Genomic DNA, 65546 nt, shown 5'->3' on the forward strand with positions numbered 1-65546 from the left:
AAATGTCTGTGTAGCTAAATCAGAGACAGAGCCGTTCAGAGCGGTTGGGTATGAAATGCTCCGTTCACAGTGGTGGTGATGGGAACCAGACGTCCCTCTAAAAGCTCCTCACAGTGGTGGTGATGGGAACCAGACGTCCCTCTAAAAGCTCCTACAGAAAGTTCCTACATGAACTGGTTCTGAATTCACTGCCTGATGACTGAGACGCTGTTTTATGAGAGTTTAGAGAACTTCAACTCCATTCATGGTGGAGGGAGACATGCAGGGCGCTGTGTGGCAAAATAGTCCCCAAAGAAAACTCATTATTCCAGATTTTCCACTGTTTTCCATCATCGACATTCCATATAAGCTCAGAAGACTCGTGTAGGTTCTCTGGTGGTTCTGGATGGTAAATAAAGTGTCTATATCTGTGTTGTAGTCATGGCGACGCCTGGTTCCCATCACCACCACTGTACAGACGTCTGGACCATCTCACACCAAACCCTCTGGATCTCTCTAGTTGCTCTGATGTATTCAGAGTTCCTGTAGTTCCGCTTTAAATTGCTACTTTGCATTTTGTACGTTTGCTGCCGTTTTGCCTCCGATAGAAATAGATCAAACCCAAAGTTTGACATTACTAATAAGGATCGAAAGGAATTGGCCACCAGTCACCTTTTATGCTGACTGATGGCTACTGGCTTTCCTTCGTTCGTCGTAACGAGGTGGTGGTGGTTATGAAAGTAGGAAGACTTTCAAAAGGCTAACGGAACCGTAGAGGTGATAGCTGTGGGTGCTAACGTGTTCTAACACACCTGTAGAGACAGACTACCTGTTGGGTTTAAGAGATGGAATTGAATGTACTTTTGGTTGTATATTTGTAACATTAGAGACTTAAGACGTTCTGCTTTATACCTCCATAAACATTGGCGACGTGTCAAAGGTATGGTCGGGAACTGGCTCAAGCCACACTGCCACCGTCAATCTTCGTAGCTGGTATTGACAATGAAAACGAGAAAAGCTGTACTGTTTACCACTTATCTAATAAAAGTTAATTTTCTAAGTCTCATTAACATTTGTTGGACATCTTTGTCTTTGTCCCAAGGAGTGAGTCAGGAGGACGCAGGATTCCAGAAGATGCTTTTACTGTAGACGTCCCAGCCTAATCAGCAGAGCTGGTCAAAATACACAAATCATGTACCTGAGTTAAAGTCCAGACCCCCAGGGTAAAATATTCCTCCAGTAAAAGTAGAAGTTCCTCCCTTTAGACCTCCACTTGAGTAAAAGTACTAAAGTATTTCCCTTCAAATGTACTTAAGTATAAAGTAAAAGTACTAAAAGAGTAATTCTGGCTCTGATGTCCTGTTATCATTTTTATACCCAGACTGGCTTCATGAACTCATTTCAGGTGAAAGTCCTCCAGCGTCTCTCTTGGTAAACCAGTCTTTTAATAGAACGTCATTAATTAGTGACGCTGACGTCTATTAAAATGATCAGAAGCACAAAACACTGAAGGTAAACAGTTTCCATCAGGGAGAACCGAGTGGCTCTGAAATCACTTTTTACACACAAGCAAAGTTTCAGTTTCAGATTTATTTACAACTTAGTTCCAAGTTTAAGTTGAATAAAAACTGGCTTTAAACTCAGGATCACAGATGAGCTCCTTTACTATGTTGATCTGTAGGCGTCTGTTCATAAACATAAACCAGCCCAAACTCATTTACTATAAAATGAAATGGTGTTTGTAGAAATTCAGAAAAAAGCCGCGTCAGTCTCGACTGCATATGTGGACATATTTCTATATTGAGCTCTATTTACACAAAGTTAGGTTAGTTCATCATTTATGTTGAACAGACTCTCCCAAAGTTTTACGCTGCTGCGCTGACGTTGAACCGCGTGCTGCACTGGGTCGGTATGACCAACAGGTCAAAACCAGCTCTAAACAAAGTGACCGCTGGGCCCTGATTGGTGCTCTGGCTTTGCGCTTCTTTCGTTTTGACATGTTACGTTTTTATACACACAGAAACCAAAAGCAACGACAGATTTCTCAAAATGTAGGTGGAAAAAGTCGGATATTAGACTCTGAAATGTAGTGGAGTGAAAGGAGAAAGTCGCCCAGAACGGAGAAACTTCAGTACAGATACACCAAAAATACTAAAGTACAGAAACTAATTACATTTACTCAGATACTCAGTTACTGTCCAACACTACTAATCACACAGTTCTGACAGACAGGCTTGTATATGATGCATTCGTCATTGATTTCTCTGCCTTAGTGAGTCAGAAGACACAGAGGTACGTACCGTAATCAGCGGCTGAGTTGAATACAGAGCTGGACGAGATGATTGGTCATGTGGACCAAGGTTAAAGGTAACGGGCTCTGCAGTGGCACTCACACCGGTCATATGATCAGTCATGAGAGAGCTCTGCAACTTGAGAAGAAGAAGAAAATGACCCTTCGGTTATTTTGGGGGCAGGTTTGACCCCATTAAGTGTTAAACATCTCTAATTAAAGGACTGGCGTCATTTTTTGCCTTATTTAATGAATTTTCCTAATTTACTGAGATAACTGGGTGAACATAATTATCATATGTTCGGTGTTCTGTACACATTTTGTACATATCGTCTGTGTTCTTTGGGGTCAGTTTGACCTCAGGCTGTTTTAGATCTATAAAACAAAATATTAATATTTTACATGTTTGTTCTACTTGTTTTGGGTGATATTGAGGTCACTATAATAAGCTTTTTAACTGTCTCCAAAAAACTTAGGTTAGGGCCCTAAAGCAAAGCAAACAGAACCACACCTGTGGTAGGGTGAGAACCGCATGGGGGGAGAACATCGTTCCCCCCAGAATGTGGTAGTTGGTATTATTTCATGTGCTGATGTCAGAACGACCCCAAGGGTGTCAGTGAATTTGAGGATAACGGGAGGATTAAAAAGAAAGAGAAACTCACCTTTTGCCTAATAAAGTGACTAATTATGCATTTTTTCATATTCTGATGAGGAGTACGCTCTTCAAAAAGACGGTTCTTTGGTAAAGACAGTGGTTCTATATTGAACATGTACACTCAAAAAAAAAAACCATCTACACGGCTTCAAGTTGCAGCTTTATCACAGTATCTTCTGAACTCTCTTCAAAACATTTTCAAGCTATAAAGTGATGGTCAAGCTTCATTCCAGCTTCCTATCTTCTCAGGAGCCTCACTTTCAGTTCCTCAAAGAACCTGCAGACACGCCTCCAAAGCTCAGTCTGAGAAGCTGGTTGATGATCAAACCCATTCAGTGGTGCTGAGGTCTGGACTCTGGGGCGGTCAGTCCATTGTCCAGCTTCTTTGTTTGATGTGTCCGTCTCCTTTTCTCAGTGAGGTTCTTCTTGATCAGCTACACGTCCTTTCCGACCCACAGCGCTGAGTGGTCTTCTCACAGTGGAAGGATGGACAGAAATACCTGTGGATGTTTTCAGATCTGAAGCAGCTTGATCTTCTCCTCTCTCTCAGAGATCAAAGCTTTCAGTGCTGTTTATCTGATGGGGTCAGTTCTGGGGGTCGACCAGCTCTTCCAGGTGGTTGTTAGGAGCCACGTTTTCTCTGGAGCTTTTAATCAGTTTTTCAGCTCCAGTTTTGGAAACAGCTGTTTTTTTCACCCTGACTTTCTCCTTATTTATCTGCTCAAAAACATCTGAAACACTGCAAACTTGAGCTTAATGGTGAAACCGGTGACTGCAGGAGCAGGACAGGGAAACACTGGCTTAGCCCCCTTAACCTCTGGCCATGAAGTCACTCAGACAGGAGCTCATATTCTGCTCATTACGGTAATCAGAGCTGAAGAACACAGGACTTTCAGGAAGGGGAGGTTCCCTCAGGAATCTGCCATCAGCTGCACAACAGAAGTCAGACGGTGAGTTCAGACAGTTTACTGGAAACACTTTACAGCATTAATGCGGCTGATTTCTCTCATAGCTTCATATAAAAGCACGCAGCTCCTCTTCCGGCTCCTCTGTTGACTCATGTCTGCTGGTGTGTCGAGCTCCAGGCCCGTCAGGCTGCGGCTCAGTCTATTCGGCCTGCAAAATCATGGTAAAGTTCTGTCAATATCCCATTTCACCTTGAACTGGACTACAGTTCCCAGCATGCACTGCAGTGTAATATGAGCCACGCTGCTATCCAGGTACAAAGGTCTTTGCCATGCCTTCGCTGTTCCCTGCACATCAGAAGTTTGGGGACACGTTCTCTTCCTTTGAAATGAGAGCCTTTGTAGAGAGACTCTAGTACTACTTCTAATAAGAAACTATGATGAGACAAAATTAAAAAGACAATGAATCTCTAAAGGCTGATTTAGTTCAAAGTCTAAAACCCCTTTCATTCGCATAATATCACAGATTCTGAGATGCGGTTCACCTGCATACATGTTCACCTTAACCTCTGCAGTTACACGGGACTTGGTCAAGCAGGTTTCCGGTGTTCTCGAGTGCAAATAAAGGCAAGGCAAGCTTCCTTACAGAGCAGCTTCCACGCCCTGCTGTCATCCAGAGTGCTTTACAACGGGAGTGAAAGAGAATAGACACTGAAAACATCATTAAAACTACACCCTGGACAGGTCGCCAGTCCGTCGCAGGGCAGACAGACAGACAGACAGACACAATCACACCAAAGGGCAGTTTAGCACGTCCAGTCGGCCTGACTGCATGTCTTTGGACTGTGGGGGGAAACCAGAGAACCCGGAGGAAACCCACGCAGACACGAGGAGAACTCCACACAGAGAGGATCCCGGTCACCCGGCTGGGGAATCGAACCCAGGTCTGCCTTGCTGTGAGGCAACAGCGCCACCCACTGACCCGCCTGCCAAAAACACCGCTTTCATAATAAAGTGAGAATTTTCTACTGAAGTCAGAAGCGGCACGAGATCAAAGAAACACTGTTGCAACAAAGAGATCTGATGTTTTTGATGATTCAGTGAATGTGTTTCTTCTGCTTTATTTGTATGTAATGTTTGGGGTTTGAGTACGAAGCTGCTTCAGTTAATAAGGTGTATGCTGCCACCTGCTGTTTGTTTCGGGTGATGCCTGTTCATGCGTGTTTCAACAAGTGGTGTCAGTCAGTCAGTCAGTCAGTCAGTGACTCAGTAAGAGACGAGAACGAATCATAACAGCAAAGGTTTTGTAAACAAAACAAATATATATATATTGTTATTACGTGTTATTAGGAGCAGGTTTTGCATAAACAGAGAGTCTGAACTCCAGTCTTTTCCTTTCAGTTGCAGCCGTGGACAGTGAGGTTTCTGTGGTCAGAAACGTGAGAGAGAGTGACCTCTCCACTCGCTGACCGCAAGAATGAAGCCACTGGCTCTGCTTCCGACAGATCCCACACCCAGTGTGGAGTCCAGGGGTCACTCCAGCTGTACTATCCAGAGCTTGGAGAACCGTATCCTGGCCCAGGCCTCCTCCATTCTGTCCCAGCCTCCTTCCTCGGCTCCAGCATGGGCAGCTCCGACCTCGTCCATCTCCTCCTTATGTCCAGCTCTCCAGCCATCCTGGCTTTCCTCCACACAGCTGAAGCAGGATCTTTTCCTTCCTTCCTCTCTCCGCCCTCCTCACTCCCTCAGCACTGCACTGCAAAGCACAGCGCCCCCTGCTGGAGGGCTTTTTTCTGAAAGCTTTTCTACTGGTGGACCTTCTGCTGGCGAGGCTTCTGCTGGTCCTGGTGAAGAGCAGCCAAGTAGAGAACAGGTTTTAGAGCAGGTCAGCTTGTGCTCCACTGAAGATGTCCAGTCACGTGATGAGGAACTGGCCGAGGTATGTTCTTAAACGTTGTGTTGGTGTTCTGGTTTCAAAGCTTTATTGTGTTTTTTAGCCAGAGAATTTTCAAAATCTTTCCTGTCTGTTAATAAATCTTAAATTATTATTATTATTATTATTATTATTATTATTATTAATATAATCTTAAATTATAGAATTAATATATAAACTTTGTCCCTCTTTGAGTGCTTTTGTAATCATAGCTCTGGTATGTGGTTTGTGTAGGGAAGAAACCAATCAGTCAACAATACCAACGATTTTGACCATAAAAATTTGCGGTCAATATTTCTGCTGTCCAATGTAGAGATCCTGCTCATCCTTAAGAGGTCAGCAGTTCACCTGTAGGGTCGAACCTGTGAGCAGGTGTAGAAATAAAATAAACAACAATGACCTAAAAGCTCGGAAAGGAGTAAAGTCTGGCAGCATTTTCTAGTATAAAAATACAGAACATCATTTCAGTGGATTATGGTTCAGTTATGTTCCCTGACTGAAGGTACTGAGATGGAGCCTTGAGGGTTCCACCTTCATCATACAATAATTATAATATTAAAGTGACTGTGGCTCTGTCTAAAAGACAGGAGGCTGAGCTGGAGGTGGCGGAGATGAAGATGCTGAGATTTGCGTTGGGAGTGACCAGGCTGGACAAGATTAGAAATGAGCAGATCAGAGGGACGGTGAAGGTGGAGCAGTTTGGAGATAAAGCCAGAGAGGCCAGGTTGAGATGGTTTGGACATGTGTTGAGGAGGAATAGTGGATATATTGGGCAAAGAATGTTGGAGATGGAGCTGCCGGGCAGAAGGAGAAGAGGTAGACCTCAGAGAAGGTTTATGGATGTAGTGAAGGTGCACATGGAGATGGTTGGTGTGAAAGTAGAGGAGGCAGTGGATAGGGCAAGATGGAGGCAGATGATCCGCTGTGGCGACCCCTAAAGGAAGCAGCCGAAAGAAGAAGAAAGCTCATTCTGTAAACACAGTTTGAAAATGTTAACCTGTTCAAATGACGTGGAGCTGTAATGTTAATCTACACGTTTGCTGTTATCACTTATATTTAGCCTTTGCTCATCATTTGCAGTAGTTCAGCATTATGGCCCAGCTTAATTATATCTGGTGACCTTTTTTATCCACGTGGTTCTAGATGTGTTTTCATCATTTAACTAATTTAGATGAACTAAAACATTAAAAAAGCTGTTTAATTTTTACCATTAAATGCTATCAGCTGATTATCTTCATTTTTAGGCCCTTAAAATCACTTTTAGTGATTTTCTCAGTCGGGTCTTACCGTGAATATGTGCTGTAAAAGGATTTGGACACCCATGAAGGTCTGGTGGAGACGGACCAGGCGCCAGTCGTGAAGCTGAGAGTGGCTGAGGAAGAGGAGCAGAAGTGCACGGTGGAGCTCGGCGAAGAATTCAGGGTCCCTGAAACCGATTTCAGTGAAGAAGCAGAAGTACTGAAGGATACGAAGGTAAAGAGGAGGGATTTCGATTTGTTTTCAATGAACCGTCGTGAACAAAAGTTTGGGCACCCTGGCTAAATGACATATTCGAGGGTCCCATTTCGTAGGGAAGATTCTAGCCACTACCTCCTGTAGCTCAGTTCCAAGGGACAAAGTGAACCTCGAAAACAAGGGGTAGGGTAAAAATAAGAAATGGGACTGGGCCTTCAGGCGTCAGAGCTGCTGCACCATTTAAGGTGGAACGGGAAAATTCTCAAGAATCTGGAGAATCTCCGACTTCAGCTTCATATCACTGAAGAATTAGGGGGGGTGATAATAAATAACTGCCCCCCTCTTTGAAGGCGTCTGATCCCTAAATGTAACTAAAGCCCAGCAGTGAGGAGCTGAACTTTCCCCTCCTCTGCTGCCCCTGCAGACGGGCAGGGTCGCCTACAGAGCGGCGCTAGTAGCTGTTAATGAAGTGATGCTCTTTTATTAGAGGGTCTCATTTCAGAGGGAAGATCTCAACCACCTCTCTGTCTGACTCTCTCTGTCTAAACTTCTCTGTCTGACTCTCTCTGTCTGACTCTCTCTGTCTAAACTTCTCTGTCTAACTCTCTCTGTCTGACTCTCTCTGTCTAAACTTCTCTGTCTGACTCTCTCTGTCTAAACTTCTCTGTCTGACTCTCTCTGTCTGACTCTCTCTGTCTGACTCTCTCTGTCTAAACTTCTCTGTCTGACTCTCTCTGTCTAACCCTCTCTGTCTGACTCTCTCTGTCTAAACTTCTCTGTCTAACTCTCTCTGTCTGACTCTCTCTGTCTAAACTTCTCTGTCTGACTCTCTCTGTCTAACCCTCTCTGTCTGACTCTCTCTGTCTAAACTTCTCTGTCTAACTCTCTCTGTCTGACTCTCTCTGTCTAAACTTCTCTGTCTGACTCTCTCTGTCTAACTCTCTCTGTCTAACTCTCTCTGTCTGACTCTCTCTGTCTAAACTTCTCTGTCTGACTCTCTCTGTCTAACCCTCTCTGTCTAACCCTCTCTGTCTGACTCTCTCTGTCTAAACTTCTCTGTCTGACTCTCTCTGTCTAAACTTCTCTGTCTGACTCTCTCTGTCTGACTCTCTCTGTCTGACTCTCTCTGTCTAAGCTTCTCTGTCTGACTCTCTCTGTCTGACTCTCTCTGTCTAAACTTCTCTGTCTAAACTTCTCTGTCTGACTCTCTCTGTCTGACTCTCTCTGTCTGACTCTCTCTGTCTAAACTTCTCTGTCTAAACTTCTCTGTCGGACTCTCTCTGTCTGACTCTCTCTGTCTGACTCTCTCTGTCTAACCCTCTCTGTCTAACCCTCTCTGTCTGACTCTCTCTGTCTGACTCTCTCTGTCTGACTCTCTCTGTCTAACCCTCTCTGTCTGACTCTCTCTGTCTGACTCTCTCTGTCTAAACTTCTCTGTCGGACTCTCTCTGTCTGACTCTCTCTGTCTGACTCTCTCTGTCTGACTCTCTCTGTCTAACCCTCTCTGTCTGACTCTCTCTGTCTAAACTTCTCTGTCTGACTCTCTCTGTCTGACTCTCTCTGTCTGACTCTCTCTGTCTAAACTTCTCTGTCTGACTCTCTCTGTCTGACTCTCTCTGTCTAAACTTCTCTGTCTAAACTTCTCTGTCTGACTCTCTCTGTCTGACTCTCTCTGTCTGACTCTCTCTGTCTAAACTTCTCTGTCTAAACTTCTCTGTCTGACTCTCTCTGTCTGACTCTCTCTGTCTAAACTTCTCTGTCTGACTCTCTCTGTCTGACTCTCTCTGTCTGACTCTCTCTGTCTGAACCTCTCTGTCTAACTCTCTCTGTCTGACTCTCTCTGTCTAAACTTCTCTGTCTGACTCTCTCTGTCTGACCTCTCTCTGTCTGACTCTCTCTGTCTAACCTCTCTGTCTGACTCTCTCTGTTAACTCTGTCTACTCTCTCTGTCTGACTCTCTCTGTCTAACCTCTCTGTCTGACTCTCTCTGTCTAACTCTCTCTGTCTGAACTCTCTCTGTCTGAACTCTCTCTGTCTAACTCTCTCTGTCTGACTCTCTCTGTCTGACTCTCTCTGTCTAACTCTCTCTGTCTGACTCTCTCTGTCTGACTCTCTCTGTCTGACTCTCTCTGTCTGACCCTCTCTGTCTGACTCTCTCTGTCTAACCCTCTCTGTCTGACTCTCTCTGTCTAACTCTCTCTGTCTGACTCTCTCTGTCTGACTCTCTCTGTCTAACTCTCTCTGTCTGACTCTCTCTGTCTAACCCTCTCTGTCTGACTCTCTCTGTCTGACTCTCTCTGTCTAACCCTCTCTGTCTGACTCTCTCTGTCTGACTCTCTCTGTCTAACCCTCTCTGTCTGACTCTCTCTGTCTGACTCTCTCTGTCTAACCTCTCTGTCTGACTCTCTCTGTCTCTCTCTGTCGGACTCTCTCTGTCGGACTCTCTCTGTCTGTGTCTGACTCTCTCTGTCTGACTCTCTCTGTCTGTGTCTGACTCTCTCTGTCTGTGTCGGACTCTCTCTGTCTGTGTCGGACTCTCTCTGTCTGTGTCTGACTCTCTCTGTCTGACTCTCTCTGTCTGTGTCTGACTCTCTCTGTCTGACTCTCTCTGTCTGACCCTCTCTGTCTGACTCTCTCTGTCTAACCCTCTCTGTCTGACTCTCTCTGTCTAAACTTCTCTGTCGGACTCTCTCTGTCTGACTCTCTCTGTCTGACTCTCTCTGTCTGACTCTCTCTGTCTAACCCTCTCTGTCTAACCCTCTCTGTCTGACTCTCTCTGTCTGACTCTCTCTGTCTAACCCTCTCTGTCTGACTCTCTCTGTCTAAACTTCTCTGTCTGACTCTCTCTGTCTGACTCTCTCTGTCTGACTCTCTCTGTCTAAACTTCTCTGTCGGACTCTCTCTGTCTGACTCTCTCTGTCTGACTCTCTCTGTCTGACTCTCTCTGTCTAACCCTCTCTGTCTGACTCTCTCTGTCTAAACTTCTCTGTCTGACTCTCTCTGTCTGACTCTCTCTGTCTAACCCCCTCTGTCTGACTCTCTCTGTCTGACTCTCTCTGTCTGACCCTCTCTGTCTAACTCTCTCTGTCTGACTCTCTCTGTCTAACCCTCTCTGTCTAACCCTCTCTGTCTGACTCTCTCTGTCTGACTCTCTCTGTCTAACCCTCTCTGTCTGACTCTCTCTGTCTAAACTTCTCTGTCTGACTCTCTCTGTCTGACTCTCTCTGTCTAACCCTCTCTGTCTGACTCTCTCTGTCTAAACTTCTCTGTCTGACTCTCTCTGTCTGACTCTCTCTGTCTAACCCTCTCTGTCTGACTCTCTCTGTCTAAACTTCTCTGTCTAACTCTCTCTGTCTGACTCTCTCTGTCTAAACTTCTCTGTCTGACTCTCTCTGTCTAACCCTCTCTGTCTGACTCTCTCTGTCTAAACTTCTCTGTCTAACTCTCTCTGTCTGACTCTCTCTGTCTAAACTTCTCTGTCGGACTCTCTCTGTCTGACTCTCTCTGTCTGACTCTCTCTGTCTAAACTTCTCTGTCGGACTCTCTCTGTCTGACTCTCTCTGTCTGACTCTCTCTGTCTAACCCTCTCTGTCTGACTCTCTCTGTCTAAACTTCTCTGTCTGACTCTCTCTGTCTGACTCTCTCTGTCTAACCCTCTCTGTCTGACTCTCTCTGTCTGACTCTCTCTGTCTAACCCTCTCTGTCTGACTCTCTCTGTCTGACCCTCTCTGTCTGACTCTCTCTGTCTGACTCTCTCTGTCTAACTCTCTCTGTCTGACTCTCTCTGTCTGACTCTCTCTGTCTAACCCTCTCTGTCTGACTCTCTCTGTCTGACTCTCTCTGTCTGACTCTCTCTGTCTGACTCTCTCTGTCTGAATCTCTCTGTCTAACCCTCTCTGTCTGACTCTCTCTGTCTGACTCTCTCTGTCTAGCCCTCTCTGTCTGACTCTCTCTGTCTAACCCTCTCTGTCTGACTCTCTCTGTCTAACCCTCTCTGTCTGACTCTCTCTGTCTGACTCTCTCTGTCTAACCCTCTCTGTCTGACTCTCTCTGTCTCTCTCTGTCGGACTCTCTCTGTCGGACTCTCTCTGTCGGACTCTCTCTGTCTGTGTCTGACTCTCTCTGTCTGACTCTCTCTGTCTGACTCTCTCTGTCTAACCCTCTCTGTCTGACTCTCTCTGTCTGACTCTCTCTGTCTAACCCTCTCTGTCTGACTCTCTCTGTCTGACTCTCTCTGTCTGAATCTCTCTGTCTAACCCTCTCTGTCTGACTCTCTCTGTCTGACTCTCTCTGTCTGACTCTCTCTGTCTGACTCTCTCTGTCTAACCCTCTCTGTCTGACTCTCTCTGTCTGACTCTCTCTGTCTAACCCTCTCTGTCTGACTCTCTCTGTCTGACTCTCTCTGTCTAACCCTCTCTGTCTGACTCTCTCTGTCTGACTCTCTCTGTCTAACCCTCTCTGTCTGACTCTCTCTGTCTCTCTCTGTCGGACTCTCTCTGTCGGACTCTCTCTGTCTGTGTCTGACTCTCTCTGTCTGACTCTCTCTGTCTGTGTCTGACTCTCTCTGTCTGTGTCGGACTCTCTCTGTCTGTGTCGGACTCTCTCTGTCTGTGTCTGACTCTCTCTGTCGGACTCTCTCTGTCTGTGTCTGACTCTCTCTGTCTGACTCTCTCTGTCTGACCCTCTCTGTCTGACTCTCTCTGTCTAACCCTCTCTGTCTGACTCTCTCTGTCTAAACTTCTCTGTCGGACTCTCTCTGTCTGACTCTCTCTGTCTGACTCTCTCTGTCTGACTCTCTCTGTCTAACCCTCTCTGTCTAACCCTCTCTGTCTGACTCTCTCTGTCTGACTCTCTCTGTCTAACCCTCTCTGTCTGACTCTCTCTGTCTAAACTTCTCTGTCTGACTCTCTCTGTCTGACTCTCTCTGTCTGACTCTCTCTGTCTAAACTTCTCTGTCGGACTCTCTCTGTCTGACTCTCTCTGTCTGACTCTCTCTGTCTGACTCTCTCTGTCTAACCCTCTCTGTCTGACTCTCTCTGTCTAAACTTCTCTGTCTGACTCTCTCTGTCTGACTCTCTCTGTCTGACTCTCTCTGTCTAACCCTCTCTGTCTGACTCTCTCTGTCTGACTCTCTCTGTCTGACCCTCTCTGTCTAACTCTCTCTGTCTGACTCTCTCTGTCTAACCCTCTCTGTCTAACCCTCTCTGTCTGACTCTCTCTGTCTGACTCTCTCTGTCTAACCCTCTCTGTCTGACTCTCTCTGTCTAAACTTCTCTGTCTGACTCTCTCTGTCTGACTCTCTCTGTCTAACCCTCTCTGTCTGACTCTCTCTGTCTAAACTTCTCTGTCTGACTCTCTCTGTCTGACTCTCTCTGTCTAACCCTCTCTGTCTGACTCTCTCTGTCTAAACTTCTCTGTCTAACTCTCTCTGTCTGACTCTCTCTGTCTAAACTTCTCTGTCTGACTCTCTCTGTCTAACCCTCTCTGTCTGACTCTCTCTGTCTAAACTTCTCTGTCTAACTCTCTCTGTCTGACTCTCTCTGTCTAAACTTCTCTGCCGGACTCTCTCTGTCTGACTCTCTCTGTCTGACTCTCTCTGTCTAACCCTCTCTGTCTGACTCTCTCTGTCTAAACTTCTCTGTCTGACTCTCTCTGTCTGACTCTCTCTGTCTAACCCTCTCTGTCTGACTCTCTCTGTCTGACTCTCTCTGTCTAACCCTCTCTGTCTGACTCTCTCTGTCTGACCCTCTCTGTCTGACTCTCTCTGTCTGACTCTCTCTGTCTGACTCTCTCTGTCTGACTCTCTCTGTCTGACTCTCTCTGTCTAACCCTCTCTGTCTGACTCTCTCTGTCTGACTCTCTCTGTCTGAATCTCTCTGTCTAACCCTCTCTGTCTGACTCTCTCTGTCTGACTCTCTCTGTCTGACTCTCTCTGTCTAGCCCTCTCTGTCTGACTCTCTCTGTCTAACCCTCTCTGTCTGACTCTCTCTGTCTAACCCTCTCTGTCTGACTCTCTCTGTCTGACTCTCTCTGTCTAACCCTCTCTGTCTGACTCTCTCTGTCTCTCTCTGTCGGACTCTCTCTGTCGGACTCTCTCTGTCGGACTCTCTCTGTCTGTGTCTGACTCTCTCTGTCTGACTCTCTCTGTCTGACTCTCTCTGTCTAACCCTCTCTGTCTGACTCTCTCTGTCTGACTCTCTCTGTCTGACTCTCTCTGTCTAACCCTCTCTGTCTGACTCTCTCTGTCTGACTCTCTCTGTCTGAATCTCTCTGTCTAACCCTCTCTGTCTGACTCTCTCTGTCTGACTCTCTCTGTCTGACTCTCTCTGTCTGACTCTCTCTGTCTAACCCTCTCTGTCTGACTCTCTCTGTCTGACTCTCTCTGTCTGACTCTCTCTGTCTAACCCTCTCTGTCTGACTCTCTCTGTCTGACTCTCTCTGTCTAACCCTCTCTGTCTGACTCTCTCTGTCTCTCTCTGTCGGACTCTCTCTGTCGGACTCTCTCTGTCGGACTCTCTCTGTCTGTGTCTGACTCTCTCTGTCTGACTCTCTCTGTCTGTGTCTGACTCTCTCTGTCTGTGTCGGACTCTCTCTGTCTGTGTCTGACTCTCTCTGTCGGACTCTCTCTGTCTGTGTCTGACTCTCTCTGTCGGACTCTCTCTGTCTGTGTCTGACTCTCTCTGTCTGTGTCTGACTCTCTCTGTCTGTGTCTGACTCTCTCTGTCTGTGTCTGACTCTCTCTGTCTGTGTCGGACTCTCTCTGTCTGACTCTCTCTGTCTGTGTCTGACTCTCTCTGTCTGTGTCTGACTCTCTCTGTCTGACTCTCTCTGTCTGACTCTCTGTTTCTCTTCTCTGTCAGTATAAGCTGCTGAACATGGTGTGCTGCTCTCTGGTGAGTAAAAGCTGCTCTCCTGGCCAGAAGGGCTGGAACAAGAACAAAAGCGTGTGGAGAAAGATCAGGGACCTGGCGGAGATGATCACCTGCAGGCATCCGGAGTTTCTTCTCAAGGTTCGTGGGTTTTCTATGTGCTATTTCTCGTGTCTTATGTCTGTAACTCATTTTGTTTCATGGCCACAGCCCTTCAGTGGTGTTTTCACCACAAACACAACTGATCCGACTCTTTCAGCTGTTGTAGAGCTGAGCGGCACAGTGCTGGGTTCTGCAAAGACCGTCAAAACTAATGTCACTTGAGATAAATGTGCTGCTGAGATTCAGTTAAATAAATCTTAATATTTAGGTCAGCATTTACACTCAACTTCCACTTTATAGGAAATCCCCCCTTGTAGCATGCAGGGGAGTATCATACGGGGAATTACAAGGCAGGTGTTTCTAATAAAGTGGCCAGTGAGTGGAAGCACAAGATGGGTGTTTCTAATAAAGTGGCCAGTGAGTGGAAGCACAAGGCGGGTGTTTCTAATAAAGTGTCCAGTGAGTTGAAGCACAAGATGGGTGTTTCTAATAAAGTGGCCAGTGAGTGGAAGCACAAGGTGGGTGTTTCTAATAAAGTGGCCAGTGAGTGGAAGCACAAGATGGGTGTTTCTAATAAAGTGGCCAGTGAGTGGAAGCACAAGGTGGGTGTTTCTAATAAAGTGGCCAGTGAGTGGAAGCACAAGGCGGGTGTTTCTAATAAAGTGGCCAGTGAGTGGAAGCACAAGGTGGGTGTTTCTAATAAAGTGGCCAGTGAGAGGAAGCACAAGGTGGGTGTTTCTAATAAAGTGGCCAGTGAGTGGAAGCACAAGGTGGGTGTTTCTAATAAAGTGGCCAGTGAGTGGAAGCACAAAGTGGGTGTTTCTAATAAAGTGGCCAGTGAGTGGAAGCACAAGGTGGGTGTTTCTAATAAACTGGCCAGTGAGTTGAAGCACAAGGTGGGTGTTTCTAATAAAGTGGCCACTTTTTTAACATTTGTTCTTCATCAGGTGGCCGTCTACACTCGGCAGGAACTTAACAAGCACCTCATGGCCAGCTTCCTGCTTGCTTTGGCCGCTCACCTGCCCGGCTCCAAGCCGCACCTGAGGAGGTACTTTTGTGCAGCGGTGCAGCTGCCATCAGACTGGCTGCAAGTGGTGAGGATCTACAGCACGGTAAGAACACAAGGGTGTTTGATTTGGATCTCCAGAAAGTTCCCCAACCCCCCCTTTCCCATTCAGTAACACAGCAAGTGTTTTCATACTTTTTATTGTTGCTTTAAAATAAAATAACAGTGTAATACAGTGTATTACTATTAAATTAAATATAAAAGCATCACATACAGCATACAGATGCATTAGCTAATAGAGCTCCGGTATTGATGCCACCCTTTAAAAATAAATGTACATTTGTAATCTCCAGGTGTTGCCCATTTTGATTATAGCTGAGACTTCGTAATTCATCATAATTCAGTGGTTGAGACATAAACAATCAGAGAGATCCAGAGGGTTTGGTGTGAAGTGGTTCAGACGTCTTTACAGTGGTGGTGATGGGAACCAGACGTCGCCATGACTACAACACAGATATAGACACTTTATTTACCATCCAGAACCACCAGAGAACCTACACGAGTCTTCTGAGCTTATATGGAATGTTGATGATGGAAAACAGTGGAAAATCTGGAATAATGAGTTTTCTTTGGGGACTATTTTGCCGCACAGCGCCCTGCATGTCTCCCTCCACCATGAATGGAGTTGAAGTTCTCTAAACTCTCATAAAACAGCGTCTCAGTCATCAGGCAGTGAATTCAGAACCAGTTCATGTAGGAACTTTCTGTAGGAGCTTTTAGAGGGACGTCTGGTTCCCATCACCACCACTGTGAGCAGCTCTGACTCTGTACGTTTATCTAGAACCGAGCGTTTCACACCAAACCGCTCAGAACTGCTCTGTTTACATCTTAACTGTTTTTTAATTATGCAGGAATTAACTAAATAAGTGGAATTAGCTTTTAAACAGGTGTTGAAGATCAGAGCTTTTCAATTAAACAAGGCTTTCTGAATGGATACATGAATTCTGAATACATTAACATAATATACACGTCCTGTAAGAGGACCTGTATGATTAATCATAGCAACGAACAATATGATTTTATATCATCTTTATATTAATTCTATGAAATGAAACTTTTCTTTGCATCCGTTTAACATTTTTGCTCGAAATATCGGTCAAGCTCCATTTTTGGCGTTTTTCAGTTTTTGACATACTTTCAAAGCGTCTGTTTTTCTTTACATTGTGTGTGAATTTCACGATGAATGCACAAAAACAAACGGCTCAGAATGACTTCTAAAAAACTCCGGTTCCATTGACTTCCATTAAAAGTAAAGCAGGTTTTTTCCTTCTCCTGTAAAGTTCCCGTTTAGGAGATACGAGGTTTTGCTCCTCTAACAGCGACATGTATTTCTGTCTCAGTGTTTCAGCTCATCTCTGCCCACGTGCCTGAAAAAAGCTCTGGTGGACAAATTCAAGCAGTTCAGTGAAGGTCAGCTGGCCAAATACGGCGCACGGAGACGGAGGAAGCGCAGAGCTGCGGTACGGCACTCGCTCCTCACACGGAGAGACGGAGAATTAACGGAGAAGTCCATTTCTAACCCGACGTTCATCTGCAGAGAACGACTCCTGTTCATGGTTCTATACAGAACCATTGTCTTTACTAAACAACCGTTGACAAAGCGTCTTTAAGAGTGTAACAATAGAAGAACCCTGTTTGGTGCTGTATAGAACCATTTTCAAAAAGGTTCTACATATAAACATATACAGCACGTTCTCCATCAATCTAAAGAACCATTTCACCATGCAAAGAACCATTTAAGCATGCAAATGTTTTCTCATTGGTCTAATTTCCATTGTCTGTACTAATGAACCCTTGAAGAACCATCTTTGAAAGAGTGTATATAGAACCATTTCATGCCTAAATGGTTCTTTGCATGCTGAAATCATCTTCAGACTGTGGAGAATGTGTCGTATATGGTTCTGTGTAGGCAAACGGTAAGATGGACATTGAACGCTCTTAAAGAAGATGGTTCTTCAAAGGTTCTTTAGTGAAGTGTTCTTCGGGATTGATGGAGAATGTGCTGTAGGTGGTTTATATATATATTAATATATATATATAAAACCTTTTTGAAAAGGGTTCTTTGTTGCACCAAAAGGTTTGTTCCATTGTTTTAAGTTTGACATCATAATAATCGAAGAACCCTTTTGGGTGCTACATAGAACCCTTTTCAAAAAGAACTGCATAGAGAACCACATACAACACATTCTCCATCAACGTGAAGAGCCATGTCGCCACACAAAGAACTAGTAAGCATTAAATAGTTCTATATAGAGCTCATGGTTCTAAATAGAACCATTCTCTTTACTGAAGAACCCTTAGAGAACTGTGTTTTATCTATAGATATGTGTGGGCGTTTGATGATGGTCCACATTGTCCAACTGGAGCTTGCTAGCAACCCAGTATCTCCACTTTAATGGGTAGAAACAATAGCAGCCTGGTTCTCCTTAATCAAGTAACCTCATAATCTCTTAATCCTGAAGCCCAGTAACGGAATAGAACTGAATTAAAGGGAATCGCTCACTAAAAACAACGAGACGAATGTGTGGATCATCTGATGATGGTCCATCGGATGATGGGGGGTCATCTAAACAGCCCCTCCTCACTCTCTGAACCTTTAGACATTCGTTAGTGTCTTTCAGGCTCAGCTCTTGTAACAGAGATGATATTCGTTATATGGACAGCGTTTCTGAGCGACTTCCACCGTGTGTCTCCGCTCTGTGTAGGATATTCCTCCTGACCTGAGCAAGAAAAGGGCAGACCTCCTCAGAACATACCCTTCAGACCTGCAGAAACACGTGAGTGACTGACTTCTCTCTGCAGATGATCTCGATTTGCCGCCCTTATGTGAGAAAACTCTCACTCGGGCGCTTTAGGCATCGATCATTTCCCGACGTTCCTCATTTCTGGGTGAAAAATGACGCTGTGTGTGTTTCAGTCCCAGAGGGATCAGAGCGAGTTCAGCATGAAGAATCTGATAAAACGTCTCCACATCAAAGAGCCCGCAGAGTTCGTCATGAGCATCCTGGGGAAGAAGTACGTAATCTCGTAACTGTATCCTCATAACTTCATAATCTCAAACGTTTATTCTTGTGTTTCCAGAATCCTTTAAACCTTTCATTTTATTATCCTTTAACCTCGTTATCCCATATTCCTATAACCCTGTAAAGCCACGATGCCGTAACTCCATAACCACATAATCCTGTAATCCCATAAACCCATCATCCTGTAGCCCCATAATTCCAAAATCCTAGAACTCCATAACTCTCTGATCCTGTAATCTCATAACTCCTAAATCATGTAACCCTATAACTCCGTCATCCTGTAACCCCATAACGTCATCATCCTGTAACTCCATAACCACATAATCCTGTAATCCTGTGATAAATATTGGGGTAAAACAGTAAATACGAGTTTCTAATCTTGGGAGATTTAATATTTATTTACTCTGTCACATTGATTAGAATCTTTAATGGACAAAAGTTACTGGAAATACTGTAAAAACGCTCCTGTGTGTGTGTTTCTGTCTATGTGTGTGTCTGTGTGTGTGTGTGTGTGTGTGTGTGTCTGTCTATGTGTGTGTGTGTCTGTGTGTGTGTGTGTGTGTCTGTGTGTGTGTGTGTCTAGGTACCCTGCCGATGCGAAGGCGTTTGAGCGCAGTGGTCTGAGTGGAGTTTGGCAGAGTGACCGAGCCGGTCAGAGAATGAAACTCAAACAGCCGGACACGTGGCAGACCACCCTGAGCCGAGAGGGACACAAGGCTGCGACCTGGGAAAAGATGATCGGTCTGAACTCCACTGAGCACAAACTCGCACAGCATTCAGCTCAACACGACACACGCAATCAGATAATAAACCGTTTATTAACTACCAGGAGGTACCAGAGGCTCCGAGCAGGACGGTCAGGTTCTTCCACATCGTACTCACCATACCATTTCTGTATGGAGCTCACTTTGTTAGTGGTGGTATTTCCTGCAGGAACAGAAAAAGCAGATAATTCTCCAGAATTTTATTGTATGTGTCGCAACATGATTTCCTTTCACTGGAACTGAGGGGCCCAAAGCATGCGTCTCAGACTCATTATTCCTCCTCCACCGAACTTTACATCATGCATTCACTGTTTCTTCTAGATGTTTCCAGTTCACGATAACAGCACTTACAGCTGGCTAGAGCAGCTCTAGCAGGGCAGATGTTTGAGAGCCTGACTTGTTGGAAAGGTGGAATCCAGTGTTGATAACTGTATACTTGATTTCATACATGTTAGCAGTAAAAGTGGCCAACATAGCCAAACACACCTGGTTGTCCACATACTTTTGGCCCAATAATGTTTATATAATATTTTATGTATTGCATATTAGGTTCATACACGAGCTCAGATACAGTATGTTAAAAAGCACAAACCAGCCAAGCAGCAGAGTTTTCAGTGTTGGAATTATGGAGAGAACAAAAGGCCAGTTATGGATTTTGAATTGATCTTCGCTTTAACTTGTGTTCTGTGTTCATAGACAGGAACTCTCTGCCTTTTGTGGTGATGCTGAAGAACCTGAGGCACATGATTACCCAGGGCATCAGTGCCAAACACCACGACAAGATCCTGAAGCGACTCACATCAGAGGTAGTTCACCTCCATCTCGCCATTCACATTCATTCGTCTCCATTTATCTCCATCCATCTTTCCCTTCACCTCCGTTTCACAGTTCACCTTCATTCATCTCCAACCATCTTACTATTGACCTCCATTCATCTCCATTCACCTTCATTCGTCTCCATTTATCTCCATCCATCTTATCCTTCACCTCCGTATCACAGTTCACCTTCAATCATCTCCAACCATCTTACTATTGACCTCCATTCATCTCCATTCACCTTCATTCGTCTCCATTTATCTCCATCCATTTCACCACTTATCTTCATTCTTCTCACCATTTACTCTGTCATTCATCTCTACTCTTACCATTCTCCTTTATTCACCTCACTAAGTTTAAAAATAATGCTGCTATTATTATTATTATTATTAATAATAATAATAATAATAATAATAATAATATAATGGTCAAATAATGTATTTCTTAGCTTTTTTTGAGCCCATGCCACTTTCTCTGGTGTATAACGTGTTTTCATAATTAGAAGATCGTAGTTTGATCACACGTGAGCTGATCTTTTTTATACTTCGGCTTTATTTCCGTGTCTTTTTTTCCTGTTCGTGTCTATAAGCGCTCCGTCGCTTCTACACCTGAAAAGCTCACTAACACAGTCTGTTCTGCTGTTTCAGCCGGCTGTGATCCAGAGTAACCTGCTCCCGTTCAGCTTCCTCACCGCATATAAAGTCATTATGCAGCTCAGCAGGTTTGGTAAGTGAGACTACTGCATATAATCTTTAACAATAAGACCTGGAAAAGAAGTACATTTCCCAAAGAAATGCAGAGCGACTGTGTGGCTGAAGCCATTCCCCAGTTAGATGCTTGGTATTGTGTTCCAGGTGGTTGCCAGGAGATTGCAGGTGGTTGCTATGATATTTGTTCCTGTGGTTTCAGGATGTTAAGCAATCTGCCATTCACTCATACGCTATATACATTGCGTTTGATGCCAAACTATCACCATAAATAACCATCTAAAAGGGTTTAAACGCCTAACCTGTTGAGTTGAGGCAGTTGAGTCTGATGTCGTCATGTTTCCAGTCGACTCTACGCTGAAGCCGGACAGCCATACGGTCATCCTGCAGGGGATTGTGAAGAGGTTTCGGAAGCGTAAGGCCTTTAAGTATCTATACTGGACGTCGGCCAGTCGTCGGAGGATGCGAGCAACGCTTGGAGTGCCGCTCATCTACAGTCTCTACAAAGTCAAACGCAGACTCCTGCAGAGAGCCAGGTCTGTCCAGCACACTGACCACATACTGTATGTCCAAAGATGTCCGGACAGTCCTGCTAATGAGTGAATTAAGCTGTTTTAAGGTGACCTTTTGCTGACACAGGTGTTCAGTTTAATTCTAACTAAGAAAGTCTGGCCTCTCTTAATTATACGTCCATCAGACCTTCAGCGCAGGCAACCTGGCTAAAACGTTCAGTAGCTTAAAAGTTCATAGAAGAAAATGTTTGAAATATTTTTCATTCAAAATAAGCTTTAAGATGGTCAGTGCATGGATGTGTGAGAGAACTGGCAAAACATGAATGTTGGTCAGTTTAAAGCGAACAAAAAAGGATTCTGGAAACCATGTTTACGTTAATCAAACAGGACAAATAATTAAGTCACTTGATTATGAAGCGGAAGCTTTTGAGCTGCCCCTTCGGATGAGCTGATACTAAAGCTAACACTGGAGCTTATCGGATGTTGGACGATGAGGTGGACCTTCATACAAAATCTTTCAGCAAACTTTAAATCACGGCTCAAATCAAAGTGATCAAAACTTTGAGGTGTTTCAAGCATCTTTGGGCTTTATTAAATGGTTTAGTGTTGGAAAGAAAACTGGACATTCATATAAACAGCAAACTGTAACACTGAATATCAAACTCGTTATTTCAAATAACTGATCATCATGAACATCCGCAGTTTGTGTTGATCAGTTCATTTCATTTTAAATGCTCTGTCGGTTCCACAGCCAGAGGAAGTTCAGTGCGGAGCTGCTGGAGCGATACCTGCAGGCTCTGCTGAAGGCCGTGGAGATTTCCTGCAGATACAACATCCCCCTGATACCCGGACGCACCCTCATCTGCCTTTCTAGCAGCTTTGATGAAAACAACTGGAAACAGGCTGCAGAAGTCTTTCTGCCTCCAGACCCCTCAGAGAAGATGGAGGAGACCCTCCCAGAACCTTCAAAGGATGCTGAGGAGGCCCTCCCAGAAGCTTCGGAGAACACTGAGAAGACCCTCCCAGAACCTTCAGAGGATGCTGAGAAGGCCCTCCAAGAACCTTTGGAGGATTCAGAGGAGAACCATTCAACACTTGCAGTGAGATAAACGCAAACTACACAGTAAATCAGTGTTTATATACGGTGCTGAGCAAAAGTCAGAGACCACCTTTCAGTTATGTCATTTCCAGTCAAAACACCCATTAAGTACAAGTTTCAGTCAGACAAAAAGCAGAAAACGCATATTTTACACTGATATTTACATAGAAGTGCAATATATCCACAATTTCAGTGTTTAGTGTGTCACAGCCTCCGTTCTTCTCAGGAGCCTCACTTTCAGCTCCTCAAAGAACCTGCAGACACGCCTCCGAAGCTCAGTCTGAGAAGCTGGTTGACGATTTCCTGAAGTAATCAAACCCATTCAGTGGTGCTGAGGTCTGGACTCTGTGGTGGTCAGTCCATCGTCCAGCTTCTTTGTTTGGTGTGTCCGTCTCCTTTTCTCAGTGAGGTTCCTCTTGATCAGCTACACGTCCTTTCAGACCCACAGAACTGAGTGGTCTTCTCACAGTGGAAGGACGGACAGAAACTCCTGTGGATGTTTTCAGATCTGAAGAAGCTTGATCTTCTCCTCTCTCTCAGAGATCAAAGCTTTCAGTGCTGTTTATCTGATGGGGGCAGGTTTGGGGGCTACCAGCTCTTCCAGGTGGTTGTTAGGAGGCCCACTTTCTCTGTAGCTTTTAATCAGTTTTTTGAGCTCCAGTTTTTGATGACTTCTGTTTTCTTTCACTTTGACTTTTTCCTTCATAGTGTAAGTGGATTATCTCATATTTAATGACCTCAAAAACATCTGAAAAATTAGTACCTTAATGGTCTTTAAACCTGTAATTAAAAGCGTGAAGGGTCTCTGACTTTTGCACAGCACTGTACGTACAACAAACCAGGCAAAAGTTTGGACACATATACTCTCCTCACTTAACACATTCTTGTTTCAGTGGAGGATCTCAAGGGGAGCTGGAGCTCCACCAAGCTGCTGCTTTTGTTAGTTTGCTGCTTATTGATTTATCCACGGTTTCCTAGGCGCATCTGCCCACTGTAGTCTGCTGAAGGTGCTGCACGTTTCTCTTTAAAAGACGTTCATGATCTCTATTTTAATAAAAGCACTGCAGTCATGACTTCTGTCAAGCGCTCCGCAGCTGGGCTTCAGCCTGCACTACTACAGAGAGGTCGAAGGGTCAGGAAATATGTTAATGGAATGAAAAATTAGTGTTGATAAATTGTCTCATCTAGACAGCCCTAATTTACAATTTAAGCATGAAACCCACACATTCCGTGACCCAAACTTTTGACGCGTGATGTATGACTGTCAGGATAAGCTTTTTATTCACTATTAGCCGCATTGCTTGGTGGAATTTTCCACGTCAAGTCTCATTAAATAGGAAATGATGGTGATCTCAGTCTGCTCTATGCTAACCTTTCTCTCTGCTGTAGGTGCAACACACAGCTATCCTCTTGGCCATGCTGCTGAGATACGGCTGTGAGCAATTGAGGGTCCAATTAATGGACTACAGAGGATTTCATGAGGTGGAGTTTAAGTCTGACAACTTTTTGGAGAATGCGTGGCACGGAATAAAGCAGATGAAGGTCAGGCTTCTCATTTACAGGGTTTTGTTGTTAAAGAGAAGTTAAAGCAGTAACTGAGTAACTGAGTATCTGAGTAAATGTAATTAGTTTCTGTACTTTAGTATTTTTGGTGTATCTGTACTGAAGTTTCTCCGTTCTGGGCGACTTTTTCCTTTCACTCCACTACATTTCAGAGTCTAATATCGACTTTTTCCTCCTACATTTTGAGAAATCTGTCGTTCCTTTTGGTTTCTGTGTGTATAAAAACGTCACATGTCAAAACGAAAGAAGCGCAAAGCCAGAGCACCAATCAGGGCCCAGCGGTCACTTTGTTTAGAGCTGGTTTTGACCTGTTGGTCATACCGACCCAGTGCAGCACGCGGTTCAACGTCAGCGCAGCAGCGTAAAACTTTGGGAGAGTCTGTTCAACATAAATGATGAACTAACCTAACTTTGTGTAAATAGAGCTCAATATAGAAATATGTCCACATATGCAGTCGAGACTGACGCGGCTTTTTTCTGAATTTCTACAAACACCATTTCATTTTATAGTAAATGAGTTTGGGCTGGTTTATGTTTATGAACAGACGCCTACAGATCAACATAGTAAAGGAGCTCATCTGTGATCCTGAGTTTAAAGCCAGTTTTTATTCAACTTAAACTTGGAACTAAGTTGTAAATAAATCTGAAACTGAAACTTTGCTTGTGTGTAAAAAGTGATTTCAGAGCCACTCGGTTCTCCCTGATGGAAACTGTTTACCTTCAGTGTTTTGTGCTTCTGATCATTTTAATAGACGTCAGCGTCACTAATTAATGACGTTCTATTAAAAGACTGGTTTACCAAGAGAGACGCTGGAGGACTTTCACCTGAAATGAGTTCATGAAGCCAGTCTGGTTATAAAAATGATAACAGGACATCAGAGCCAGAATTCCTCTTTTAGTACTTTTACTTTATACTTAAGTACATTTGAAGGGAAATACTTTAGTACTTTTACTCAACTGGAGGTCTAAAGGGAGGAACTTCTACTTTTACTGGAGGAATATTTTACCACATATACATCCTGCCTACCCCCCAAGAGACTTAATTGAACTTCTTAAAAGTTTTACATGCAGACAAACATATTTGGGACTTTTAACTGGTCTTAGACTTTAGACTAAATTCGTTTTGTGTCAGTCGTGACTGTTTCAGTGACCATTTCAGCTCATTTTCCGCTCAAAAACCTAATTTTACATTAAAACACTAAAAAGTGCTGAACTGCAGAAAATACAGCGATTCTTAATGTTCCTCACTGACTTTCAGACTTTGGGACACATTTACTTCAAAACACTGGGATCTAACTGCTCACCATGTGGCCATGAGGGACAGGGATGCAGCCCCACTGCCTGCTCTGAAATGCAGGGGCGTGGCTAAAATAAGGCTCCGCCCACCGACTAAAGCTCTGTGTTTCAGTAGTGACATGAAAATGAGTGATAGCTTTTTTCAAAAAGTTCTTATTTCAAAATTAAAGTCATGATAAATCTAAAATTTTCAGCAAATATCTTTGAAAATCATTAAAAAGAAGCATTATTATCAGAAGTGTGAAGTTAGGGGTTGGGGTTTGGGACAGATCCCTCCCAATAGAAAGTACCTGTGTGTATATTTGACTTATTACCACCTCTATTAAAACTTTGGGTTTAAATAGATCAGACCATATTCTTCTTAAATATCTAAGCTCTGAATACTTTTGTTTTTTATTTTTATAAATTTTAATTATTTTTTTACAGTCAGACCACAGTTTGAACTAACTCTGTAGAATGGTTCAGTTATAAATATAAACTTCAAGTACAAGACAGCAGTTTTCCACCAAGTCAGCAAAACGATATACAAGTTCAGGCTTGTGTGATAAAGAAGAAGCCAGTTTTAAAAGTGTGTGTAAGTTTTAAAGTGGTGCTGTGACGGTTCTATGACCGTTTGATGGACATGGGCTGTTTTCTAGGGTCATTTTTCTTTATTTCTTTTCTCGAACCCCCTTTTTAGGAGTCCTGGAGAGATGAGCTAAAGTGGACATCCTACTGTAACTTCTTCTCCAAGTTGACCGAGGACAAAGCAAAGGTGTGGTCAGATTAACGTCTGGTTTTGCATTGACCTCGTTCAGACTGCCAGTCCGAATTAGATTTCACGCATCCAGATAATATCCAGATTGATTTCGCGAGTCTGGACAGCAAAAATATGTAAATAAATCAGATATTAGCAAAAAAAATCAGACAAACCACATTTGGAGGTGTGGCAAAGATCCATGGTTCTGAAGAGAGTTCTGAGTTTGGAGGGGAGATGATGCTCCTCCATCTCTCCTGCATCCACGTTTGAAATCCTCGTCACCAGTACGAGGTTACTGACGTAGTACGTAGTTACTGACGCCTACGTCGTTACCAGGGCAACCCATGCAGATAGACAGGTGATGTCTGGACGCACAAATCAGATCCGAGCGCTGTCAAATAAGAGAGGGGACAGTGGACTCAAAAGATCTGAACGCAGCCGTATTTGTTTGCTGTGAGGTCAGTGCAGACGGTGCTTCACCCTTATTTACGCTCTGCGCAGGTGGATAATGTGATCATGGTGAACGAGTACTGGTCGGAATCCACTTTAGAGTCCGAAGTGTACAGATACCGCCAGAACTCCAGCAGGGACGCTCTTGTGGTTAACCTGCTGCTCAGTCCAATGTAAGTTCCCCCCTTTAATAGCTGTTGATCCGTGTTTCAACTCGTTTTCTGGCTCTTTCTGTTTATTTCCTTTGGGTTTTCTCATCCTTATTGTTTTATTATGATAGTCTTATATCGAATCTGCTCAGAAATATCTCCTGAAAACCCAAAAGCTTGAGCTTAGTGGCCACTTTGGCAGGAAATTTAATAAATAAAAGCTGCTTTCCGACTTTTGTACAGTACTAAACATCATTCCTGTAGGAACGAATCAAGTTTTCTATCTTTTGACATTATTTGAAAGATCTTGCTGCATTTTACACTCTGTAAACATTTCATGATGAGTGGATCAATGGAAAATCATCCAAAACAGCTTGGAATACTTTTGTTAACTTACAGCCATGTTAGCAAAAAAGTTGCAGAACGTAAATAAAAACCAAATGCAAAGATGAGCAAATCGTTAAAACCATATCGTTAATTGAAGACGATGCAAAGACAACACATCAAACGTTGAAACAGAAATGTTTTACAATATATATGCTCATTTTTAATTTGATGCCAACGACATGTTCCGAAAAGGTTGGGACGGTGGCCTGTTTCCCTCTGTGTTTCATCACTTTTAACAACGCTCAGTATTTAGGAACTGAGGAGGCCAATTGCTGTAGTTTTGAAAGTGATTTGTTTTCCCATTCTTGCTTGATTTATAGGATTTCAGCACTGCAGTAGGTTTCATTTCATGATGCGCCAAGTGTTCTCAGTGGTGACTGGTCTGGACTGCAGGCCGGTCAATTTAGCACCAGACTCTTTAAATGCAGAGCAGTGCTGCTGTAATACATGCAGAATGTGGTTTGACATCGTCCTGCTGAAATAATCAAGGCCTTCCCTGAAAAAGACGTCGTCTGGACGGCAGCAGATGTTGATAAAACATGTTTATATCATTCAGCTTTAATGGAGCCTTCACAGATGAGCAGGTCACCCAGGCCATGAGCACTAATGCCCCCTAAACCATCATGAATACTGGCTTTAGAACTGAGCACTGATAACAAGCTGAGTGGTCTTCAGCCCGGAGGACACAGTGTCCATGATTTCCAAAAAGAATTTCAAATGTTGATCCGTCGGACCGCCGGACACTTTTCCACTTCGCCTCAGTCCATTTTAAATGAGCTCAGGCCCAGAGAAGGTGGCAGCGTTTCTGGATCCTGTTTATATTTGGGTTCTTCTTTGTGTTTTAGAGTTTAACAGCGTTTGTGGATGCAGTGATGAACTGTGTTCACAGTCAGTGGTTTTCAGAAGTGTTTCTGAGCCCATGTAGTGATTTCCACTACAGAATCATGTCTGTTTTTAATGCAGCGCTGCCTGAGGGCCCAAAGATCACGGCCAGCAGATACTGGTTTTCAGCCTTTTCCCTTGCGCACAGAGATTGTTCTAGATTCTCTGAAACTCCAAGTGAAGTATTCTTGAACTGTTGCTCTATTTGATCGTGCAGTCTTTCATAGAGTGGTGACCCCTCCTCATCTTTACTTCTGAAAGACTCCGCCTCTCTGAGATGCTCTATTATACCCAGTCCTGTTACTGACCTATTGCCAATTAACCTAATTAGATGTCAGATGTTCCACCAGACGTTTTTTTAAGCATAACTTTGCCGTCTTTCGTGGCCTCTGTCCCAACGTTTTTGATACATATTAATGGAATTAAATTCAAAATGGGTTAATGTTTTTCAAAATATAATAAGATTTCTCAGTACAAACATTTAATGTGTTGTCTTTGTACTATTTTGAATTAAATATAGGGGTCCTAACTTTTGGAATCAGGGTTGTACCCTAAACGCTATGATTGGTTTTTGTCCTTCTATTGTAAAGTTACCATTTTGGTGATGTGAGGTTGCATGTCAACAATGATGATATGCATTTATATAATTAATGACTTAATTAATTAATTATATATATATAATTAATAAATAATTTCTGTATCACTGGTTCAAGTTTGCACTTCTGAGTTTAAAGGATGTGAAGGATGGTTTTCCGCTAAGCAAGGCTAATGAGGTTAATGAGCTACGCTTCAGAAATAAGTCATATACGCGTACAGCCTAGCTGTGGGAGCTGGTGATGAGTGTGAGGGGTCTAAACACTGTTTCTAATGGAGTTTCATCTCCTTTTCTTTTCTTTAGTGAAGGCGACAGTGATGACAACCATGATCCTCACTTTGTGAAACTCTCTGAGTTCAGTAAGCAGATTCTGAAGTAAGCTCAGAGTTCCTTCCTCCCGGAATCATGCTGTTGGGCTTCTGCTTTTCCACTCTGTTTTATTGAGCTCCGAGTCTCCATGTTTATTGAGCTCTGTGTTGGCAGGTTTGTTTCAGAGAGAGGTTCCTCCAGGCTCTTGGACCATGTGGAGAACATGGACAAGCTGTATGAGATCCCTCCTCCATCAGGGTTCAGAGATAAACCAGAGAGAACCATAGACGTTGTCCCATTGCCTGCCGCTCCAAAGCTCAGGTAGCTGTCAGACCAACAAGATTCCAGTGATGCACATTTTAAACGTCTCGTTTTCTGCATTTATAATTTCCTTTAAAATAAACGTATTCTTATTCAGTGAGAGCGTGAAGGCTGGGTGAGTGGGCGTGGTTATTCAGTGAGAGCGTGAAGGCTGGGTGAGTGGGCGTGGTTATTCAGTGAGAGCGTGAAGGCTGGGTGAGTGGGCGTGGTTATTCAGTGAGAGCGTGAAGGCTGGGTGAGTGGGCGTGGTTATTCAGGGAGAGCGTGAAGGCTGGGTGAGTGGGCGTGGTTATTCAGGGAGAGTGTGAAGGCTGGGTGAGTGGGCGTGGTTATTCAGGGAGTGTGTGAAGGCTGGGTGAGTGGGCGTGGTTATTCAGGTAGAGCGTGAAGGCTGGGTGAGTGGGCGTGGTTATTCAGGGAGTGTGTGAAGGCTGGGTGAGTGGGCGTGGTTATTCAGGGAGAGCGTGAAGGCTGGGTGAGTGGGCGTGGTCATTCAGGGAGAGTGTGAAGGCTGGGTGAGTGGGCGTGGTTATTCAGGGAGTGTGTGAAGGCTGGGTGAGTGGGCGTGGTTATTCAGGGAGAGCGTGAAGGCTGGGTGAGTGGGCGTGGTTATTCAGGGAGCGTGTGAAGGCTGGGTGAGTGGGCGTGGTTATTCAGGGAGAGCGTGAAGGCTGGGTGAGTGGGCGTGGTCATTCAGGGAGAGCGTGAAGGCTGGGTGAGTGGGCGTGGTCATTCAGGGAGAGTGTGAAGGCTGGGTGTGTGGGCGTGGTCATTCAGGGAGAGCATGAAGGCTGGGTGAGTGGGCGTGGTTATTCAGGGAGTGTGTGAAGGCTGGGTGAGTGGGCGTGGTTATTCAGTGAGAGCGTGAAGGCTGGGTGAGTGGGCGTGGTCATTCAGGGAGAGCGTGAAGGCTGGGTGAGTGGGCGTGGTTATTCAGTGAGAGCGTGAAGGCTGGGTGAGTGGGCGTGGTCATTCAGGGAGAGTGTGAAGGCTGGGTGAGTGGGCGTGGTTATTCAGGGAGCGTGTGAAGGCTGGGTGAGTGGGCGTGGTTATTCAGGGAGAGCGTGAAGGCTGGGTGAGTGGGCGTGGTTATTCAGGGAGTGTGTCAAGGCTGGGTGAGTGGGCGTGGTTATTCAGGGAGAGCGTGAAGGCTGGGTGAGTGGGCGTGGTCATTCAGGGAGAGCATGAAGGCTGGGTGAGTGGGCGTGGTCATTCAGGGAGAGTGTGAAGGCTGGGTGTGTGGGCGTGGTCATTCAGGGAGAGCATGAAGGCTGGGTGAGTGGGCATGGTTATTCAGGGAGAGCGTGAAGGCTGGGTGAGTGGGCGTGGTTATTCAGGGAGAGCGTGAAGGCTGGGTGAGTGGGCGTGGTCATTCAGGGAGAGCGTGAAGGCTGGGTGAGTGGGCGTGGTCATTCAGGGAGAGCGTGAAGGCTGGGTGAGTGGGCGTGGTTATTCAGGGAGAGCGTGAAGGCTCGGTGAGTGGGCGTGGTTATTCAGGGAGAGCGTGAGGGCTGGGTGAGTGGGCGTGGTTATTCAGGGAGAGCGTGAAGGCTCGGTGAGTGGGCGTGGTTATTCAGGGAGATCGTGAGGGCTGGGTGAGTGGGCGTGGTTATAACCCTGTCTCGTCTGCTTGGCGTCCGCAGGTGGCGTGAGGTGCGTGTGGTCATCTCGTCGTCGTTGCGGGACACGTACGCCGAGAGAGAAATTTTGCTGCATTCTGTGTTTCCGGAGCTGCGACGCCGTGCGGCTCCACACTGCCTCTACCTGCAGGAGGTGGAACTGCGCAGTGGTTTATCAGAGGAGGAGTCGGCTCGGGCCGTGGAGCTCTGTCTGTCAGAGGTGGGCTGCAGTCAGCTGCTGCTGGGGATTCTGGGAGAGAGATACGGGCCAGTTCTGCCTCGGCCTGCGCTGACCAGTCAGCCTCAAAATAGCTGGGTAAGAGTGATATTCAAAACTCCAGCAGCACTGCTGAGTCTGATCCACTCAGACCAGCGCAACACACACTAACACACCACCACCACATCAGTGTTACTGCAGTGCTGAGAATGACCCACCACCCAAACAGTACCTGCTCTGTGAGGGTCCATGGGGTCCTGACCACTGAAGAACAGGGTAACAGAGTATCAGAGAAACAGATGGACTACAGTCTGTAACTGTAGAACTACAGAGTGCAGCTATACGGTCAGTGGAGCTGATAAAGTGGACAGTGAGCGTGGAAACGAGGAGGTGGTCAGAACGTCATGGCTGATTGGTGTTCATATGATTTTATAATGCAGTTAACAGTTTCTAACTCTCCTGCTGGTTTGTGCTGTTGTAAGTGAAAGGCTAGAAAGGCTGTTCTTGTTTCTCCTGTTCCAGATGAACTCCGCCCCCTCTGGGCTGTCAATCACAGAGATGGAGATCCGTCAGTTTCACTCTCTGTATCCCGACTCTGCTCAGAGGCGCATGTTCTTCTACTTCAGATCCCCACACCTGGTCAGGTACGTTTGCACCTTAACCAGTTAGTATGCACAGTGATGCAAAAGTATGTGGACACCTGACCATCACACCTAAGTTAAGTGATACTTTTTTAATCCCACAAACGGGGAAATTCCACCTCCGCATTTAACCCATCCGTGAAGTGAAACACCACATACACACTAGTGAACACACACACTAGGGGGCAGTGAGCACACTTGCCCGGAGCGGTGGGCAGCCCTATCCACGGTGGGTATCCGGGGGGAGCAGTTGGGGATTAGGTGTCTTGCTCAAGGACACCTGAGTCATTTGCTGTCGGTGCTGGGGATCAAACCGGCAACCGGTCACAGGGCCAGTTCCCTGACCTCCAGCCCACGACTGCCCTGCTAGAGGCACTTGTTGGGCGTCCCATTCCAAAACCAAGGCGCATTAAAACGGGCCTGCCCCCCTTTACAGTCTCCACTCTTCTGAGAAGCTTTGCACAAGATGTGGGAGAGTGTCTGTGGGAGTTTGTGCCCGTTCAGTCAAAAGAGCATTTGTGAGGTCAGACACTGATGTTGGACGAGAGGGCCTGGCTCTCGATCTCTGTTCTAGTTCATCCTAAAGGTGCTCAGTAGGGTTGAGGTCAGGGCTCTGTGAGCGCCACTGGAATATCACAGCACTCCAAGAAATTTTCACGATACATCGATGTCATAATATTTATTTTTTTAGACGTCTGATCAGTTAAAACTGAGGAAAAAAAGAACCGGTAGTGCTTCATTTTAGAAAATTCTATCAAAAATCAACTAATTTTATTCTTCATTTGCCACTAAATCCAGTTAAACAGGACTAATGTTGTGCTCTTCATAAAGAAACATGCAGCTGGTCAGTCTCAGCAAATAGTGACGATACACACAATATGTTCAGAAAAGCATAATGTATTGTACTGTCATACTTCCCAGCCCTGCTGAACAGACCAGACGAGCACACAGACTGCTCACAAATGTGCTGTGGAAACGTTGAGATGTTAGATGTGACCAGAGTGACTAAAATGACTGAGAAAGCTGCAGAACATCAAGAATGAAGTTTTAATGAATTTAATACTCAATAATCACTGCCTCCTGTTCTGAAAGGGGTGATCAAATGTCAAGGCAGAGAACTTATCAGTTAATTACTATAAATTGACAATTACAGCAGATCATTTTCCTTTGGGAAAAAAACTTGGAATATTAAGGGAACATTTTAAAAGCTCTTCAGTCTCACATACAGAATACACTTCATTACTTATTACTAATAAGTCATTACTAATAAAATAACAGCAGTTATTAGGATGACTGCTGCTTCCAAATGGTAATGTATGTAGATTAGATTTATCATCAGACTGTTTAAGCCTGATTACTGATTACAGCCTGGCTCTAACGCGTTTGATCTCCTGTGTGTGCTGTTTCTGGGCTCAGCTCAGTTCCTGTGGCGTGGAGAGCCGACTTCACCGTCGAGTCGAGAGAATCAGAGGCTAAAATGGACGAGCTGAAGGAATGGATCCGGAAAAAGCAGCTCAGAGTGATGGAAAAGTAGGTCATGGCATCTATTAGTGGAAGCACAAGGTGGGCGTTTCTAATAAAGTGGCCAGTGAGTGGAAGCACAAGGTGGGTGTTTCTAATAAAGTGGCCAGTGAGTGGAAGCACAAGGTGGGTGTTTCTAATAAAGTGGCCAGTGAGTGGAAGCACAAGGTGGGTGTTTCTAATAAAGTGGCCAGTGAGTGGAAGCACAAGGTGGGTGTTTCTAATAAAGTGGCCAGTGAGTGGAAGCACAAGGTGGGTGTTTCTAATAAAGCGGCCAGTTAGTGGAAGCACAAGGTGGGTGTTTCTAATAAAGTGGCCAGTGAGTGGAAGCACAAGGTGGGTGTTTCTAATAAAGTGGCCAGTGAGTGGAAGCACAAGGTGGGTGTTTCTAATAAAGTGGCCAGTGAGTGGAAGCACAAGGTGGGTGTTTCTAATAAAGTGGCCAGTTAGTGGAAGCACAAGGTGGGTGTTTCTAATAAAGTGGCCAGTGAGTGGAAGCACAAGGCGGGTGTTTCTAATAAAGTGGCCAGTGAGTGGAAGCACAAGGTGGGTGTTTCTAATAAAGTGGCCAGTGAGTGGAAGCACAAGGTGGGTGTTTCTAATAAAGTGGCCAGTTAGTGGAAGCACAAGGTGGGTGTTTCTAATAAAGTGGCCAGTGAGTGGAGTGAGTGTTACTCATCCCTCTTTCTCTCTCTCCCTCTCTCTCTCTCTCTCTCTCTCTCTGCAGTTACCCGTGTGAGTGGGGGGGTAAGGGGGTGGACGGACGGCCCTGTGTGAAAGGATTGGCGGAGTTTGCGAAGGCTGTGATGGAAGATCTCTGGGCAGCTTTACAGGAGCTCTTTATGGAGGTCAGGCATCAAATGCCAAACACAGAATTCCAAAAATCGGTCTCACCGCGCTCTGGGCTTCCTTCTCTTCACTAATTCGATTAGTTCTCTTAATCTTATTTCCCAGCAGTTCGTAGTCTGAAAAATGGGTGGAATATTCCCACTTTTAAGGTTGAAGAGGTTGAAGTTTTGTTTGCTGATTCCTGACAGGAAGTAAACGAGGCTGATGTGATGTCGGAGATTAACGAGCAGGAAGTCCATCAGGAGGCTCAGCGCCGGCACTTCCGCGGCAGAGGGAAGCTGGTTTCCATGGCGATAGAGAAAGTTAAGGAGTGTCAGCAGAAAGGAGGAATCCTATTGGTGGAGGGGCGCCGTGCAGAGGGCAAGACTGCCTTCATGGTACCTGCTTTTCCTGATTTTAGTGTGAAGTATTATCATTCTACATCTCGCTGCTGTCGGAACAAAACCTCGTATCTCCTAAACGCTGACTTTACAGGAGGAGGAAAAAACCTGCTTTACTTTTAATGCAAGTCAATGGAACCAGACGTCTCTCCAAGTCATTTTGAGTCGTTTCTTCTGGTCCATTCATCATGAAATTTATACACAATGTAAAAAACAACAGGGATTTTCAGATTATGTCAAAAACTGAAAAATGGAGATACGAGGTTTTAGCAGCGATATTTTTGTTTTACACTTTGTTTTGGTTTTGTTTACACTTTGTTTTCTTTTATTCATTTGCAATCATCAGCTTGCAACTGCTTTATTTGATGCTACTTATAATATGATTAGAAGTGTTTATTCTTTCACTTTTATTATTCTTAATTTTTAAAATGTATTTTATTATCAACTTTTAGTTCTCAGCTAATGCCAAGTTATTGTTCATTTATCTATCCCATAGTATCATTTTCTATCCCTATTTGATGTTATTCATGATGTTATTATATTATTGTTATATATTATATCATTTTAATTGTTTATTAATTTTTTACTATTAAATTTAGTATTAGGATTAATATTATGACACTTTCAGCGTTTGATTTGTTTTTCCATTCCCGTTTTTTCAGTGCCTGATTTCTGTATTGCCTCGGCTACATTGTGAATGAGGATCTCCCTCAATGTGAGTTTAAATAAATGTTGATTGATTAATGTATTTATTGATTGATTACTGTCCTCAGGCTGCCGTGGCTCATATGCTCTTAACTCAAGACCAGTCGAAGAACAAAGCTCCTCTGTGTGATGTCATTTCCTATTCCACAGCTGCTAGCCAATCAGCTGGCAGCGTCAGCCAACTCCTACGCTGCCTGGTCCGAAGACTGAGGAAGATGAAGGACGAGGAGGAGGAGTTGACTTCCAGCACATCTTACAGGTGAGAGTGTGGATGTGGTCTGATCCATCATTACTTCTCCATGTTGAGTTATTGAATAACCTAATAAACTTGCTTGGTATGTTTATCCTGCCGTAAACAAGTCAAATCCTTTGACGTGTTAAAAGGCCTAAAAACCTTTTTAAGCCCATCTTTTATGTAAATTCAGCCTCTGATATTTGATGTTTTCCTCCTCCTGCAGAGCCCTGCTGTCCGAGTTCCACCTGCACCTGTCTGATCTTAGAGAAGATCCACCCCTGGCCGTCTTCATTGATGGGGTGGACCTTGTGCATGATGCTAGAGGTCAAGTGGTTTCTGAATGGATACCTGAGCACCTTCCCAAGGTCAGATTTAGTGGTGGAGCTCCAGGGTCTAGTTTACATACTTACTAACCACTGGCCACTTTATTAGAAACCCCTCCCTGTTAGCTCCACCCTGCTGGTGTTCAGGTTAGTTTTCCCACTGCACAAAGAGCCTTTAACATCAGAGAACTGGAATTAAGCTTTTATTAATCGGCCATCGGTCCAGTACTGAGCGTTCCGGTTTTATGGTTTTTGGTACTTGGTCAAGATCAGTACCAACAGGACCGAATGGCAATCAGTGGTGTGGAACCACTAAAGCATTTGCCAAAAATGGCTCAGTTTCTGTGCCAAAAGAGAAGAAATAACCAAAGTGTTACAGGGAGGCGGACCCAAATGCGGAGAGGAAAACCCGTGAGAAAGGGTCCTAGATTCATTTATTGAGATGATGGAGGGTGAATTGAGTGCTTGTGAACATTGGGGTTGAGGTGGGTAAGAGCCAGGATCCAATCGCAGACGTACAAATTGGCAGACCACCGGGAAGTGCAGGTGAAAACGGGGATAACACCTCAATGAACGGGAATAAAAATGGCGGGAAAAGGCAAGCAAAGGGGACGCTGAAAGCGGCGCTCAGACAGATAGAAAAGTGAAATAAAAGATGATCAGAAAAGAAGACACTTCCTTTGTGATTCTGAGAGGAAGATCAGCCTTATGGTTCACCTGTTACTCTTAGTGGACACTTTTTGTTTGGTTTTTCTTGTTTAAACCTTCATTTTGGCTTTTAGGTCGTTTTGGGGCAATGTCTGTCTTTCTTTCGGTTTTTTTTTCCAGCTTTTCCAGTTTTTCTTTCATTTTGTTTAAATACCCACCTGGGCTAAGTACCGTACCGGTCACCCCTCTACAGAGGTGTATCAAAGGGCTGCTGTTTGCCACGGCCTTAAGTAGAGGAGTCCACAGGTGTGCCAGGTTGGGCCTAATCAACCCAAGGGCTTCTGGGAATTGGAGTTCCCTGAACTCGTGGCTTCTCGAGGCCGGCCGCCAGCAGAGGGCAACAGGCTGGACTCTTGCTCAAAGATTAAGTAGTATGTGGAAGTGTCAGTTATTACATTTAATAAATCATTCGAATGGCAAAAAGCCATGAAAGTGATTAAAATGCTTCAGTGTTTGAAATGACAAAAATTCACAGACGGCATTGGTTACCTGGGATGACCTGCCATTCTCTGTTGTCGAGGACGTTGGATGCTGTAGCCTTCATGCTGTAATATTCTCAGAGCAGGGGATCGTTTATGTGTATCTTTGTGTGTTGACTGTCTTCAGGGAGTCTGTCTGGTCCTGAGTGTCACCGCAGGTTCAGCCCTCTGTGACGCTCTCGGTAAGAAGAAGCGCTGCGCGTCGTTTCCGCTGGGAGAGTTAACCTGGACTGACCGCAGGGAGATCGTGCAGGAGGAGCTGGGCGTGGATGCAGAGGAACTGAGCGATCCAGCGTTCAGTAAACAGGTCAGTCCTTCATCGGTCTCACTGTCATACGCAGTCATGCGCGGTCCTGTCGGCTCAGATTGTGGTCATGTTTGTCCTCCAGCTGCAGACGCTGCTGATGAAGAAGGGAGCCGTCAGTCCGCTCTACCTCCGACTGGCCTGTGAGGAGCTGAGGAGCCTCTCTTCACTGCAGAAGGTCAGAGATCTACTGATGACTGTGATGATCATGATGTTTATGGTAAAGGTCGTGATTGATTATGATATTGATGATTATCATGATGATTGCAGTGTTAAAGTGTTAGTTTTAATGGGGGGGTGATGTTGGTGGTAATGGCAGTAATGATGATGTATTTCGGTTGTAGGTGATGTTGATGATGACACTGTTTTCCAGATGAAGGACAGTCTCCACCCTCTTCCTCACTCTCTGTCCGAGTTGGTGCAGCTCACTCTGCTCAGGCTGCAGTCTCAGTTTGGGGCAGCAGGGCTGGACTGGACACTGGCCGCTCTGGCCGTCACCTCCACCGGTACGAGAAGACTTTAATCACCATCAATTTAGCACTCAGAGATGGATTTTCAGTGACCACATGTGGTCTGGTGTCTCCTCAGGTCTGCGGGAGAGAGATCTGTACCCTCTGCTGAATCTGTGCAGTGACCTGAGCTCCACTCAGCGCCGCCTGACCTGGCAAGAAGCACATCACCTGGCCAGGAACCCAAAGAGCCGAGTGCCGATGGCAGTGTTTTACCAGCTGACCCGTAATTTACGAGGGTAAAAATGATATCATGAACTGCTTATGACCCCTAGACGTCTAGAGAAACAGCTGCTGTTTTTCAGCATCACATGATTATTTATACATAATGATCGTCTCGTTTTAGTGTCCAATTATGACAAATAATAACTCTTCATGTAACTGAAATCATAATAAAATATTTCCTCTTCTACTAACAAACACAAATGTGGTGCAGAGGAAAAGTCTCAGCTCAAGTTTACATAGAAACAGAGGCCAAATATGATGAATATATCTGATTAATATACCTGAACAGGTTGAGATGGACATGTCGAGCTTGATGGTGGCTTCCTATTCGCCAGATTCTTGTTCAGATTTTCGTGTTCCACCTTAAAAGGCACACGAAGCTCTTGCCCTGCCATCTGGGCAGGTGAAATGATTTGAAATTGAATCAAGCTATCCGATATTTCTCATTTCAGGACTGTTTTAATCTAATTATGTGATTGTTTAAGTCGTTTCTAGATGCTTTTTACTTGTTTTGAGTGATTTTAGTGAGTCAGATCATCTCGGCAGATAATTTTGCTTGTTCAAAGCATTTTTCTTACAACAAGCTACATCATCTGCCAGTAGGCGGAGATAATTTAACTTGCATATCTAGAAAGAACTTAAATAACCTAATCATACGTTTAAAACAGTCTCACAATGAGAAATATGAGATATATTAACGAGATTTAATAAGGTTTTATTTTCTGCAGTGTGGAAGTCTCTCCACCTCTCAGGGTCAGCCAGGCTAGAGAAACGTTGCACATTTGGCCTGAAAACTGCCTGATGGCGATAAATAGCTGCTCGATCCTTCCCATCTTAGCTTCTCCGCTTGTTTATGTGAGCTACAAATCAGAAATAATGCATAAAAAGTGACCACGTGCTTTTATTATGTGATTACTGTGAACTCTTACGGCTTTAAATGCAGTTTGATCCGGCCGGCTGTTCCTCACACACCAGACGAGCTCCTGACTCTGAGCAATGAGGACGTGCGGTCAGCTTTCCAACAGCTTTTCCTCTCCACAGAGGAGGAGCGAACCAGAGCTCATCTGATCCTGGCAGGTAAGACAGCAGCTCAGCACCACTGCGAACGGCTCTGACTCGGTAGGTTTATCTAGAACGGAGCGTTTCACGCCAAACCGCTCTCAGTGGCTCCGTTTACATCTCACCTGTTTAATTACACAGAAATTTAGAAAGATTGGTGGAGTTCCCCTTTAAGTCATTTATTCCTGGTTCAGAAATTTGGCTTCTCTGATTGTCTCACTCTGATCAGAATATTAATAAAAGGTGTAAGATCTTATCGTTTTCCTACAATAAACTGCAAAATCATCTCGACTTCATTAGATTATATGAATATGTAGAAAATGCCATTAATTCATCTGAATCATCTTGTGAACGGTCTTAAACGACCTTCAATTCATACATCTAATAATTCTCATTTTGTGCACTTATAAGATCATCTACATATTTACAACGGTTCTTCAAGGGTTCTTTAGTAAAGAAAATGGTTCCGTATAGAACCATGAACACACGACGTTTATCTCTCTGCTCTGAGGTCACAGCCCGAGTGTTGTACATTCACAGCTCACCTCTGGATACGATCGGATCCTCACGGGAACGACACCTTCCTTCACTGTGACGTGGACGCTCTCGCTCACCTGCTAAACCACCTGGTCAGTCAGTGCGTCGGTTTGAGGGGTGTAAGCCAAGAGGGGGGCCTGCAGCTCCCAGGGTTGTTAAGACATGATCATAAATAAATAAAATAAATAATAAAAGACATCAAAAATATGTAAACAGCAAGTCGTAATTCGAACTACGCGAGCTCTAATCGCAGCAGGATGTGCATTAAAATGGTTTTTGTTTAAATTCAGCACTTTATAAAGAGTTCGTGGAAACTCGGTGACATAAGATTCGCATAATCAAGCCAGAAACATGCAGTGGCAGATGCTATTCAGCAATATAACAGTGTTATGTTGGCATTGCTGGTGATTGTCATGACAGATCCCATAATGTTTGAATTGAGTTTTTGCTGTGCGCTCTAGTTAGCCATCATGACATCAATCAGCCTTCATATAAGCTTGAAGCTCATTGAGGCAACCCTCATTTACAACGTGGCTGAGCCAGTACAGAAAACAGGGATTCAAAATTTGCATAGTATAAACATAAATGTTAAAAAATTGTAAATGTTAAAGTAAAAAAAAGGAAAAAAATCACTAAAATCATTAAAATTGCCACTATATAGTAACTTAATAAATACCAGTTCAAATAGGATAAAATACATAAAACCACAATTAGTAAAATAAATAAAGGAATAAATGTAAAACAATAAATTGGCAATAATAAAATAAAAAAACAGAATAATTCAAGTGAAACAGTGGCGAAAACATACAAAATCATATTAAAAGCTAAATAAAAGATTAAAACATCAAACATTATAGTATAATAATTACCCGTCACATGAGACTATGCTTACTGTATATAATCTGGCATGACAATATATGACAATATTGTGGTTGCTTGGTGTAGTGGATAACGCCTCTGCCTTCTACGCTGGGGTTCAGTGCCCCGCCTGGGTAACCACCCTACACTGTACCAATAAGAGTCCTTGGGCAAGACTCCTAACACCACCTTCGCCTACTACACTGTAGACTGGGGTTCAGTGCCCCGCCTGGGTAAACACCCTACACTATACCAATAAGAGTCCTTGGGCAAGACTCCTAACACCACCTTCGCCTACTACACTGTAGACTGGGGTTCAGTGCCCCGCCTGGGTAAACACCCTACACTATACCAATAAGAGTCCTTGGGCAAGACTCCTAACACCACCTTCGCCTACTACAGTGTAGACTGGGGTTCAGTGCCCCGCCTGGGTAACCACCCTACACTGTACCAATAAGAGTCCTTGGGCAAGACTCCTAACACCACCTTCACCTACTACACTGTAGACTGGGGTTCAGTGCCCCGCCTGGGTAAACACCCTACACTATACCAATAAGAGTCCTTGGGCAAGACTCCTAACACCACCTTCACCTACTACACTGTAGACTGGGGTTCAGTGCCCCGCCTGGGTAACCACCCTACACTGTACCAATAAGAGTCCTTGGGCAAGACTCCTAACACCACCTTCACCTAATACACTGTAGACTGGGGTTCAGTGCCCCGCCTGGGTAACCACCCTACACTGTACCAATAAGAGTCCTTGGGCAAGACTCCTAACACCACCTTCACCTACTACACTGTAGACTGGGGTTCAGTGCCCCGCCTGGGTAACCACCCTACACTGTACCAATGAGAGTCCTTGGGCAAGACTCCTAACACCACCTTCACCTACTACACTGTAGACTGGGGTTCAGTGCCCCGCCTGGGTAACCACCCTACACTGTACCAATGAGAGTCCTTGGGCAAGACTCCTAACACCACCTTCGCCTACTACACTGTAGACTGGAGTTCAGTGCCCCGCCTGGGTAACCACCCTACACTGTACCAATAAGAGTCCTTGGGCAAGACTCCCAACACCACCTTCACCTACTACACTGTAGACTGGGGTTCAGTGCCCCACCTGGGTAACCACCCTACACTGTACCAATGAGAGTCCTTGGGCAAGACTCCTAACACCACCTTCACCTACTACACTGTAGACTGGGGTTCAGTGCCCCGCCTGGGTAACCACCCTACACTGTACCAATGAGAGTCCTTGGGCAGACTCCTAACACCACCTTCGCCTACTACACTGTAGACTGGGGTTCAGTGCCCCGCCTGGGTAACCACCCTACACTGTACCAATAAGAGTCCTTGGGCAAGACTCCCAACACCACCTTCACCTACTACACTGTAGACTGGGGTTCAGTGCCCCACCTGGGTAACCACCCTACACTGTACCAATGAGAGTCCTTGGGCAAGACTCCTAACACCACCTTCGCCTACTACACTGTAGACTGGGGTTCAGTGCCCCGCCTGGGTAAACACCCTACACTATACCAATAAGAGTCCTTGGGCAAGACTCCTAACACCACCTTCACCTACTACACTGTAGACTGGGGTTCAGTCCCTCCACCTGGGTAAACACCCTACACTATACCAATAAGAGTCCTTGGGCAAGACTCCTAACACCGCCTTCACTACCATCTTTGTAAGTCACTCTGGATAAGAGCGTCTGCCAAATGCTGTAAATGTAAATTTAATCTTATGTCGTGTTTACAGAATGCTTATGTAGCAGAGTTCACTAGGGTTACATTAGCTAGCTGGAAAAAGGACAAAATACAGTTTGAAATTTGAATATTAACTGAATTCGGTGACAAATATGTTCAAAATGTTGATTTTAACATTTAAATCTACCTCCCTGCTTTATAAACTGGTTAACAGTAACAGTCACATGTGACGTAACTGAACGGTTTGCTTCAGCAACCGTTCCATACGTGGACAGTCTGTACTGTGATTATGCACATAATATTATAATATTATACTATTATAAGCATTAAGTTGGTGAAGTAGGCTGCTAGGAGACTCGGTGTACCGTCACTCATGCAGCACGAAGGTACAATTAACATGGAGGTTTTATGGAAATAAAACAAAAATAAGTAAAAATAAGCTGTTTATATTTTGACAGTCATCTCCAAGCTTAAAAACGCTGGATTATAACACTGAGAGGTGCACATTTATGCTGAGCACACCTTTTAGATTAGGGGATGTGGCGTGAACTTGCTGTATAGCTGTTTTATTAATCCATAGCACTTGAATACATTTGAGCAACAAACTCCTAATTTCATTTCTGAGACCAGCTGATGTCCCTGCATCCCTCACCGAGAGCTCTCATGTCGTCCCTCTCCCCAGATGAAGTGTGGTCAGTGGGGGCCTGTTCGTTTCCTGCTGTCCAGTTACTACTTCCTGTATGCTAATGTGCGGCACGGACTCCTGCGCCCCCTGCTGGAGAGCTTTGCTTTGTTTCGTAAGTCATCGACTCGTGAACTGTGCACATAGTTTACGTCAGTCTTTCTAAAGCCCTTAAATAAGTGCTTCACTGTGCAAAGCTGATGAAGCTACTAATGAAATTGAAACTAAACGTTTAATTCTCATTGTGCGGACTGGATCATCTTATTAGTGTTAGTAATTTTACTTCCCTTACAAAAAAAGTACAGTTAAAGTTGATTTAATTAAGTAAACTGAAGTAAAGTTTGGGTATATTTACTACAGTATATTTACTACATGAAGTATACTAATATCAGTGTTCTAGTAGTACTTGTAAGTACACTATTGCAGCACTTCTTGGGACAAAATTTTTGGTTTATGAAAGTATAATGTGAAGTATACCACAATGAAAGTTACATAAATATCCAGTGGTCTGACTGCATGTCTTTAGACTGTGGGAGGACCCTGGTTACCCGGCCGGGGAATCGAACCCAGACCCTTCCGGCTGTGAGGCAACAGCTCCACTCTGTTATGCTAGACACTGTTACTTTATACTTACTTATCCTTTTCTTATGTAAATTTCAGTGAAAAGATTAAGTACAAGTATAAGCTGAATATACTTGGAAGTAAAAGCCAAGTATAATTTTGTCTAGTATGTCTCTACGTCTTGTGGTGAATTCGATCTAATTAATTCTATAGTCATAACATTAATTTCTATCATATTGGTTATACTGTGTAGATCCTGGTTGGAGTTTATCCTGTGGGCCCCAGACTGAAATGGGAGTGGGATCTCAAGGTACTAGTGGAAGTTGAGAGGGTCCATTGGACAGGAGGGAGGCCCCCTGAATGTAAACAATGCCTATATATGGTATTAGGTGATCAGGGCCATTATGGAGGGAAAGGTATTTGGCTTGAAGAAGACCCATACATTGAAGGCTATCTTAATAGAAACCAGATGTGGGCTATATGTCCTCACAAACATATAAAAGCCCTGAGTTGGGAACGTATGTCAGAGAGGAATTTGGCTCTTCTCTCCAAGCTGATTCGCGAAGGCTTGTCTGTGACTTCGACCTCTCAATGCTAATAAACATCTTTATATGCAAGAGACGAGTGTCACCGAAGAGTTTGTTCCTACACCTTTACAGCATCGCTACTAAACAAACCACAGTCTCTATGCCTCTATGTACATAGTGGAGTAGTAAGAGTCCTTGGGCCAGACTCCTAACACCACCTTCGCCTACCTGTGTAAAATGATCAAATTGTAAGTCCCTCTGGAGAAGATCCTGCGAAGAGGCTCATTTCCACCGCTTGTATTCGCAATCTCGTTCTTTCGGTCATTACCCACAGCTCATGACCAGAGGCGGTCTTTATAAACACATTTTAGGTTATAATTGTTACATTATTCATTGAGCATATTGATTAAAGTAGTGGTTCAAACAGCTGCCCCTCCCCAGAAGGTCCACATTTTTGTCCAGCACCGAGAGGAAAAATATGGACCATCTAGTGGTCTCTGAGGTTTGAGAACCACTGGCTTAGACAGAAAGGTAGTGATTGTACAGAGATCTGTTGGGTCTGTTTAGGTGGGTTTAAGCTTTTGTTCAGCTGCTCATCAAAACACAAACCTGTTCATGCACAGTGATGTGGACCTCAGCAGAAACGGTTATGAAGCACATTAATATTGGAAAAGCATCTCTGAAGACCTCATGGCCGTGAATCTGATATGTATCTGATCTAGAACCACACATGAAAGTGGCTCAGATCTGGTTTAAACAGATCCGATTTGTGTTCACACGGCACTAAAAACATCAGATCGGAGTCAGTTTGTGCCACTTATTACTGATTTATGTGTCTTCTCTCTGCTCCGCAGCTGACTCAGATGATCTTCAGCAGTGTGCCGATTTCCTGAAGAGGCACGCCCCCCTCCTCTCTGATTGGCCGGCCTTGTTTGTGCAGCAGGCTCTGAATGAAGTGGACGGTTCTCCGGCTCAAGTCTGGGCTCAGAAGATGATCCAGCAGGGAGGAGTGAGAGTCCTGAAGAGGCTCAACAACACGGAACACACACTGAGACAGACTGGGTACGGCTGAAACTCCCTCGCTGGTCATCCTGTCCCGCAGCTTTTTATATAAACCTATTTTAGAATAAACCAAAACAAAAAGTTACAGGTGGAGTAAAAAGTATTAAAGTCCAGAACTAACACTGTTAGTATTGACAATATTGTAAAATTATCATTAAGTTATTGTGTTAAATTTTACATTCAAAGATTAGACAACATTTTAGGAGTCTGTCATGCAAAAAAAATACAAGAATACAAATATATTATAAATGTGTGTGTGTGTGTGTGTGTGTGTGTGTGTGTGTGTATATATATATATATATATAGTTAATTATTGTAAACTATAACAAAAAATGCAGTTACAACGTTTAATTTACAAACAAAAATGGCAAATTTGAATTTGGAAAATAGTATTGGGAAAAAAGTAATAATATATTCCATGAAAAATTATTTGATTGTAATAGAAAATTGTGAAAAATATTTAAAATGTTTTAGTAAATAAATGTCAACACTTAAAAATGCAGTCCTGTGCAGGTTCCCTCAGAACATCTTGGCACTTAACAAATCCTTTTTTACTCGCTACTGGTGGGAAATCAATGAATCAAAAATGATGAAACAGAATTTTATGCTTTTTTGTATTACTGTGTTCTGAGTATGTATGTGTGAGTGTAAATCTCACTGATTGGTTTATTATCATTCATTAGTGATCTGGTGTCCAGTTTGCTCTGGACTGCGTCCTGTGTGGCGGTCAGTCCAGGGGGAGGATGCGTGGTGGTGGGGACGGAGAAAGGCACTCTACATGTTTTCCTCTCGGAGATGTTACAGGTACTAACAGCTGTTTCTGTGTTACCTTCAGGTTGGTCCAGGCTGATAGTTTGGTCCAGATTGGTTCAGGACGGTAGTTTAGTCCAGATTGGTTCAGGGCGGTAGTTTAGTCCAGATTGGTTCAGGACGGTAGTTTAGTCTAGATTGGTTCAGGATGGTAGTTTAGTCCAGATTGGTTCAGGACGGTAGTTTGGTCCAGATTGGTTCAGGACGATAGTTTGGTCCAGATTGGTTCGGGACGGTAGTTTGGTCCAGATTGGTTCAGGGCGGTAGTTTGGTCCAGATTGGTTCAGGACGGTAGTTTGGTCCAGATTGGTTCAGGGCGGTAGTTTAGTCTAGATTGGTTCAGGGCGGTAGTTTAGTCTAGATTGGTTCAGGGCAGTAGGTTGGTCCAGATTGGTTCAGGCCAGTAGTTTGGTCCAGATTGGTTCAGGCCGGTAGTTTGGTCCAGATTGGTTCAGGACGGTAGTTTGGTCCAGATTGGTTCAGGGCGGTAGTTTGGTCCAGATTGGTTCAGGGCGGTAGTTTGGTCCAGATTGGTTCAGGACGGTAGTTTGGTCCAGATTGGTTCAGGACGGTAGTTTGGTCCAGATTGGTTCAGGCCGATAGTTTGGTCCAGATTGGTTCAGGCCGATAGTTTGGTCCAGATTGGTCCAGGACGGTACTTTAGGGGAATTCATACGGATTCTGATCGTGTCTGTCTTTTTCTCTGACAGGAAGTGAAGTCACTGGTCAGCAGCAGTGATGGTGTCTCTGGCTGTGTGTTCCTGGAGGAGTCTGTGGTCTGTATCACCTCGTACAGCGGTCAGGTGGAGGTGTGGGACATTCACTCCGGCTGCAGGTGAGCACTTTCATTCAGAAACCTTGTGTTAAGACTAGAACCTTCTAACTGATCTGAGATCAAACAGCTTCAGAGAGTAGATAGTTACTCCTTCTATTACTACAACTACTAATACATCTACCACTATTACTACAACTACTACTAATACATCTACCACTATTACTACAACTACTGCTAATACATCTACCACTATTACTACAACTACTGCTAATACATCTACCACTATTATTACAACTACTAATACATCTACCACTATTACTACAACTACTACTAATACATCTACCACTATTACTACAACTACTAATACATCTACCACTATTACTACAACTACTGCTAATACATCTACCACTATTACTACTACTACTGCTAATACATCTACCACTATTACTACAACTACTACTGCTAATACATCTACCACTATTACTACAACTACTGCTAATACATCTACCACTATTACTACAACTACTACTGCTAATACATCTACCACTATTACTACAACTACTACTGCTAATACATCTACCACTATTACTACAACTACTGCTAATACATCTACCACTATTACTACTACAACTACTGCTAATACATCTACCACTATTACTACAACTACTGCTAATACATCTACCACTATTACTACAACTACTACTAATACATCTACCACTATTACTACAACTACTACTGCTAATACATCTACCACTATTACTACAACTACTACTGCTAATACATCTACCACTATTACTACAACTACTACTGCTAATACATCTACCACTATTACTACTACTACTGCTAATACATCTACCACTATTACTACAACTACTACTGCTAATACATCTACCACTATTACTACTACAACTACTACTAATACATCTACCACTATTACTACAACTACTACTGCTAATACATCTACCACTATAACTACAACTACTACTGCTAATACATCTACCACTATTACTACTACTACTGCTAATACATCTACCACTATTACTACAACTACTACTGCTAATACATCTACCACTATTACTACTACTACTACTGCTAATACATCTACCACTATTGCTACTACTACTGCTAATACATCTACCACTATTACTACTACTACTGCTAATACATCTACCACTATTACTACTACTACTACTAATACATCTACCACTATTACTACAACTACTACTAATACATCTACCACTATTACTACAACTACTACTGCTAATACATCTACCACTATTGCTACTACTACTGCTAATACATCTACCACTATTACTACAACTACTACTAATACATCTACCACTATTACTACAACTACTACTGCTAATACATCTACCACTATTACTACAACTACTACTGCTAATACATCTACCACTATAACTACAACTACTGCTAATACATCTACCACTATTACTACAACTACTACTAATACATCTACCACTATTACTACTACTACTGCTAATACATCTACCACTATTACTACAACTCCTACTGCTAATACATCTACCAATATTACTACAACTACTGCTAATACATCTACCACTATTACTACAACTACTGCTAATACATCTACCACTATTACTACTACTACTGCTAATACATCTACCACTATTACTACAACTACTACTGCTAATACATCTACCACTATTACTACAACTACTACTGCTAATACATCTACCACTATTACTACTACTACTGCTACTAATACATCTACCACTATTACTACAACTACTACTGCTAATACATCTACCACTATTACTACAACTACTACTACTAATACATCTACCACTATTACTACAACTACTGCTAATACATCTACCACTATTACTACTACTACTGCTAATACATCTACCACTATTACTACAACTACTACTGCTAAAACATCTACCACTATTACTACAACTCCTACTGCTAATACATCTACCACTATTACTACAACTACTGCTAATACATCTACCACTATTACTACAACTACTGCTAATACATCTACCACTATTACTACTACTACTGCTAATACATCTACCACTATTACTACAACTACTACTGCTAATACATCTACCACTATTACTACAACTACTACTGCTAATACATCTACCACTATTACTACTACTACTGCTACTAATACATCTACCACTATTACTACAACTAATACTGCTAATACATCTACCACTATTACTACAACTACTACTACTAATACATCTACCACTATTACTACAACTACTGCTAATACATCTACCACTATTACTACTACTACTGCTAATACATCTACCACTATTACTACAACTACTGCTAATACATCTACCACTATTACTACAACTACTGCTAATACATCTACCACTATTACTACAACTACTACTGCTAATACATCTACCACTATTACTACAACTACTACTGCTAATACATCTACCACTATTACTACTACTACTGCTAATACATCTACCACTATTACTACAACTACTACTAATACATCTACCACTATTACTACAACTACTACTAATACATCTACCACTATTACTACAACTACTGCTAATACATCTACCACTATTACTACAACTACTGCTAATACATCTACCACTATTACTACAACTACTGCTAATACATCTACCACTATTACTACAACTACTACTAATACATCTACCACTATTACTACAACTACTAATACATCTACCACTATTACTACAACTACTGCTAATACATCTACCACTATTACTACAACTACTGCTAATACATCTACCACTATTACTACAACTACTACTGCTAATACATCTACCACTATTACTACTACTACTGCTAATACATCTACCACTATTACTACTACTGCCACTGCAACTACTGCAACTACATCTACCACTACTACTACAACTACTGCTAATATATCTACCACTATTACTACAACTACTGCTACTAAAACTACTACCGCTAATACATCTACCAATATTACTACTACTGCCACTGCAACTACTGCAACTACATCTACCACTACTACTACAACTACCGCTAATATATCTACCACTATTACTACAACTACTGCTACTAAAACTACTACTTCCACTGCAACTACTGCTAAGACATCTAACACTACTACTACTACTACTACTACCACTGCTACTAAAACTGCTACTGCAACGACATCTACTACTACTAATACACCTACCACTACTACTACTACTACTACCACTGCTACTAAAACTGCTACTGCAACGACATCTACTACTACTACTAATACACCTACCACTACTACTACTACTACTACTACCACTACTACTAAAACTACTACTGCCACTGCAACTACTGCTAAGACATCTACCACTACTACAACTAATACTGCTACAAATATTACAACTACTACTGCTACTGCTACTTAAACTACTACTGCTACTAGTACTACCTCTAGTACTACTGCCACTACTGCTACTAGTAGTCACCAGTACCACCACTGTTTCTTTTACTACTTCTACTAGTACTACTCCTTCTACTTCTACTACACTATTAAGCCTACTACCACGTCTAGTGCTACTACTTATACTACTACGTTTATTTCTTCCATTACTTGTACTACATCTACTGGTGCTACTACTACTTCTATTTTGACTATTGTTTCATCTGGTTTTTCAGCTACTTTTACTACTTCTGCTATTACTACCACCACTACCACTTATTTCTATTTCTATTACTATTTCTTTCATTATTAATACTATCAGGGCTTCTACAACGTCTGAGGTATAGATATTGATTAATCATCAAAATGATACATTGGAAAACTAGCTGCTGACCCTAAAACCTGATTCTGACCATTTTTCTATCAGGCAGTGAGATTTGAGGCGGCTTTTAAAAGCCAGTATGTGTGTTTTTTCCTCCAGGACGTCCCGTCTGAAGGTCCACTCCAGCAGAATCACAGGATGTGAGGTCAGCTCAGACAGGAGACTCTTTGCGACCGTCTCTCTGGACTTCAGCCTGAAGGTCAGACCTACTGGACCTTTTGAAGTCTGAATCTCGTTTGTGCTGATGTTCTAGTGTTGTGACGTCGCGACTGTTGTTGCCGTGGTTCCGTGCAGGTGTGGTCGTCCCGTGGGCTCCGGCAGGTGGCGTCTCTCCTCCAGCCCTCCCCTCCTAACTGTGTGACCTTCGACCCTGTGGGTGGGCTGGTGGGGGTGGGATGCTGGGACGGAGCGGTCAGAGTGTGGGACTGGAAGAGACAAGAGAACCGTGCGGTGAGGAAGAGGACGAGTGATCACAGCCCTGCATATTAATCATTCATCTTCATCATCAGCCACAATACAAATACAGCATTTTCACTTTTGTTCTCTCTTTCTCTCTTTCCTTTATTTCTCCTCCTCCTTTTCTCTCTCTCTCTCTCTCTCTCTCTCTCTCTCTCTCTCTCTCTCTCTCTCTCTCTCTCTCTCTCTTTGCCCCTCTCCTATTTTCCCTCTTCTCCTTTTTCCTCTTCCTCTCTCTAATCTCTGTATTCCCTGTCTTTCTCTCTGTGGTCTTTCTCTTCCCTCTCTCTCTCTGCTGTCTATCTCTCTTACCTCTCTCTCTCTTCTCGCACTCTTTTCTCTTTCTTTCTCTCTCTTTCTCTCTGTGGTCTTTCTCTTCCCTCTCTCTCTGCTGTCTATCTCTCTTACCTCTCTCTCTCTTCTCGCACTCTTTTCTCTTTCTTTCTCTCTCTTTCTCTCTGTGGTCTTTCTCTTCCCTCTCTCTCTGCTGTCTATCTCTCTTCTCTCTCTCTCTCTCTCCCTCTCTCTCAGACTCTCTCAGGTCATCACTCCTCCGTACTCTGTCTGTCGTTTTCTCCCCCCTCCTCCTCTCTGCTGTGCTCAGGTAGTTTGGATGGGGAGGTCAGGTTGTGGTCAGTTCCTGCAATGTCCTGTGTGTGGTCCTGTCAGGCCCATCGCGGCTCTGTTACAGCGGTCAGTTTTCTGCCTGACGGACAGACGCCGCTGAGCGCCGGGCAAGACGGAACGGTGAGGAAGCAGGCATTAGTACTTTCTTTCTGCGAGTCAGAAATAATTAAAGTTATTACAGTAGCCTGATCAAGTACTGAACCTGTAATATAAGAGTTTTCCTCTCTCTGTCTGTAGGTGCAGCTTCGTGGCCTTCTTTATTGCTACAGCGGTGCTGTCCGCGCCTTAGCAAGTGGACGTGACGGGCGTTTTTTCTCCGTATCTGATGACCGCACTCTCCGAGCATGGAGCGTCAGTCCAGGTACTGCCTGACAGCCAGTTCGTCTGTTCCTTAATAGAAAAATCATTCAGATTAAATCCTGTGCTCAAGTGCAGGGAAAAGAGAGGGATTAGGCATAAAAGTCACCCATTTACATGATACGTTATGTTAAACTTAACGAGCACATAGATTTCTTTCGTCAGCAATGCTCTGTTAGAAATACTGATCTGAAGCAAGAAAACAAGAACAAAATGTATTCAATAGAAAACATGCAGCATATTTTGTGATATTATTACACAGCTCAGGTTTGTTTTCCAGTTTTTCGCAGTTCCCTGTAACAAATTTCATCATGGTGATCTCTAGAGCTGTATCAATGTAAAAGGCATTTTGGAATAAAAGGAAAAGGTCACTTACAGATGACCGATATCGTAATTGCCCAAGTATTGAGCCTTGAGGCACCCCAAAATATAGTTTAATAATAAGTAGTGCTATGTAAGTAGTCCATTCGGTGCCTGTTGAACTCGTTTGAGTGATTCTCGTTTGAGTAGATGTTCTGTGTTTTGGTCCATTTCTGAATGTTTCTACAGAAAGACGTCTTGGAGAGGAATTCTTGAGTGCGGTCTGCTTCCTGGAGAAAGGTGAACTGCAGGCATGTGGTTTCCGATCAGGCAAATTGGAGTTATGGCATCACAACTCGCTGATTTACTCCAATAAGGTAGCTCAGAATTAATGAGCTCTTATTCGTTCAGGATCATCACCACCACTGTCTCATTACAGCAGCTCATAAACCCAGTTATTAAAATACTACAGTATCTAAATTACTCTGTGTGGTGTTTGGTGTGTTGTAGGTCAGTGACAGCTGTATTCGGGCAGTGGCCAGTATGCCGGATAAACAGCTGGCTGTGGGCTGCAGTGACCACTCTGTGACCGTGTGGAAATTTGACTTGGACTCCCAGTCCTGCACTGCAGAGTAATAATAATAATAATCAATCATTTTATTAACAATAAAAAGCAGATCATACCAGTAAACACTCATTTTCAGTAGAATAGGAGATATGAGCCCATAAGCGACCTCAATAAACATTCTATTATGCTAGGAGATATTATGTCCATACATATTATTAGATTTATTTTAGTCCATAAAAAGCAGTCCTGTAAAGAGTCCTGGAGGAGATATTAGTCCATAAAAAGCAGTCCTGTAAAGAGTCCTGGAGGAGATATTAGTCCATAAAAAGCAGTCCTGTAAAGAGTCCTGGAGGAGATATTAGTCCATAAAAAGCAGTCCTGTAAAGAGTCCTGGAGGAGATATTAGTCCATAAAAAGCAGTCCTGTAAAGAGTCCTGGAGGAGATATTAGTCCATAAAAAGCAGTCCTGTAAAGAGTCCAGGAGGAGATATTAGTCCATAAAAAGCAGTCCTGTAAAGAGTCCAGGAGGAGATATTAGTCCATAAAAAGCAGTCCTGTAAAGAGACCTGGAGGAGATATTAGTCCATAAAAAGCAGTCCTGTAAAGAGTCCTGGAGGAGATATTAGTCCATACAAAGCAGTCCTGTAAAGAGACCTGGAGGAGATATTAGTCCATACAAAGCAGTCCTGTAAAGAGTCCTGGAGGAGATATTAGTCCATACAAAGCAGTCCTGTAAAGAGTCCTGGAGGAGATATTACTCCATACAAAGCAGTCCTGTAAAGAGACCTGGAGGAGATATTAGTCCATACAAAGCAGTCCTGTAAAGAGTCCTGGAGGAGATATTAGTCCATACAAAGCAGTCCTGTAAAGAGTCCTGGAGGAGATATTAGTCCATAAAAAGCAGTCCTGTAAAGAGTCCTGGCGGAGATATTAGTCCATACAAAGCAGTCCTGTAAAGAGTCCTGGAGGAGATATTAGTCCATAAAAAGCAGTCCTGTAAAGAGTCCTGGAGGAGATATTAGTCCATAAAAAGCAGTCCTGTAAAGAGTCCTGGAGGAGATATTAGTCCATAAAAAGCAGTCCTGTAAAGAGTCCTGGAGGAGATATTAGTCCATACAAAGCAGTCCTGTAAAGAGACCTGGAGGAGATATTAGTCCATAAAAAGCAGTCCTGTAAAGAGTCCTGGAGGAGATATTAGTCCATAAAAAGCAGTCCTGTAAAGAGTCCTGGAGGAGATATTAGTCCATACAAAGCAGTCCTGTAAAGAGTCCTGGAGGAGATATTAGTCCATACAAAGCAGTCCTGTAAAGAGTCCTGGAGGAGATATTAGTCCATAAAAAGCAGTCCTGTAAAGAGTCCTGGAGGAGATATTAGTCCATACAAAGCAGTCCTGTAAAGAGTCCTGGAGGAGATATTAGTCCATAAAAAGCAGTCCTGTAAAGAGTCCTGGAGGAGATATTAGTCCATACAAAGCAGTCCTGTAAAGAGACCTGGAGGAGATATTAGTCCATAAAAAGCAGTCCTGTAAAGAGTCCTGGAGGAGATATTAGTCCATAAAAAGCAGTCCTGTAAAGAGTCCTGGAGGAGATATTAGTCCATACAAAGCAGTCCTGTAAAGAGTCCTGGAGGAGATATTAGTCCATACAAAGCAGTCCTGTAAAGAGTCCTGGAGGAGATATTAGTCCATAAAAAGCAGTCCTGTAAAGAGTCCTGGAGGAGATATTAGTCCATACAAAGCAGTCCTGTAAAGAGTCCTGGAGGAGATATTAGTCCATAAAAAGCAGTCCTGTAAAGAGTCCTGGAGGAGATATTAGTCCATACAAAGCAGTCCTGTAAAGAGACCTGGAGGAGATATTAGTCCATACAAAGCAGTCCTGTAAAGAGTCCTGGAGGAGATATTAGTCCATAAAAAGCAGTCCTGTAAAGAGTCCTGGAGGAGATATTAGTCCATACAAAGCAGTCCTGTAAAGAGACCTGGAGGAGATATTAGTCCATAAAAAGCAGTCCTGTAAAGAGTCCTGGAGGAGATATTAGTCCATAAAAAGCAGTCCTGTAAAGAGTCCTGGAGGATGACTTTCTCATATTGTATTTGTTTTGTCTGTAGTCTGTCAAAGGTGTTGTCGTACTCTCTGAAATCTCCTGTGGCTCACCTGCTCTACAATAACGTCCTGCTGGGAGTTTTCGTTGACTCCTGTATCACTGACATCTCCTCTACAATGACAGATGATATCGATTTCAGTCAGGAGTAAGTGTGTACACACACACACACACACACACACACACTCTTTTAGTGCTAATACGTATTCATCTCCATCCTTCGGATACGCTCACTGAATTACAGTACCATATAATTTATAACGTACTTACATAACTGCATTAAAATAACCATTAAATGTTATGCCACAATGACAGTAATAACTCTTAAACCTTGTGGTTAAAAGGATAAAGTGTATGAGGGTTTAATCAGCATAGCAACACCCTAGCAACCAGCTTTTAACCTAGCAGGCACCTCCAGCACCACAGAAACCACACAGCAAGACCTTAGCAACCACCAGAGATACCATAACATCCATTTAGCAATGCTCTAAGAGCTACCAGAGATACTATAGTAATCATCCTACAACACCCTAGCAACCACCTGGGATGCCATAGCAACCACCTAATAACATCCTAGCAAACACCACTAGTACCATAGCAACCACCTGAGATAGTATAGCAACACTTTAGCAACCACCTAGAATACCATAACAACTTAGATCTAGCAGCTACCAGAGATACCATAGCAACCACCCTGCAACACCCTAGCAACCACCCAGCAACACTCTAGCAACCACATGCAATACAATAACAACCACTTAACAACACCCTAGCAAGAACCAGGGATAATATGACAACCACCTACTAACATCCTAATAAGCACCTCCAGCACCATAGCAACCACATTCCAAGACCTTAGCAACCACCTGAGATAGCATAGCAGCCACCAGAGATACCAAAACAACCATTTAGCAATGCCCTAGTAGCTACCAGAGATACCATATCAAGCACTTAGTGACACCCTAGCAACCACCTGGGATACCATAGCAACCATCTATCAACATTCTAACAAGCACCTCCAGCACCATAGCAACCACATTGCAAGACCTTAGCAACCACCTGAGATAGCATAGCAGCCACTTAGCAGCATTGCAGCCATTTAGCAACACCCTAGTAGCTACCAGAGATACCCAACAACCGCCCTGCAACACCCTAGCAGCCACATAGTAAGACCCAGCAACACCATAGCAACCATCTAACAACCACCTACAATATCACGTAGCAACACCGCAGCAGTACCAGGGAACCGCTCAGCTGCGTGTTCTTCAGGAAATGCTCATCTACTTTCATGTCTGTTACGTTGTTGCAGCTGGACGGATAACACACGACCTCTGGGGGTCGTGAAGAACGATGAGAAGAGCATATGGGTTCTAGGAGAATATAAAAGTGAACTCCGGCTCATCTTCACCGTGAGTACCTACACGCCTGCACAGGCAGAGCCAAACGTTCTTGCTCTTCCAGCTCGCACTCCCACTTCACTGGGCCGCATGCCGGAGTTCCCTACGGAATGCAGCTGAAATGTAGTCCATATTTATTTAATAATTATTTAATCATTTGTTTTAGAACGCCGTCATGTCTTTTGAGTAATCAGAAGGCGGACATAGACCCTTAAAGAAAGATGATTCTTCAAGGGTTCTTTAGTAAAGAAAATCATTCTATGCAAAATCACGAGCAACCATCAGGAAATGGTTCTTCAGACTGATGGAAAATGTGCATGACTGTGCTTTTTGAATAAGGTTCTGTCAAGCATTCTTCTATGTCCAAGTTGTCAAGCTTATAACAATAGAAGAACCCTTTTGGGTGCTATGTAGAACCATCAACAGCACATTTTCCATCAGTCTGAAGAACCATTGTCTGATGCAAAGAGCCCTTTGATCACGCTTTGAGTGTTTCCTTGCTGAAGAACCCTTGAAGGACCATCATTCTTAAGCGTGTACATAAACGCTTTTTCCAGTAGTTGACATGACACTGACTGTTTTTCTTACATAAGGTTCTCGTGGCACTTTTAAGGAACCAACAGTGGTTCTTCTAAGGCGCTGTACTCTTTTCTTTGTAGCTTTATTGTTATATATAGGGCGTATTTAAGAGTGGTGTGAGCATAACTATTTGCATAAAGCTCAGCTCCGCTCAAAACGCACCCCCAAATCTGATGGGCCATTACCATCTGCTGGAATCAATGCTGCCCATTGAAAAGTGCAAGGGTATGTTGTGGTGCGTTGATGCCCCAGAGCAGTGTACATGCCCCCTCAGGGCTCTGACACACCAAGCCCAATGTCTCCCACCACTTAGCACCTGTGCTCCACTGACTCCACTGCGGTGTGGTGTGTTCTACAGCGTGGGCTCTAGTCGGCCCTTCTAAAGCCAACTGAATCGTCAGCTTCAGTCAGCAGAGAGTTTTCTGATTGGTTGTTCAGCTTAGAGAGTCAGTGCACGAGAACAGAAACAGTCAAGGAAGCACACAGAACGTATTGCTGTTGTCAGAAGAAAACCTCGTGACTTTACAGGAGAAGGAAAAAACCTGCTTCACTTTTAATGGAAGTCAATGGAACCAGACGTCTCTCCAAGTCATTTTGGGCTGTTTCTTTTGGTCCATTCAGCATGAAACTTACAAACAATGTAAAGACCAACAGGCGGTTTCAATTTATATTAAAAACTGAAAAACGTCAAAAATGGAGATACAAGGTTTTCTTCCGACAGCAGCGACATACTGTCTAATATTCAAAAAACATTGTGTGCCAGTGTTGAGTGTAGTAGCCTTTGTTTATCCAGTTACCACCATATTATAACGATCATTTCTGCCAGCGACTTTGTGATCGCTAGCAGTGGCATACGTTCATTTAATAATGTTAATTTATAATTAATAATAGTAATAATAATCATCATCATCATATTTTTTTAATTTATAGAGCACTTTTCAGAGTAGCAGCTCACAGTGCTTCACAGGCAGGTGATTAAACATAGTTACAGAAGAGATCGTTAGTCTTTATTTCAAATCAGAAGAAAATGAAATCAAATTAGAAGATAAAAACCACGAGGCGTAGAGTTTTACCGAAGCTCTGAGCTCGACTGTCTATGATGATAATGATCCAGGCGGCCAGTGCAGCTCTTTTAAAGCAGGACTGATCTGATCTCTGGGTTGTTTTTGTTTGGGTGCTGATGTTTGTTGTTGTTCTAGTTGTAAGGGATGTAGAGTTTTCTTTGGAAATCCAGGAAGAAGAGCTTTTACAGAAGTCAAGTCACTATAAATCCTGGGTTTGACACCCTTAATGGCAGCTCTGCCTTAAACATGGACATTTGAAACTTGTAAGATGTTTAAGTCTCACTTTAGAGAAGCGAGTCTGTGGTTTGTAGCTTATTCAGACTGATCTAAATTCCCTGCAGCTCTCTGTCGTTTCCGGAAAACGCTGGCATATGTCCTTCTGTGACGTCCAGTTTGGCGGAGAGAAAGACAGCGATGGTGAAGAGGATGAAGAGGAGTCCAAGTCTAAAGAGTCACGTGAGGAGCCAAATAAGGAGGTGCATGAGGAAATGTGTGAGGAACAGTCTGAGGAGACATCTGAGGAAGCGTGTGAGGAGCCACATAAAGAGACGCATGAGGAACAGTCTGAGGAACAGTCTGAGGAACAGTCTGAGGAGACGTCTGAGGGAGCGTGTGATGAGCCACATAAAGAGACGCATGAGGAACAGTCCGAGGAACACTGCGAGGAATATAAACCAAGGAAAACGTCGATTTCAGCTGCAGCCATGCATAAAGGTACATTCCTGCCCTAAAAAGCAGGGAACCCTACTTCCTGCCTCATGCAAAATACTGATATCAGTCACGCTTTCAACACAGCAGATGATGTATTTAGCCTTCTATTGCTACACATTTAAATTTAATAGCTACAAAACTTTATATATTAGTGTAATATTAGTCACCAAGTTATTGTCATATTTACTGAATATATTTTGCACTAAAATCACTGTAATGCATGGCATCTTTTGGCTAATAAAGCTGTTTTCAAACAGCTTTAAACCTGGCTCATCTAATCAGATTTCATTCAGAAGTCATATTTACCCTAAATAAAAACATTAATGCCCAAGTATGGAGCCTTGAGGAACCCCATAGGGAAAATCAAGCATCTCCTTGCGGAGCGTGTGTTTATTTGGCTGTTAAAGAGCTTCATTTGTGGGATAGTGGGTGTCCTGCTATTCTGGAGATCCACAGAGCTACCTAGCTTAGTGTTTTCCCTGCTTTCGAAGGATAGAGCTCTTCATTAACAACGACGTTCCACCTGTGATCACTGAGAACTTTTCCTCCACTCTGCACTCAGGGTTTATTGTGTGTGGAGATGTCAGAGGGTGCATGTGGACCTACCAGCCATCAAGCATGACCACATGGAGTGAGAAAAGACAAGTAGGCATTCTCTTTCTTATTTCTTATAGGGATGGGCATGACTGAGTACCCATGACAGAGCCTCGTTCCACTGGAGAAATACTACTAAAACCAGCCCATGGGGATCTCTCATTTACTTCATGACCACTTCAAACTAAACATGGCTCTCAGCCCAGTGACTATATCGCTGCTGTAGGAAGAAAACCTCGTATCTCCAGAATGGTGACTTTACAGGAGAAGGAAAAATCACGCTCTACTTTTAATGGAAGTCAATGGAACCAGAATTTTTTTCCAAGTCATTTGTGACAATAACTGAAAAACAACAAAAATGGACATACGAGGTTTTGTTCTGACAGCAGCTTTAAAAGGATCTTTATTATCTAAATATGCTATTTACCATTTAACAAAACGTATGTTCTAGTGTAGCTACTGTACATTTCCATACAGCAAAGAACAGGAAGCCCAGCTTATAATAATTAATAATGCTGTTAATGAAGCAGAAATTTGGTCCCTGGGTTGAACGGTATGTTTTTATTTCTCAAGCTCTGAGTGAGTTCTGAGTCCTGGTTCCTCTCAGTGGTTCTTCCTCATGCTCAGGTATTCTGGAAAGTGGTTGTAGGAAGTGCTACACTAGTAGAACTGTAATGAACTGAACTGAAGGCTTTGTTGGTGAAGATGACCGGTGCTTTCTGACCCCTGTAGGCTCACAGTGACCGGGTCAGCGTGCTCCGCGTCACAGATAGAGCCATTATCTCTGCCTCTTACGACGGGACTGTCAAACTGTGGGACAGAAACACAAAGAAACAGGTGCTTTTAGTTCATTTCTCTCTGACTGAGTCTCACTACTGTGCTGTGTGTGTATGTGTGTGTGTGTGTGTGTGTGTGTGTGTGTGTGTGTGTGTGTACACACACTTACGTTTTGGTCCAAAGTCTTACATTTTGTAATATTACAGATGTTTTTGTCTAAAGGCTTGAATTCCGTAACTGCTTAAATGTACATGTTATTTGAGCTGTAGTCACCAAATTATTTGTAGTATTACAAATGAAGTGTTTTGAACAAAGTGAAATGGGCCAAGTATTGAGCCTTGAGGTACCCCACATGAAAAAAATGTTTGAAATCCGTGAAATATTACTCCATGAGTATTATTTACAACGATAACTTACACAAACATGCTGTTTTAATACCTTCAGTCCCCACAACGCACTTTCAAACACGCAGCCCCTCCCGAAAAAGTGCTTTTCATTGAAAACTTAAATGAAATTTAGGGTTAGAAAGGGTTTATCCTTGTTGTATGTGCCTCGTGAAAGGCTTATCACATCGTTCTAATGTCGTCGCTATTTCTCTACAATGTGGAAAATATTAAAATAAGGACAAGCCCCTTTATGAGATGAGTGTGTCCAAACTTTTGACCAGTTCTGTACATGGTCTTTCCATTCCTCCTTGACGTTCCCTCTCCTTCTCCAGGTGGGTCTGTTTGTTTGTGGGGCTCCGGTGGAGATACTGGAGGTGAATGAGGATGACCCCGGTCAGCTGGTGTGCGGAGATGCCTTGGGGCAGGTCTACTTCCTCACCTGGACAGGGTGAAGCCCCCCAACGCCTTTACGCTCAGGCTGCAGACACGCCCCCAGCTGGTTAATCAGGGATAGTGCACTACACACTATAAGTGATGTTCTCTGGGTTCCTGCAGCTCGTTTTGCCGTTTACACTAACATTCAAGAATTTGGAGTTATTTCCACAGGATTCGTGTATTTTCTCTACAGTAATAACTTATATAGTGTTGATTTTAGGGACGCACAGGTGATGAATTTATACAGGTGACTCTGATTTCTTTACAGCCCAGATGGTTGATTTTTACTAACCTCTTCAATTCTGAAGCTGATTGGACTAAATATTCTGACAGGAATTTTTTGAGGCATTCAGGATGTTCATTTTGTTAGAACTTCTTGAGGTTCTACAGCTTTCTCAGTTGTTTTACAGCCTTCTACAGCTCTGTTCATCATTCTGAACGCATCTTTGTTTTCATTTATGGCTTCTGGGTGCTGTAAGAATGATGTGAAGCTCATGAAGTTGTACAGGATCAACACTAGAATCATTTTAGACGTTTTTTTCTGCAGTGAAATTGGGTTTAGAGTGTGGAAATCATGGATTCCGGACTTGTGAACAGTAGTCTCATAAAAAAGACGGTTCTTTGGGGCAGTCGTGGGCTGGAGGTCAGGGAACTGGCCCTGTGACCGGAAGGTTGCTGGTTCAATCCCCAGGGCTGACAGTCCATGACTGAGGTGTCCTTGAGCACCTAACCCCCAATTGCTCCACGGGTGCCATGGATAGAGCTGCCCACTTGTCTGGTCAAGTGTGCTCACTGCCCCCTAGTGTGTGTGTGTATTCATTAGTGTGTATGTGGTGTTTCACTGCACGGATGGGTTAAATGCGGAGGTGGAATTTCCCCGGTTGTGGGATTAAAAAAGTATCACTTAACTTAAGGGTTCTTTAGTAAAGAAAATGGTATCACATAGACCCACAAACACTTGAAAGGAACCCTTTGCATGATTAAAGGCTTCTTTGCATGGTGACATGGAATGTGTTGTATATGCTTCTATATAGAACGTTTTTGAAAAGGGTTCTAAATAGCACCAAACAGGGTTCTTCTGTTGTCATGATGTCAAGCCTATGACAATAGAAGAACCCTTCTTGGTGCTATATAGAACCCTTCTCATACAGGTTCTGTACATCTAAAGCACATTTTCCATCAATCTGAAGAACCATTCTATGATGCAAAGAACTCTTTAATAATGCAAAGAACCCTTGAAGAACTGTCTTTTTAAGTGTAGTTCATGGTATTGAATGGAAGGTTCCTGCTTGATTGTTCTACATTATACACTAGATGTTATAATTCTGAAGTGCAGATAAGCTTAAAGGGCTGTTTACATGTATTAAATCTTAAACTTTAAGGGAATAAATTAACGCTGCCTGTTCTTTTCTGTTTCTCTTCGGTCTGATAGACTTTATTAAGATGTTGTGAGTTTAACTGAAGGATGATTTTAGAGCTGCAGGTCAGTGATGACCAGAAAGCAATTGTCCAGGAATTAGAGACGTCCATTCTGCCTATTTTTGCTGTTTGGGTATCTTTAAGAATTGGGAAAAATGGGAGAGCATAGAAGGAAAAACATTTATCAAAAATAAAATAAAACAATGTGAGTGTTTATTATTCATGTACATAACAGATATTCTACACTCTTAAAAAGGTTCTTAAGGGTTCTTTTGTAAAGAAAAGAGTTGCATGTAGAACCATGGACACTCAAAGAGCCCTTTGCATCATGAAAGGGTTCTTCTGATTGATGGAGAATGTGTCATAGATGGTTCTATATAGAACCTTTTTCAAAAGGGTTCTTCTATTGATACAAGCTTGACATTGTCACATTTGCTAAGAAGTTATTTGAAGAATAAGAAGTTCTTCTAACTTTTTTTTCGTAAGAATGAGGTTTGAAGAATGAAGATTGTCTTTCTTTAGATACTTTCGTGAATCCAGCCCTAGGTGTCTTCAAACCTTTGAACATATGACATATGTACATGAAATATAACCGGTATGGGCACTTCCCCTACGGTTCCCAAGTGTCAGCTGGAGTAGAGTAGAGTACCACCACTGGACTCTGGAGCAGTGAAAACGTGTTCTCTGGAGTGACCAATCACGCTTCTCTATCTGTCAGTCTGATGGACGAGTCTGGGTTTGGAGAACGTTACCTGCCTGTCTGCACTGTGCCAGCTGTAAAGTTTGGCGGAGGAGGGATGATGATATGGGGCTGTTTTTCAGGGGTTGGTCTAGAACACTTAGTTCCAGTGAAGATGAATCTTAAAGCTCCAGTGCCAAGACATTTTGAACAATTGTACTCTTCCAACTTTGTGGGAACAGTTTGGGGAAGAACCTTTCCTGTTCCAGCATGACTGAGCTCCAGTGCACAAAGCAGCTCCATAAAGGCCTGACTGGGTAAGTTTGTTGTGGAAAAGCTTAACTGACCCTCACAGAGCCCTGACCTCAACCCCATCCACACCTTTGGGGTAAACTAGAATGGAGATTGGGAGCCAGGCCCACTCATCCGACATCAGTGTCTGGCCTCACAAATGCTCTTCTGGATGAATGGTCAGAAATTCCCACAGACTCTCCAAAATCTTGTAGAAGCTTCCCAGAAGAGTGGAAGCTGTTAGAGCTGCAAAGGGGGACCAGCTTCATATGAATGCCTATGGATTTAGAATGGGATTCATAAAAGCTTGTGTAGGTGTCCTAATACTTTTGTCCATGTGGTGTATCAGTGCTACTGGAATACCGCATTAAGCTATCTATTGATTAAAAAATAAAATAAATGTAAAAAGGATTTGCAGACCAGTACTTTGAGACCTGGGACTGAAGTGCTTCTATGAAGCAAACGCTGTATTAATAGCAGTCGTGATTGAATGAAGTGATCAGTTTCATTACGTGTAGCAGTCGTGTTGTGTACAGTCTCATAAAAATACAAGCCCTCATTATTAGTGTGATCTTAATAGTGTGGTCTTTTCCTGAAACTCGCACCACAACCAAGTAATCTAACATTACATTCCCTGAAAGAGAAAGACTCGGAAAAAGGCAAAACACATTCTTTGTATAATCACACTCCCTGGCCACATTATCAGAAACGCCTCCACCTTGCTGGTGTACAATTAGCAACGGTACCTCAGAGGTCATGTGGTGAGAAATGATGAATGGTGTAGAGGGGCTGATACACTCTAGAGCAACAGACGGACTACAGTCTGTAACTGTACACCTAGAGCTATAAGGTAGGTGTTTCTAATAAAGTGGCCAGTGAGTGGAAGCACAAGGTGGGTGTTTCTAATAAAGTGGCCAGTGAGTGGAAGCACAAGGTGGGTGTTTCTAATAAAGTGGCCAGTGAGTGGAAGCACAAGGTGGGTGTTTCTAATAAAGTGGCCAGTGAGTGGAAGCACAAGGTGGGTGTTTCTAATAAAGTGGCCAGTGAGTGGAAGCACAAGGTGGGTGTTTCTCATAAAGTGGCCAGTGAGTGGAAGCACAAGGTGGGTGTTTCTAATAAAGTGGCCAGTGAGTGGAAGCACAAGGTGGGTGTTTCTAATAAAGTGGCCAGTGAGTGGAAGCACAAGGTGGGTGTTTCTAATAAAGTGGCCAGTGAGTGGAAGCACAAGGTGGGTGTTTCTCATAAAGTGGCCAGTGAGTGGAAGCACAAGGTGGGTGTTTCTAATAAAGTGGCCAGTGAGTGGAAGCACAAGGTGGGTGTTTCTAATAAAGTGGCCAGTGAGTGGAAGCACAAGGTGGGTGTTTCTAATAAAGTGGCCAGTGAGTGGAAGCACAAGGTGGGTGTTTCTCATAAAGTGGCCAGTGAGTGGAAGCACAAGGTGGGTGTTTCTAATAAAGTGGCCAGTGAGTGGAAGCACAAGGTGGGTGTTTCTAATAAAGTGGCCAGTGAGTGGAAGCACAAGGTGGGTGTTTCTAATAAAGTGGCCAGTGAGTGGAAGCACAAGGTGGGTGTTTCTCATAAAGTGGCCAGTGAGTGGAAGCACAAGGTGGGTGTTTCTAATAAAGTGGCCAGTGAGTGGAAGCACAAGGTGGGTGTTTCTAATAAAGTGGCCAGTGAGTGGAAGCACAAGGTGGGTGTTTCTAATAAAGTGGCCAGTGAGTGGAAGCACAAGGTGGGTGTTTCTCATAAAGTGGCCAGTGAGTGGAAGCACAAGGTGGGTGTTTCTCATAAAGTGGCCAGTGAGTGGAAGCACAAGGTGGGTGTTTCTAATAAAGTGGCCAGTGAGTGGAAGCACAAGGTGGGTGTTTCTAATAAAGTGGCCAGTGAGTGGAAGCACAAGGTGGGTGTTTCTAATAAAGTGGCCAGTGAGTGGAAGCACAAGGCGGTGTTTCTAGTGGCCACATAGTGGACGTAAAAGGTAGGTTGTTTGTAAATGAAGAAATGGAAAGATCGCCATTAAATGCTTGAAAGTATATGAGACTTTATTACCAGGTTCTGAGAAATACATTCCCTCCTTTATGACTAAACTGTCTGGCTAAAGCTTCTCCAGTAACAGTAAGATCCAGTAATATAACCCGCACCACACATGATAATGTAATGTAAATGCTGAATCTATGATATTTCAGGATTTCAGGTTTACATTTAAAGGGGGAAAAGCAAAAATCCACTGAAACTTGTGTAGCCTGCTGTGTCATCGAACACCCAGGTCTCATCCCAGAGCTTGGTGTAGATCCGATCTCCCTTCTCCAGAGTGAGGACAGTCCCGTTGGTGGCGTTGCCATTGGCAGCAGGCTTCCAGGAAAACACAGAGCACTGCCTCTCATCATTTTTATACAGGCTGACAGCCATCGTGGTGCCACCTTGACAGTGAGCGTAAAACCTGAAAAAGTAAACTCCTTTAATCGGAGCAGTGAAGACCCCTGAGAAAGAGAGAAACAACAGTGATTCTACAAGAAAGGGTTAAAGGCAACCATTCATTTCTCAAATTTCTGCATAATTCAGTGGTTCAGATATAAACAGAGCGGTTCTGCGTGGTTTGGTGGGAAACGCTCTGTTCTAGATAAACGTACCGAGTCAGAGCTGCTCACAGTGGTGGTGATGGGAACCAGACGTCCCTCTAAAAGCTCCTACAGAAAGTTCCTACATGAGCTGGTTCTGAATTCACTGCCTGATGACTGAGACGCTGTTTTATGAGAGTTTAGAGAACTTCAACTCCACTCATGGTGGAGGGAGACATGCAGGGCGCTGTGCGGCAAAATAGTCCCCAAAGAAAACTCATTATTCCAGA

At 43.6% G+C, this 65546-nt stretch overlaps 2 protein-coding genes across 4 annotated transcripts in view; one reads left to right on the top strand and one right to left on the bottom strand.

The window, feature by feature from the left end:
- The first annotated feature begins 3808 nt into the window (after positions 1-3808).
- LOC108414528 (telomerase protein component 1-like) lies at positions 3809-60645 on the top strand. 3 transcript variants are annotated; one of them, XM_017687403.2, is made up of 47 exons: positions 3809-3874; positions 5231-5768; positions 7071-7235; positions 14078-14227; positions 15136-15300; positions 16595-16714; positions 17960-18031; positions 18172-18269; positions 18861-19018; positions 19738-19847; positions 20505-20583; positions 20911-21100; positions 21828-22176; positions 23565-23717; positions 25714-25788; positions 26275-26396; positions 28540-28611; positions 28720-28866; positions 30510-30801; positions 31225-31346; positions 32760-32873; positions 33592-33712; positions 33902-34090; positions 34867-35057; positions 35257-35398; positions 36671-36850; positions 36933-37025; positions 37221-37353; positions 37436-37595; positions 38525-38658; positions 39181-39269; positions 42427-42541; positions 44369-44576; positions 45260-45380; positions 46097-46221; positions 50061-50160; positions 50256-50411; positions 50949-51164; positions 51282-51405; positions 51951-52078; positions 52212-52333; positions 54374-54514; positions 55676-55775; positions 57748-58120; positions 58680-58762; positions 59444-59548; positions 60207-60645. In XM_017687403.2, exons 2-47 carry the CDS (start codon positions 5307-5309, stop codon positions 60324-60326), a joined length of 6984 nt encoding a protein of 2327 aa, XP_017542892.1. In that variant the 5' UTR covers positions 3809-3874; positions 5231-5306; the 3' UTR covers positions 60327-60645. The 3 variants fall into 3 exon arrangements, with proteins under 3 accessions (XP_017542892.1, XP_037389542.1, XP_037389548.1); XM_037533645.1 differs by lacking the exon at positions 3809-3874 and adding an exon at positions 4781-4843; XM_037533651.1 differs by lacking the exon at positions 3809-3874 and having other exon boundaries at positions 5678-5768; positions 7007-7235.
- Positions 60646-64714: 4069 nt separating this feature from the next.
- The window catches only part of LOC108414527 (collagen alpha-1(VIII) chain-like), a 3274-nt gene continuing 2442 nt past the window's right edge, over positions 64715-65546 (bottom strand). The window contains exon 4 of the mRNA XM_037534663.1: positions 64715-65178. Coding sequence (XP_037390560.1) covers positions 64901-65178 — 278 coding nt within the window. The 3' untranslated portion in view covers positions 64715-64900. The remainder of the gene's footprint in view (positions 65179-65546) is intronic.

Source organism: Pygocentrus nattereri, chromosome 2 (assembly GCF_015220715.1).
Source record: "Pygocentrus nattereri isolate fPygNat1 chromosome 2, fPygNat1.pri, whole genome shotgun sequence".
Taxonomy (NCBI): domain Eukaryota; kingdom Metazoa; phylum Chordata; class Actinopteri; order Characiformes; family Serrasalmidae; genus Pygocentrus; species Pygocentrus nattereri.

Bases quoted from the DNA above. Each gene is read 5' to 3' on its own strand.
- LOC108414528 (XM_017687403.2), top strand. From the start codon at position 5,307: ATGAAGCCACTGGCTCTGCTTCCGACAGATCCCACACCCAGTGTGGAG. The intron at 15,301-16,594 runs GTAAGAACACAA...TTTCTGTCTCAG, and splicing joins TGGTGAGGATCTACAGCACG to TGTTTCAGCTCATCTCTGCC. The intron at 21,101-21,827 runs GTCTGTCCAGCA...TCGGTTCCACAG, and splicing joins AGACTCCTGCAGAGAGCCAG to CCAGAGGAAGTTCAGTGCGG.